Source organism: Misgurnus anguillicaudatus, chromosome 23 (assembly GCF_027580225.2).
Source record: "Misgurnus anguillicaudatus chromosome 23, ASM2758022v2, whole genome shotgun sequence".
NCBI classification, from domain to species: Eukaryota; Metazoa; Chordata; class Actinopteri; order Cypriniformes; family Cobitidae; genus Misgurnus; species Misgurnus anguillicaudatus.
In genome coordinates this window covers 4198523-4270611 of record NC_073359.2, presented here as the reverse complement: position 1 = coordinate 4270611, position 72089 = coordinate 4198523, and the positions used below count along the sequence as shown (strand labels likewise).

At 38.1% G+C, this 72089-nt stretch overlaps 1 protein-coding gene, 2 long non-coding RNA genes and 1 pseudogene across 3 annotated transcripts; 3 read left to right on the top strand and 1 right to left on the bottom strand.

Moving 5' to 3' along the window:
- Nucleotides 1–11093: 11093 nt before the first annotated feature.
- LOC141359310 (uncharacterized) lies at nt 11094–15928 on the top strand. The gene is made up of 3 exons (XR_012365724.1): nt 11094–11441; nt 11625–11834; nt 14841–15928. It is a non-coding gene; the product is annotated as an uncharacterized lncRNA (long non-coding RNA).
- Nucleotides 15929–17512: 1584 nt separating this feature from the next.
- On the top strand, nt 17513–71814 carry LOC141359293 (uncharacterized). Its single transcript, XM_073861512.1, has 6 exons — nt 17513–17661; nt 19105–19452; nt 19526–19735; nt 49464–49787; nt 49973–50182; nt 71127–71814. The coding sequence occupies exons 1-6, from the start codon at nt 17544–17546 to the stop codon at nt 71150–71152; spliced, it is 1236 nt and encodes a 411-aa protein (XP_073717613.1). The 5' UTR covers nt 17513–17543; the 3' UTR covers nt 71153–71814.
- Nucleotides 23130–28098, bottom strand: LOC129453062 (solute carrier family 2, facilitated glucose transporter member 9-like; annotated as a pseudogene).
- On the top strand, nt 67048–68710 carry LOC129453639 (uncharacterized). The gene is made up of 3 exons (XR_012365722.1): nt 67048–67400; nt 67694–67771; nt 68361–68710. It is a non-coding gene; the product is annotated as an uncharacterized lncRNA (long non-coding RNA).
- Nucleotides 71815–72089: the final 275 nt, after the last annotated feature.

The window sequence follows — 72089 nt, the reverse complement described above, 5'->3', positions numbered from 1 at the left end:
AATACTCAACATCATAATTATCAAAATATATACATTTGGGATTTTTAAAATGAGTAGAAAATGCGTTCAATGTAATTTCATTCAAGTGAAATTAGCAAACCAGTTAAATGGAATTTGGTTTGTTTTAAATAACGAGACAGGCTTGTAAGCCGTGTTGGGCTGCGCGTGTGCGTCAAGTTTTAACCATAAACCGCATCGTCCATTTTGGGAGATGAGGGCATGAAGGCTTTGCGATGCGGAGAGACAGGCGCGAGTATTTGATAAGCATTGAGAGACACAAGCTGCACACGTGGGTCAAGTTTAAACACCTTGTCGAGACTGTTGTGAGAGACGCGCGCGCGCGAAGTCTTGAAATGCGGAACCAGGCGTGAGTTAAACAAGCAGAGACACAGACTGCGCGCGTGCTTTAAATTGAAACCCCTCGTCACTTTAAAGCAACACTATGTAGTTTTTAGCTTTAAATAATGTCTCTAAAATTATTTCAGTGATAGAACAACTTTTAACTGGACAAATTGTACTGCTGCTGCAACCTGAGCAGCCTCCTAGCTGCTACAAGCACACTCTGAAAGTGGCGGTGGAGGGTAGGAAACACAGCCCCTCCCCCTGCCTGCAGAAGAGTGTCTGATACCAGGCAATGTTGCGCTTTTCAACCACATGGGGGAGCTGTAAGTCATTTTTACATGGAAACTACATAGTGTTGCTTTAAAGAAGCGCCGTTTTGGTTGTTGTGTCTTTTACGGAGACAACACGGCCATACTTGCGCTAACTCTATTGGTTAGACAACTGTCACAAAGCCTTTCTGTATATTTCTCACCTACACTTGTGTTGGGTGACTGCGAGTATTTTCAGAAATCCTCCTCGTCACGTGGTGGTGGACAGCCAATCGCCGGGGCTTTAGGTCCTTACACGCAAGTACAGGCTCACACAGACACAGCCGCTTGGCTTTTGGAATCTAAATTTGGCACCGAAAGATATATCATTTTCAATACTCAAAGTATCAGAGTTTTTCGTTCAATACCATAAAAGTATCGACGTTCGGTACCAAGCCTAGTCTCACTGTGTAGCACTCGTAGCTGATCATTAATATTGTAGTAGTTAAAGTTTATATGACATACACTTCAGTATATCTCATAATGAAAGAAACATTTGTGTCATTATTATTTTCATGTTAAAGTAACCGATTTATTAAAATATTTCACTCATTTTTCTCTGTGTTAGTTTGTAAGTCACGGGTTAAAGGTCATTGCTCTTCAGGTGTGATGATATTCATAATGTAGCACAGCCTCTCATACCTGAATTCAGGTGATCTATCTGATAGATTTACTGTATTGATTTTAACATAATGAGTCTTTTGTTATTTAAGATAAAGAGTAAAGTTATTTTCTATTTCAGAAACAACTGACCGTTCAGTGTTTGTCTCTCTGTTGGTGTTTCTGCCTCAGTTTCTCATTATAGGAGCTGTATGGATCTGGTAAGTAAAAATATCAAGTAAAACTCAAAACTGCATAACATACAGTGAATATTCTGATATGAATTCAGATTGTAAGAGTGTGAATTTTGACCCTACAGGTTTTTCATCAGCATGAATAAATTGAACTCATCTAAAAACAAAACTGATGACAAACAAATAGAGGTGAGAAAATCTGTATATCTGTATGTTAAATAAACTAATGGTCAGATTTTATAACATTATCTCTTTCTGTGTGTTTGTCATTGTTAGATGTTGCAGGTCTGTGAGTAGATCAGCTGTCTGTCCATCAGAACTACTGGAGTGATGTCACAACTCTCTTTATGACATCATCACCTAGCAACAGTCTCTCAGCAGTGACATCAGTGATGCAGTGATGTCATATACAGTGATATATTAATGACAGCTCAGTGTAAATAATCTAATGTTCAAATAGATGAATTATTCATTGAAGTATTGAGTTTATCATTCAACAGTCTTGTGTCAGTGTCAGATCAACTGTAACATCACAAATGCATAAATCCTGTAAAAAGTTTGCTATAGTGCATCTTTATGTAGATGATACTGTGATCTACTTTCATCTTCACTATAAGTCAGGCTGTTATTCAACTCAATGCTGTTTTTAGTTAGGTTAGGATTTTATTACAGGGCTGTGCTTTAATCTTGCAGTAAGGAAATCATTTGTTCAGTTTATTTTAAAATGTTTCGGACTATGAGGACATTATTTACATGCATGTTGCTTTCACTGCATTTTACAATTAAGACGCTGACTGTGTATCATAGCTCTTTATGTTTTATAATTCATTGTCATTGTTGTATATTTTATAATACTTAGGTTTCATTCAGGACTCTTTTGCGTATTCTGCACTCTGGTCATGAATTAACTTTCAGAATATAACAACAGCTTGATCATTTTATTATCATGAAAGTTTAAAGCGCTTATGATTTATGCTTATAAAGAAGTTTATCTGTTTTATTGCTATTCTTAGGCTGGATTTGTATACATTCCATATTATACGTTCCATTACAGTTCAGTATTTACAAATAATAGTAAAAGTCTTTTATATTAGTGAACTTTAGTTTTGTCTGAATTGCTTTTTTGTCTTTATGTAATAATGTGTCTTCTCATCCAAGTCTCCGTCAAAAAGAGGTGAGGACTTCTTAGTTAAATAAAGATTCATTAAAATAAAAATACATAAAAGTTGGTTCTGATGTGTCAGTTACTGTTTTAAAGGGACAGTTCACCCAAAAAATTTAAATTCTGTAATTATCTCCTCATCCTCATGTTGTTTTATATCTGCATGAGTTTCTTTATTTTGTTAAACACAAAAGAAGATGTTTTGATAAATGATGCAAGCACACAGTCAATGACTTATTTGTTTTTTCTACTATGGAAAATATCTTCATTTGTGTTCAACAAAATAAATAAAGGAAATTCATGTAAGTAGTTATGACATACAATTAAAACGTCTTCTGAGATCATGAAAGAAATGTAGGACGAGACTGATTTCATTTATTGGAAACTGATTGGATTGTCAATTATTCTGCTTATATATCACAGCTACCACAAAAATTGCTCTGGTGGTTATTTTAAGACATTTGACAGGTTAGGTGTGAGTTTATCAAAAAATAATGCATACCTGTGGAACATTTTTCATCAATCAGAATAAAGCACTCAACAGGCCCGAGGTGTAAATTGTTTATAATGTTTAACCTAAAATTCTCCTTGACCAACAGGGGGCGTAACACGTGTCAACGTGTATGTGTTGATTTTTATACACGCTAAAGAGACTTTACAGGCTGGTTGCAGGTTGTTGTGTGCAGTACAGGAGTGTGTGTGTGAAATAAAAAAGAAAAAAAAGAAAAAAAACATTACTTCGATGAATTCACAGAGTTTGAAAATTGGTATTAAAGCTACAACCTGCATCTCTGATGTGCTTAAAGGTGCCATGGCACAAGACTTTTTTAAGATGTTAAATAAATCTTTGGTGTCCCCAGAGCACATATGTGAAGTTTTAGCTCAAAATAGCAGATAAATAATTTATTATAGCATGTTAAAATTGCCACTTTGTAGGTGTGTGCAAAAATTTGCCGTTTTGGGTGTGTCCTTTAAAATGCAAATGAGCTGATGAAATTCAAAGACTGATCACAAGGATGGTGGTTTGTTGCAATTAAGACTCAATTGTGCTTTTCTCTGCACTAAATGGCAGTGCTGTGATTGTATAGTGCAGATTAAGGGGCGGTTTTATTATAATAAGATCTCTTTTGACATCAGCCAAATTTCAACGACCCATTTTTTCATTTGCTTGCAGAGAATGGTTTACCAAAACCAAGTTACTGGGTTGATCTTTTTCACATTTTCTAGGTTGATAGAAGCACTGGGTACCCAATCATAGCACTTAAACATGAAAAAAGTCAGATTTTCATGCCATGGCCCCTTTAAGATGTGAGGAGGTGAAATTATTGTTAAATAGCCGGCATGTCTGCTTTGTTCAAAAACAGAGGCAATGAAAAGAGCAATACAAATAAAAAGTCATCTGAAACATAACCATAACATCTAGGTGTGGTTTCCAGGACAGGGATTAGCATAAAGCAACACTAAAGAGTTTTTGCTCTTTGCTCCCCCATTTTTTTATATATATTTTTTATTATTTAGAATATTATTTTTCTTGCATTCCAATTTCAGTGTCTTAACATAAAAAATAAATGAAAGTTGTGTTCTTAGGAAGGATGAACTTGAATTATTATGCTATTTCATTCTCATTATATAATCAGTAACATAAAATGGTTTTAAAAAGGCGATAATATCACAGAGAGTTTGTGCAGGAGCTGAAGAACTTCACTGACCTCCCATCAAAATCTGTGACTCTGCCTGAGCTGCTGACTTTCATCCATTAGAAAGAGCTCACAGAAATCTACCCCAATCTGTGGACTGCACCCAGAATTGGTTTGACCTTCCAGTGACAGAAGCTGAAGCAGAGAGGAAGCTTATTAAAACGTACTTGAGGTCCTCTATGTCACAGGAGCATCTCTCTGGACTTCCCATCATCAGCATCAATTATACAGTTACACAACAGGTTTCGTATGATGATGTAATTGATGATTTTGCATCAAAGAAGGCTGGAAAAGTCAATTTTAGTTTGTCTATAGTAGTTAAAGACGCTGCAGCCAATACGGTAGCTCATTTAAATATCTCATCTAAACCTGTGTTTAAAATGCTAGTATTCTTCAGCCCATCTAAAGGTAATGAAGCTGTTAGGAGACATCAATCGTTTCACAAGAAAGAAAAGAAACACTATTACCTACCCGGTCATGATGTACTGGGCAACACACAAGAGATTTTACCCAAAGATATTTGTGTTGTCAAGTTCATCTGTCCATGTAAGCTGGTACATTCATTTACTCATTTTAGTTCATAAAATGAATACGTGAATTCAAACTTAGAGGCCGAAGCGCTGCAGACACCATCTTGTGATCAAACACCATCTAAAATTTTGTTAAGGTTGCAAAAGTTGTTATGGTAAAATGAAAACAGCTTTTATAATGTTGCTAAAGTCAGCAATTATGATTTCCTGAAGGTTTAGCTCACTGACATTTACTGCTAAAGAACTAGATATAGAGACACTATTCTGGGGAGGGTGCTAGAAAGTGCTAGACGTTTTTCTTCACACCGACTTCACTTAGAAAAAATGAAGTAACTGAGATTATCAGATCATCTACTAAAACTGACAGCTACAAACCACTGACAGAGAACTGCACTATAATTTGTAATGTATGCATGTTTAATTATTTTATTTAATGTAACTTTAGAATAAAATACTTACATTTTAATTATTGTTAGTTAAGTACGGTTTTGTGTTACTGATTTTATTATAAAAAGAAAGATCTGAAATGTAATAAGAGATGAATGAATTTAGTGTCACAGTCAAACTAACATTGTGTTTTTATCAGCAATAAGAAAAGTTCTTGTTTAATGTTTTGTAGCTGGTATATGTGAGTTTCTACAAAGAGAAATCATGAACTTCAGACTCTCATCACTGATCCTGCTGTTACACATTCAAGGTATGAAACACAGTTTTGTTGTTGAACTGAAACTATTTTTTCCTTCAATTATTCATAAGAAACTGAATTATGTCTGATAGTGACTGTGCATCGTGTTGAAAAGATTGTTCAAGTTGATCCTCTATAGGTTGTGTTTCAGTGAAGCTTATAATTGTCAAAGATACATGAATTCAGATGCAACACAAATTATTATTATTCATGCAATCACGTGATCCCTATTTTATATTATTAATTTATGTTTTTAATATGTAATTCATCATTTTTTTAAAAAAATATGTCAAATTTTGTAAAAAAAAATACAGTTTAGTTTAGTCTAATTTAAAGAATTTCACTTACTCCAAAGGCCACTAAAATACTTAAAGTGAGTTTGTTACGGTGGCCGAGAAGTGCAAACCTAAACAACAAATCTAAAATCAAAACAACAAATTAAAACCACAAATGCAAATTTAAAAACAAAATTGCAAGTCAAAAAACACAACGACAAATCCAGTGACAAAATAACAATTTAGAAAACAAAATAACAAATGAGAAAACCAAAAAACAAATGAAAAACAAAACGACAAGTCAGAAAACAAATTAAAAAGTCAGAAAACACAACGACAAATCTACAAACCGGAAAGGGTAGGTATTGCGCGAATGTATTGGTTACTGCTGATTGGATGACACCCCTGTCAATCAAGACAACTACGTCACTCAACTTCCGGTTTTCAACCATTACACTGGACTTGTCATTGACGTGGGAATGCTTAAAAAAAACTAGAAATATTGATTATAAAGTTACGTTTATTAATGTCCACGTATTGAATATCGTGTTATTGTGGTAACATTATAGGTCATTTTTTAAGTAAGCATTACGTATCTGCATTAAACAGTTTTAAAAAGCAGGTAGGTGACGTTAGCGATAACTTTAGCAACAAGGCATTGTGAAGTTACTGTAAAACATTACCTAACTCTTTGCATTTTATATTTAAATGTGATTGCTTTCCGGTCAAAATAATGTTGTTTGTATTAGCTTGTGCTAATTAAGTGCTAAAACAATTCTATAAGCTAATGCTATTCATTGCCCTTACCTTTCTGTGTCCATCTCTAAACAGGACACACGCGTGTCCCAGTCATCAAGATGCTGTCGAAGTGTTCCTTGTTATGTTCATTATGAAAAATTATGTTTTATATTAAAATTTGTTTTTCTTTAAATGTTAAATTTTTCATGACGGCAAAGTAGTTACATTTTATGCTATTAATGTTATTTAACATTTTACCCAGCAGGCACGTGCACACATAGACATCAAAGGGGGCTTGAGCACCTGCCCTTTTTATTCCTGGAGAGAAAGTGCCCTTTTTTTCTGGGGTGCTTTTAAAAAAATAATAATAATATGATCTTTATTCATATAACAACTGATGTCTGTCTGTTTCTTGTGTTTTTTTACTTGTTGCTTATTTAATTTAACATGAATTTATTCAGGAATCATTTAAATGAGATTTAAACTCTTATATAAAGAAAAATAGCGCTATTTGTGGCACACAAACGGTTAACAGATGAGTCCCGCCTCCAAAATTCACATCGCTAATATGATTGGCTTTACCTTTCCTTAGTCCCGCCTCTCTAACTTACTTATAGTTATGATTGGCTTGTCTACGCTCGTGCTGCATCATTCGCATTTCGCGCTTCAAGCGCCAAAGCTCAGCCAGAACGAGACGCGATCATGTGCATGATTATGCAGGCAGCTACCGGTAAGTGTGTGAGGAAGAAAGCATTCTTATATTAACAGTTTTATACCAAAATATGGGACACGTTGTTACACATAACGATTCAGGGACATTGTTTTCCATGGCAATCCCATATTAACCTGAAGAGTTGCAAACTTGTAACAGTGTGTAGTTTAAACAGACTGCTCATAAAATAGTAAAGCACAAACAATAAAATAATTGCTAACTGCAGTAGTAAGCTTTTTGTTTGCGTTTTTTGTAATGTCTGTTAAATAAGTAGGCTATAATGTGTTATACTGGAGTGCTGGAGTAGATTGGGAAGACATCTGATGGTTCAGTATTTTACTTGCCCAGTCTGAATTTTCACTGACATCACAAAAAAGTAAAATATAAAATACTAATAAAATAGGCCTAATCTATATTTGTTGTTTCTGACATGTGTAACCCTAATAAATATGAAACCTAAGATTAAAGCTGCCATAGGATGTGTTGTCATAATATGTTAAATTGTTCTTTGACAATTACATAGAAGGTATGTTGCTTTATTAAGTGCAAAAATTATCCAGAAACGTTTTTACATGTCTATTTACAACCCTAGAATTTGTCATTTTAATTAAATGGTCTATTTTTGCCCTATTTGAAAGGGTCATGAATAATAATGTTGAGCTCTGCTCTGATTGCTCTGCTCTGAGGCTCATGCCAGAAGCTCACATTAGTAAACAGACCTTATATTTTGAGCCCTTATCAGACGAAAATGCCTTTTGAGTAACAACTAACAACTAATCAGCTAAACATTAGCATTTATTGGCATGTAGCGCTAACTCAGTCGTCAAAACTTTGTTTTTAGAATTTTAACAAATTTATAATTAATGTGTAATTTAATGTTTTCAAAACATGCACATTGTGTAATGGTTTCCTTTGCTGCTCTATTAACCTAGTCTGTGTGAACTGATTATTTTGTAGACATCTTTTGAAAATTAAACAATTGCGTGAGTTTGAGGAAGATAAAATTAATTAACTTTTTTAATAATTTTTTAAAAAAGGAAGTCAGAATTGTGTTAATATATATATATATATATATATATATATATATATATATATATATATATATATATATATATATATATATATATATATATATATATATATATATATATACTTTTTGTTTAAAAAAAAGAAAAAAATATACATAATTATGAAAGGTGCCCTTTATTTCACTTGAGCCCCTGCCCCTCAAAATGTCTGTGCACGTCCCTGTTACCCAGGACAAAGTATGTACACCTTTTCCATTACAAGAACAAGAACATTTATAAAACTTGTAGCTGTTATTTACATATTTGGTAATACAATGAATAATAATACTAATAAAAGCTTCCATGATATAACAAACAAGGTTGGAATCAGTTGTTTGCAAACCAACATTTAATATTTAACATGGAGCATGACAGACAAAATAACTATACTTACACCTGAATCTTATAACAGTGTACAATTACTAATGTTTCACTGTAAGTAAAGAATACATTTACAATGCATTTTGTCAAATGTTGACCTTCCACATGTGCAAAAAACTATTTACACATTATAAAATTCTGGCTCAAGGTATGTTATGTAAATGTTATGATAGAAATTATGCACTTCATAACAGTTATTTATTTCTCACTTTATTTGTATTTTCTCAACTATAGATTGACTGACATTTCAGGATCCAGATTTACATTTTAATGTAAATAACAGTGTGTAGGAAACCGTTCTGACACCACTCCTGACTCCTTGCCACTTGTTTACACACTGCCATGTCATGTAGCTTCAAGTGCAATGTCCTGTAATAATGAATAAACAATTAGTTAAGAAACATAATTATTAACTGTTTACCAACATTATCAAGTCTAACAAATTACCTATGTCCTAAGATGCATATCAGAGCCAATGCCGTTATATTAAAGCCCATGGTTATATAGTAAACTGTCTGAAACAGCTTTGCCAATATTTAATTATATAATACTTTACAAGCAAAGCAGACACATGACAAGCCTCTGTTACCTCTGCACAACATTAATTAAACTCTAATCATGTTACAGAAACCTGAAGATGATGAGCTTCATCATGGATCTGTCACTGTTACCTCGTCAATAACAACTGCATTAAAACTAAGGAATACGTTGGTTTACTTTCATCTTACAAATCTGTTGCTAACAGTAATATAGAAACGTGGTTGCAACAAGAGTTTGTGCTCATCATATGGCCTTTTAAAACAAAAAACTAACAGGTGATAACAGCTGCGCCCGAAAGCTAAAAAATGCTGCCTTCTGAGGCGGCATTCCAAGGCAAGAAGGCATCAAGGCTTGTCCGAATCCATGGCTGTCCGAATGTATTTCTCTGAGCTGCCTTCATGCCTCCGAAGTCATTGCCTCATGAGGCAGCGAGCCAACAAGTCAGCTGCTTTCGGACGCAGCCATTAGCTATGACTAGCAACCTTGCTAACGGAAGAATGACCAAAACACTTACCTTTATTATTAGACAGATCCTGCTCAATGACGACTTTTTGTCTTTAAAATGTCAAGTTTCGATCGCCTCGTAAGCGAAAACACGGTGTACATCATCTAGCTGTTTTGTGACAGTGTGTAGAAGACAACATTACAAGCATGCTCTGACACTAGGGTTCGACTGCTGGTGGCGATGTAGCGTCTTGTTTGACAGAGGTGTCGTCCAATCAGCCGTAACCATTCCAGTCGTGCAATGTACCTACCTTTTCCGGTTTGAAAGATTTGTTTTTGTGTTTTGTGAATTGCCGTTGTGCTTTCTGAGTTGCCGTTGTGTTTTCTGAATTGTTAATTTGTCACTGGACTTGTTATTGTGTTTTTTTGACATACATTTTGTTTTTAATTTGTCGTTTTGTTTTGCATTTCTCGGCCACGGTAGTTTGTATATTTGACACTAAACTAATTGAAAGGTTTGTGTTTCAGAACAAAATTGATGAATCAGGGTTTATATCCTTATAGGACTGTCTGAATCTCTCATCATATGGAAATTTTAATGTAAAAACAGCTAGAAATATTAATAATGTTACCGTTTCTTCTTCAGGGTCCCTAACATTGGATAATTTTAATGTAACCTGTGATGAACTGAATATTTGTGATGTGAGGGGGGCATGGGTGGGTGTGAGGTGTGATTACTCAAACATCAACATCACAACTGGGTTCTGGTTCAGTCAGAAACAGAGAACAAACTGGAGAAACAAAGATGAACCTGAAGATTTGACTTTAGATTCAGATTACTCACGACGAGTGGGTCAGTGGATCGCTAACAACCAATCAGAGCTCACAATACATACTCTGATAGAGAGCGACAGTGGAGAATATCAGCTCATGTTCATTATGAAGGATGGAGTTAAACATCTCAGCTCAGTCACAGTCAATCTAACAGTTTCAGGTACATTTACATTCTCATCAGTCCAGTTAAACTCTTTTCATTTCTCATCTAATGTAAGGTTTTGATTATTTAGTTGTACAGGTAAAGATGACTCCTGAATCTACAGGACAGCGAGTAAAACTGAGCTGTGATTCCTCCTGTCCTTTAACATCTGAATATAAATACTACTGGTACAAGAATGGACAATATTTAACATATACCCAAGCATATTTGTGTCATCCAATGGAAACAATTACAGTTATTACTGCTCTGAGTCTGGTTCAGAGCCCTCTTCATCTGTGTGTGAGTCTGACATTTATAAAATATTTAAATTAAAATGGAAGAACAAACTTTGCAGTTTTCTTGTTGATTCATATACAGTATGAGTGTGTTTGTACTTGATTGTGAATGTTACAGCAGTATTTGGTGACTCTTTCAGGTCTTTCTAACAGTAGCTGTTGGGGTGTGACTTACACCTCTAGAAGAGTTTGTGCTTTAGTGGGATCAACAGTAGATATTAACTCTTCATACTCACATCCCACTGGATATACAGTAGAGAAAACATACTGGTATTACCGTTATGCTTGGGGATATATTGATTGGGTGTTTCATAGTAAGGAATTCAGTGATCTGCGTGAGGATCATCAGTTTTCTGGTCGTGTGGAGTTTGTGGGAAACACACTGAGAGTCAAAGACGTCAGCACAAATGACACTGGAATATATCGATTCAGCATCATCACTAACACATCAGATGAAGTTTTTGGTTCACATGGAGTCTATCTTACTGTTACAGGTAACTGCTCATAATAAACTCTCTGTAGTTCAGCACTCATTATACTGAAGCATTATAGCTCGAGTAGGAGTCTGATAGCAACACGACTGTGATTAGAGGTTTAGGTCATGCTTTATCAATTGAGCTAAATCAAAAATATGAGGCCCAACTTTGAAAAGTAGTTGATGTTTTATGAAATTTCAGATACACGAGTGATAAGCAGCCCAAACCCTGTAATAGATGGAGAAAAAGTGATATTAAGCTGTTCAACTCAATGCACTCTGGATAACAAACATACTTACATCTGGTATAAGAATGGACAACAGGTAACAGATGGATTGACATTATTAAACAAGCTGTACCTGGACTCAATCAACAGTGAGGAGCTACAAGAGTATTCCTGTACTGTAAGAGGTAACACAACATCTCATCATACATCTGACTTTGATGTTACACTGTAAAAAATAAACAGTTGGATCAACTTAAAGCTCCAGTGTGTACTTTTTTTAGTTAATTCTAAGCAAAAACCCATGTTTTCTTCCAAAAGTATGTGCTCATTCATGTGTAATTCCTTCCACCCCACTAATCAAAGTATTCTCGTAAGTGTAGAATCTGCTATTTAAAATACATACGATCGAGTCGCTCTCTGGCTGAATCCATGTTGTGCCTCCATCTTTGAAATACATTCGCCCGCGAGGGACATTCCTGAAATTCAAGCTCCACCTTTCGCGCTTTCAGAGTACACTCAAGCTGGCCGCGAGCTGAAGCCTACGGAGGTTGCATGTGTAGGCGGTATACGTCATCAAGACAGTCTTATTTCAGAATATTAACAATTATAAAGCTGACATTTATTCTTAGTTAATTGTAACTTGATGTAATATGCTTATGACTTGCGAATGTAATGCTCAGTTAATTTAAATAAACCAGGCTTGATGACGTATGCAGCCCGGATATGCGACCTGCGTTAGACTGAATCCTTCGGCTGCACGTGATAAACCTGCGATCTAATGCTTTGATTTGAAAGCCTGTTGAAGAACTATTCTCGAGGACATTAAAACAAGTCGCCAAGGAAGCGAAACAGGGATTTTAAACGACAACGCGACAGGACAAACATCAAGACCAAAGTCACTATTGGAGTTAGTTTTTCAAGATGGGGCTCATTGGACAATGAAGTTGCTAGGTTACTTCACCACAGGTAATTCAGCATATTCGTTTACATCTATACAGTTTATGTTGTAAACTTGAAGTTTTATAGTTCCTTGGCTAACTATAGCATGGGTATGCATAACACTTGTTAGTGTAAACATGCATGTGGTTTAATGTCTTGGAACAGCCACACGCCGTCTCTCCGCATATTTATGTAATCTGAGGTACTGAGATAAATGTTTTTCATCTTTTCTGACCTCTAACACAAACACACGGTGTACAGCGCTATTTTTAGCCTTTCATTGATAAAAGCGTCTGATCTGCGCGTCTTTCGTTTCATTTTACAAGCGTGTGAAAGTTGAGCGATCTTATTTCACCAATATCAGAGAAAGCTCTTACATATACACAGACATGTAATGTTTACTTAAACATAAGCATTGGACTCTGACATATTAGTTCGTGTCCATTTAAACCTGTCATTACTCCAGCTCATGAGTAAATGACAGGAGAGGGACTCGTCCACAAACCATCTCCTCAGTAATCTGAAGAGAAGCTGTCGAAAATGGACAAAAAGAGACGTATTTAAACACCAAGTGTAAACGTAATGTGTCTCTCTCGTCCACTTGTGATCTGATCAATGAAAACACATCTTAATACCAAGTTTAACAGCCCGTGTGATATTTTCCTTGCGTCGATGAAAAAAGAAGTGTCTAAGCTACGTTTATGGTTGCTTTTTGTATGTGATTTTAATCGGACATATCATGACAATCAGACTTTTTCCATGTTAAACATAAATCTGTGTGCTTTGATGGATCACACGCAAATGACAATGCAAATTGTTCATTTTTTTTTCATTGCATTTGCTTTGTAACTACTGGAAGCCATGTTAACCTTGGCATGACACGGCCGGGCCACCGTACGAGTTAAAACGCGTTCCGAATGGGGGGGGCTAGAAAGTAAAATTCAGTTGGTTGTCATATAGACTTTCACCGCTTGATGGGAGTAGATCCTACACAGTGGAGCTTTAAAAAAAGAACTTTTAATAAACTTGTTTTAGTTACCAACTGAAGTAACTATTTAAAGCTACAGTCGGCAACTCTGGAGGATTGAGATGATTTCGAATGTTTTCAATTTTTATGCCCCTCCCACACTACCACCGAGCAACCTCATATCGAGCTCGTCCTCAGCAGTGTGTGTTTAAGCATACTTAGATTACTTAGATAACACTCAGAAATACAATAAATGGTTGATAAAGCACAATTACCTGTCAAGAAGAAATATGGTAAGCTCTGCATCCAGCTAAAACCCTTTAAAAGCTCATAGATCCCTCCACCTTTCAAATGCTGGTCCGATATTGATCCTAGTTTTATTAAAGGCACGATCGCTTTCTTTCTTCGTTTCCTTCGTTTCCTTGGTTGTTTTCTTTTCATTGGTTGTTCTTCTAGCTCTGGTTGTTAGCCAAGGAATCAAAAGTTTGTTAGTGAATGTTCTCTCCGCCATCACGCTGCGTTCAATATAAGGTGGATGCATGTGATATAAGGCTTGTTTGACTTCAAGCAGCACCACAAGAAACAATCTTGCCGACTGCAACTTTAAGTAAATCCAACTTTTCACTTGTTACAGTGTAAATGATAAAATAGATAGTTTCAGTCCTTGATGCTGATTGGTTTATTGTCAGCTATGACGTCATCGCTGAGCTACTTTCAGTCTCACTTTGCAGCACTCATAGCTGATCATTAATATTAAGTGAGATGCTACAAAATTACAGCTTCTGCAGGTTTCAAAGTCAGGTGTCGGTGTGCAGTGTTGTTTTGTGTATCATCATTACTGGGGAAACCCCTAAAAAAGAAGATGAGGAAACACAATCAAGGTGGATTTATTATTTTCTAACGCAAGCTGTACTTTAAATGTACTAACACAACCAAAAGTGAAAGTGTTTTAGCGCTGCCAGTGGCACTGAACGTCATAGCGCATCACTCAGAAGTTTTGTGTTATTTTGAAAATATGCACACAGCTGTCATGATGGTTATTTGTTGAGTAGCACTGTGATAACGGCTGCAGTGAGACTGAAATCTGAGAATCACAGAAAAGTCAAATTCTGAATGTTCTGCCTTTTCTGAATATAACTGAGTCTGTGTCTTTTTTTCAGATATGATGGACAAAACAAATGCTTAAATACATAAAACTGTATGATACTGATTAAAACAAGGCTTGGCTTTCTGAAGGTTTGCTACTATAATGTTTTAATAAAGCTTTTTTGTACCTGCCTTTCAGAGATATGACACACCCTGAACTTGTGGACTTCCTCAGAGTCGACACGTTGATGACATCATGTAGTGCAGACTTTAGGGACCCTTGCACACAAGGGCACACCAGAGCCGTATTTTGGAACAGAATCGAGCGTCATGCCGAAAATAAGAAGAGAAGTTGCCCATCAGTGTGTCTGATGTAAATGAGCTTTTTTATTAAACTGTCACAGTCCCAGATTGTCTGCCAGCCTTTAAGCTCATTTACACGCTGCTTATTTTTAGACCCACATGAGTTGCATTGGAAAGTCTGAAAGGAAGTTTTGCATCATCTAAATTTAACACTTTTTACAGGTTTTAAATTAATTACATTAATTTCTTAACAGTTTCCCTAAAGTTCAATGTAGAAAATATAAAACATATGCAGATTATTTCTGTCTCAGTTTATTAGTAATGAAAGGAACAGGTTTATAAAAATATAAAACATAATCTGTCCTGTGAATCGAGTTGAGACTGTTTCTCAAGAATAAGAGCACTAGCAGTAAAAAGATGAAGATTAATGATTAGATTTTTTTCTGCTGAAAACATAAAAGATGAAGTAAAGATAAGAGACATCTTTTACAGGACTCAGCAATAATTAACAGCTATAAATTAACTTTTAATATAATGTAATAGTTGTCAAAATATGTAAAGTTCAAGCATGTTATGAAATGCTTTCCTTCTTCTTATGCTATAAAAGTGTCAAAAAGAGTTTCTTTAACATCCGCTTGAGTACGAGAAAATGAGATAAAATCATTAAATGATCTACTACAACTTCAACTGCTCATAATAATGCTGTATTTACACATTTATAAGGACTAAAGTGATGCTATTGATCATAAGAGCTTTTACCATTTGTGTTTTATTTATCTTTTGTTAAACAATAATTAAATAACATTTTAAAAACTGAAAAAGGAAATTAAAAAGCCGTGTCATGAAGTGATGTTTATGTTGTGAATTTTACACTTGTTTTTGAGGTTGTCTCTGATATGATGTGTTTTGCTTACAAGTCTAATCTAGTATTAAACTGAAGCTGGTATAAACTGTTTTTCTGGGCAGAGATGTCTATCACACAGTCTCATCCTGTTTAAGTGGGTGGTTTGTGGCAAAGCCGATCAAGTTTTTATGCTGATTCAAGAACACAACACTCAATTTTAATCTGTCTTTAGAATAAAAAAAAAAATATTTGAGTTATCTATTCGTCGTCTGATTGGTCTGACTGCTCTTTCGCAAGGACTTCTGGGTTGGTAAAGTGCGCAAAGCCTGCTGCAGACAGCATTAAGGTGGAAAAGGGGGCGCTGATGAGCACACTTCGAAGTGTAAAAATGACAGACGTGACACCCTACGAACTCGTAGACTGAGCGCACACAATTTTCTAAATATGTTACTATCAGCTCCATTTAACATTTTTGTTAACAAGTTTTACAATTTCAGAGAAACAATTACATTCAGTTTTCCCACAAGTTCAATCTAAATATAAAAATGTGCAGATTATTTCTGTCTCAGTTTATTAATAATGAAAGGAACAGGTTTATAAAAATATAAAGCATAATCTGTCCTGTGAATCGAGTTGAGACTGTTGCTCAAGAATAAGAGCACTAGCAGTAAAAAGATGAAGATTAATGATTAGATTATTTTCTGCTGGAGACATAAAAGATGAAGTAAAGATAAGAGACATCTTTTACAGGCAGTGGCGTCTATATGCTTGTTGTATCTCACAGTAAGTTTGTTTCTGCAATATGAAAATGAGAGTTATGTGATTCTCGTTATAAATCCAGACAATAACCAACTTACAACGTCTATTGCTGGTGTTTGTTAGTTCAGTTTGTTAGATCAGTCTGAATCGTAATCTAATGCTTCACCTTTTTTTCTTATTTAGTTTCTTTAGTAAGATCACAGACTGAAGTTGCAGTAGTGTATAAATTACATCGTTTTAAATACATCCTATAAGGAATTTGCAAGCAAAGGATAGATCTGAGAGGGGCTTGAAAATATTTTTCTGTACAAAAGGAGGCCGGTGGAAAAAGTTTGGGAACTACTAGCTTAAGGTTAAACCAAGACCTTTATTTTTTTTTAAAGAGAATAATTCTGTATCATTTTGAAAAGGACAATGGGCACTATTTCTATTATTAAACCAAGATTTTTAGTCTTTTACCATGTTATGTTACGCAGTTCAAAATAAAATAAATCTGTTTTTATACATCCAACTTAATTCTATATTCTCAATATTACTGTCGTGCAATTCAAATGAAAAGTATTCAGGCAATGTAGGGGCATGGGGGGCACCAGTTTCTTGGACTTTCTTTAGGGCCCCCAAAATGGTAAACACGTCACTGTTTACAGGACTCTCTAACAAATAACAGCTACACGTAAAGATAAGAATAGTTGTCAGATTATGTAAAATTCAAGCATGTTCTGAAATACTTTCTTTCTTCTTATGCTATGAAAAGTCTCAAAAAGTGAAGGAGAGTCTTTCTTTAACATCCGCTTGAGTACGATAATCAGATCATTAAATGATCTACCACAACTTCAGATATTGACACAACTTTACAAACTGATTAAAGTCAGAGATCTCCACGAGCACGTATGTATACACATGTATATGTATTGAATCTTTGAAATGTTAAAAAAACAATCATGTTAGTTGTGTTTTATTTTACTGTAATAACTGTCTGATGATTTGAGCGTCACAATGATGTTTTATTTTCTCTCAGGAATAAGAAAAGAGTTTTGGGTCTTATGTGACTTTCTACAAAACTACATCATGAACTTCAGACTCTCATCATTGATCCTGCTGTTACACATTCAAGGTATGAACACTTTTGAGTAGATGACAGTTTTGTGGTTGTTGGACATTTGGGAAAAGCATCAGTGTTGTTTACTGCATTAAGACAGTGATATAAGACAAGAGTCAGTACAAACTTTAATTATTCAAACAAGAAAATGTACAGCTGTCACCGGGGCATGTGCCCTTTCAAAAGTAAACCTTATTTTTACCTAAACAGTGCATATAAGTATCTCAAAGGTACATATTAATACATCTGAGGCATGTAAATACTTATTAGGACATAATATTTCTGACAGTGTTAGTAAAGACAAGCTGGAGATAACAACACTGAAATAAAACTTGAATTGGTTAAACTATAAATGCATGAAATGGTAAATAATACAATTAACTGTTTCAAACGTGTATGAGATATTATCTGATAGTATAGAGAACAGAGAAAGAAAGAGAGACACCACTAGATACGTCCGTTTGTAATCGTATTGAAAAGCCTTCATGTAGTCGGAGCTGATGGTGTAGTGGGCAGCGCTCCAACATGTGGTGCTTTTGAACTTTTGGTGACCCGAGTTTGATTCTTAGCTCGTGGTCATTTGCTGATCTCATACCCTTCTCTCCTCCCTGTACTTTCCTGTCCTCCCCTAACCTCACTATTGAATAAAGACAAAAACTGGCCAAAAAATATAACAAAAAAGCCTTCATGTAAACACCTAAATCAATACGATTGAGGTTGATCGGATGCAAATTTGTATCGTATTGAAGGGGTTGGTGTTCTTACACGTGTACTCTGCTAGTCTAGTAAGTTATCGTCAAGTTTACTGTTAAGCATTCAAGTAGTTCCTGTCATAGTTTTGTGTCTTATTCTGTTTATCATCTGTCTTTGTTGGTGCCTTTAGGTGTTTTAGGCACCAATTGGGTTTTCTTTTGTACCCAATAAACCTTGTACTGTATCTGTACATATACATGCAAAGCCTGCATCTGGGTCTCTCTCTCTCTCTCTCTCTCTCTCAGAGTAATACATTCCTATATTTTCTCTTCTATCAGGGATTCCTGGTTGTGATTTATATCAGCAACTCATTTGGAGAGTAATGACTTAGGTAACGCTGTTGGGTCAGTTTCCCAGACAGGGTTTAGATTAATCCAGGACTAGGCTTTAGTTATATTAAGACATTTAAGTATCTTTTACAAACATACCTTACACACAAAAATACTGGTGTACATCTTGAGATAAAACATTGGCACCTATGAGTTTAGATAGTTGGTAACATTTTACAATAAAGTTGAATTTGTTAATATTATTAATACATCAGCTAACTTGAGATCAAGTAGGTCAGATTAAAAAGAAAAACTCATAAATAAACTCAGATTTATTCAAATTAATTTACATAATTGTTCTCTAGTGCAGGATTTTACATTAAATTTACATTATACTGTGTTACGAATGTCAATAATATTTTATATTTATTTTCAGGGTTCCTAACATTGAATAACTTTAATGTAACCTGTGATGAACTGAATATTTGTGGTGTGAGGGGAACATGGATGACAGTGAGGTGCTCTTACACAAACATCAACATCACAACTGTGTTCTGGTTCAGTCAGAAACAGAGAACAAACTGGAGAAACAAAGATGAACCTGAAGATTTGACTTTAGATTCAGATTACTCAGGACGAGTGAAACAAGAGATCACTGAAGATTACTCAGGGTTCATGATAGTAGATCTGAGAGAGAGAGACAGTGGAGAATATCAGCTCATGATCATTATGAAGGATGGAGTTAAACATCTCAGCTCAGTCACAGTCAATCTAACAGTTTCAGGTACATTTACATTCTCATCAGTCCAGTTAAACTCTTTTCATTTCTCATCTAATGTAAGGTTTTGATTATTTAGTTTTACAGGTGAAGATGAATCCTGGACCTAGAGGACAGCGAGTAAAACTGAGCTGTGATTCCTCCTGCCCAAAAACATCTGAAAATGATTACTACTGGTACAAGAATGGACAACATTTAACATATAACCAAAACATATTTGTGTCATCCAGTGAAAACACTGACAGTTATTCCTGCTCTGTGTCTTTTTCATCACCCTCTTCATCTGTGTGTGAGTCTGACATTTATAAAACATTTAGATTAAAATGGAAGAACAAACTTTGCAGTTTTCTTGTTGATTCATATACAGTATGAGTGTGTTTGTAATTGATTGTGAATGTTACAGCAGTATTTTGTGACTCTTTCAGGTCTTTCTAACAGTAGCTGTTGGGGTGTGACTTACACCTCTAGAAGAGTTTGTGCTTTAGTGGGATCAACAGTAGATATTCACTCTTCATACTCACATCCCACTGGATATACAGTAGACAAAACATACTGGGATAAACGTCGTTATGGGGAATTCAGAGATCTGCGTGAGGATCGTCAGTTTTCTGGTCGTGTGGAGTTTGTGGGAAACACAATGAGAATCAAAGATGTCAACATGAATGACACTGGATATTATAAGTTCTTCATCATCACTAACACATCAGATGTAGTTTCTGGTTCTTTTGGAGTGCATCTTATTGTAACAGGTAACTGCTCATAATAAACTCTCTGTAAAGCTGCTTTCACTGATCAGATTTGTGAATATATTTATGCTAGAGATTTATGGTCCTTACAATTTTTTTAATGTTTTGTTAAACAATGAGTAGATTACATTTTAAATATTAAAATATCAATGCTATCAATCATTTGAGTTATTCATCTAAAATTTCATCTCGTCTGAACGCTGTATGATGTTTATGTTGTGAATGTTACACTTGTTTTTGAGGTTGTCCATGTTGAAAATAATATAATGTGTTTTGTACTGCATATATGATGCTGCTGTATCTGAATGGCTTCATTAGTTGGACTATCCAGTTTACCAGCTTGCAAGCATGGTTGATTGAATGCTGGTAAATAGTGTAAATATGTTGCTCAAGCAGCCAGACCAGCAGCAAACCAGCACTTACCAGTCTAATCCAGTATTAAAACTGAAGCTGGTATAAACTGGTTTCATGCGTTGTTACACGTTCTCTCTAAGTGTGCGATTTGTGACAAACTTGCAAAGTTGATCAAGACTTTATGTTGATATTGAGGACACTCATCACAGAAGTCTTCAGATTTAAAACAAATACACTAATCAACATTTGACGTTGATCAAAAAAGTTAATAAAAGATGCTCTTAGATAAAAATGTTTTTAATCACTTCTAAAGTTGACTGTATATTTATGTTGCACTCGTGTGTTTGACAGATGATTTTATTCAAAGCATTTTGAACTGCATTCACATTATATATTTTATCTGTATGTGTGTGTTTGACTGCATTATCTTGCCATTATTCACATCATACTGATTTGAGTGGAATCAAACATTTCAGGCCTAACTTTAAAAAGTAGTTTATGTGAACTCTGTCATATGAAATCTCAGGTACACGAGTGAGAAGCAGTCCAGACCCTGTGATAGATGGAGAAAAAGTGATATTAAGCTGTTCAACCGGATGCACTCTGGATAACAAACATACTTACATCTGGTATAAGAATGGACAACAGGTAACAGATGGATTGAGATTATTAAACAAGCTGTACCTGGACTCAATCAACAGTGAGGAGCTACAAGAGTATTCCTGTACTGTAAGAGGTAACACAACATCTCATCATACATCTGATGAAATTATATAAGAGAGAGTTTCAGTCCTTGATGCTGATTGGTTTATTCTCAGCTATGACATCATCACTGAGCTACTTTCACTGTGCAGCACTTATAGATGATCATTAATATTGTAGCAGTTATAGTTTATATGTCAAACACTTCAGTATATCTCACAATGAAAGAAACATTTGTGTCATTATTATTTTCAATTTTTTTTTAAATTTGTTTTATTAAAAGATTTTATTCATTTGTCTCTGTGACAGTCTGTAAGTCACGGGTTAAAGGTCATTGCTCTCTTCAGTTGTGATGATATTTATAATGTAGTACAGCCTCTCATACCTGCATTGAGGTGATCTATCTGATAGATTTACTGTATTGATTTTAACATCATGAGTCTTTGTAATGAAGATGAAGAGTAAAGATATGTTCTGAAGTTTCTGAGGTTTGTCTTTCTTCAGATTCAATGGACAGAAACAATGAAACAACTGTCAGAAACAATGAAGAAATGGACAAAGCCACTGAAGCAGTAGTGTACAGTTCAGTGTTTGTCTCTCTGTTGGTGTTTCTGCCTCAGTTTCTCATTATAGGAGCTGTATGGATCTGGTAAGTAAAAATATCAAGTAAAACTCAAAACTGCATAACATACAGTGAATATTCTGATATGAATTCAGATTGTAAGAGTGTGAATTTTGACCCTACAGGTTTTTCATCAGCATGAATAAATTGAACTCATCTAAAAACAAAACTGATGACAAAGAAATAGAGGTGAGAAAATCTGTATATCTGTATATTAAATAAACTCAGATTTTATAACATGATCTCTTTCTGTGTGTTTGTCATTGTTAGATGTTGCAGGTCTGTGAGTAGATCAGCTGTCTGTCCATCAGAACTACTGGAGTGATGTCACAACTCTCTTTATGACATCATCAACTAGCAACAGTCAAAACTTCACATATGTACTCTGGTGACACCAAAGATTTATTTGACATCTTGACAAAGTGTTGTGAAACGTCCCTTTTAATGACAAGCTCAGTGTAAATAATATTATGCTCAAATACATGATTTTTTTGTTATGTTAGGATTTTTTACAGGGCTGTACCTTAAACTTGCAGTTATGAAAGCATTTGTTCAGTTTACATTTTACATTTGATAATTTTATTATCATGGGAGAATTAAAGGCACTTATTAAAATTTTTAAGCTTATAAAGATGTTTATCTCTGTGTGTGTTATTGCTATTTTCAGGCTGTGTTTTGTATAAATAATTTACATGACATTTCGGTATTTAGTGAACCTCAATTTTGTTCTGAATAGTTTTTTTTTGTCTGTGTAATGGTGTGTATTTTTCATCCAAGTCTCCCTCAAAAGGAAATGGGGAGTTCTTGGTTAAATAAAGATTTATTAAAATAAAAATACACATAAAAGTTGATTGTAATTGGTCAGTAACTGTTTTAAAGGGACAGTTCACCCAACTCTGTCATCATTTCCTCAGTTGACACTGACAGTATTCAATGACTTCCATATTTGTTGTTTCTACTATGTGAAATATCTTCATTTTGTGTTTAACAGAATAAATGCAGGAAATTCATGTAAGTAGTCTAGTGATTGTCTTAATTTCCCTTTCATAACATATACAAGTAAAACATAGTAAAAAAGATGGACATCCGTGACGTCACCCATAAGAGCATTTTTAAAGCCGTCGCCATCTTGACAGCGCGTCACCGCACATCACTTGCAGCCAAAATGGGTAAAGAGGCAGGACATGGGTGAAGCTGAGCTGGCTGGTTGCTGAAACCACACCCGCCTCGACTCTAGTGACAGCAGTGGCTGTTCAACTGTCACTCAAGTGGCCACGCCCTTAATTATGCAGAACTTTAAGGTTTAATATCATTTAAACAGATGAGTCACAAAAAACTCACCCCCTCACAGTTGTCATGAAATTAAATACATACCAAAAACAATTTTTGTATCAGGCTGTAAACATTTTTTTTATGTAAATTAAGTTAAAAACTATTTTAAACAATTAAGTAATATATTTGAAAGCATAACAAAAATAATCTCAGATTTTGATGGCACTGTGAGCAGCAGTATTTAGCAGCATCAGATCACAGCACACACAACATCAAGACGATTTCTCCAGATCTGCAGACACAACAATTCCATATCCATTCATCTTTTTAAGACTGAGTTGGTCAGCGATAGCCAGGGGCTCTTTTTCAATTTCACGTCTATTTTTTAAGGCAAACATCTGACTGATCTCCACAAAAGTTTTGTTCTTTGTCTCAGGGACAACAAAGTAGACATAGAGCGCCACACCAACACAAACACCACAAAACACCAGATAACAGAAAGCACCAGCAGACATCTGGAAAAACATTGAACAATATATCAGAAAAATATGAAAAAAATTAAATAATCTCATTTGTATCTCATATACGTAAATATATCATATATGTTCATGTTCCCTGAGGAAGTCTTACCTGTAGGAATGGAAATACAAAGCCCACAGTGAAGTTTGATATCCAGTTAAGAAATCCTCCTACAATGTAGGCAGCAGGTCGATGAGACTGTTTAAAGAGCTCTCCTGTCAACAGGAACGGGACACCGGCTGCACACAAGATGCATTTGGTTATTAATTGTATTGAAAAGTGAGTTATAAAAGACTTTATTATTATGTGTTGCACCTCATATTCATTTTAAAGCAGGACATTCATCTTTAAATAGCAGAGACCTGTGATACTAATCTGCCTCTAGGTGGCACTAGTTGCTCAATTTAATAAATTAGACTTTTAATTAGCGATCTTTTGGGGTTTGACAAAGTAATAAACACCCAAACTTTGCAATTATTTCTTGTTTGTCTTTTCTTATTGTCTTTTCTGAGCTCATAAATCAGTAAAATGTGTCGTGAAATTCTGTGAGCCCATTTAGTGCAATATCTGTAAACATAACAGCTTCATTAAGACAGCTCAAACTTGATCTTTTAGATATTTTACGACTACTCTTCAGAGATAAATCTAGTAAATGAGCAGGCAAACAATGTGTAATGATGAGACCCAATGTGACGTCCTCACCAGGCCCTATACAGAATCCAGCAATAATCCCAACCACACAGATCACACTGATATAATGCATGAAGGACACATGAGTCTGACAACAGAAAAACACAAACACAAGTTACTATAAATCTGAAATTATAATAATGATTACAATTAAAGTAAAGACAACTTAAAAGTAAAAGTAAATAGTGTATAACCAACAAAGAGTTCAGAAATCATCAGAATTACCTGTAACTGAAGTGAAAAAGTAATTCCAGCACAACAAATGCACATAAAGCTAAAACCAGCAATCATCAGCGGCCTCCTGCCAACACGCTCAATAATGAAGCACTGAAGATTCAGAAAAACACTGTTAGACGCTTTCAACTCAATGAGTTTATGTTCATACAATGAAGAAAACAACAAACAAACAAAAATATAAAAAAACAGTTTTAGACATTTCTGTGGAGTTATGTGAAAGCAGTTGGGCACAAAATGCTTATAAAGCAAAATCTGTTGTATTAAAGGGTTAATTAAATATCTGTTATAAAGTTATACATTTTTATGATTTGTCATGCAATTATTTGTATTTATTTATGAACTTTGGTATTACTCGTCTATATATTATACCTGCATACAATATCAGATTTTACGGTAGAAACACAATCTGAAGAGTATAAATTGAGTTTCTGCATATATTGTCAGCCTATAGTTAGATCAATCATGCCCAAGAGCACCGCTTACTCGTGATTAAATCATGATAATGGATGAGATCTTAAACTGTTTTAACATTCAATGTAATCTTACACCTATGAGTCCAGCGATGACTTCTATGGCTCCTGTGCCTACTGTTGTATACTGGATCTGATGAGCAGGAATGCCGGCATTCTCAAAGATTGAATTGGTGTAGAACCAGATCTAAAACTACAGAAGTCAAATCAGTCCTGTTTTTATCTACGACAACATTATTGTCTTTTTCACACAACATTCACACCGCATCGATTCACACAATGATGGTGATAAGTTGCCAGCGCACGGACGAATCCTTGAAGAGCTGTAATACTGAGACCGTCTTCACTGAGGTCAAAGTTCGCTGCTCTTCCTGCATCTCCTCCACCTCAGCCTGGATGTTACACTTAACACGATACCACTTCAACGCTACATCAAGCAGGACAGAAAAGCATCATAACACAAAAGAATCAGACGACAAGATCACGTGATATCATATAATGACAGAGAATCAAAACACAGATTATGATAATTATTGATCTGCTCATTCACCAGGAACAATGAGCATATTTTAACAAAAACAAACACAGGGATGGTACAAAAAAACATGATGCATGTGCACAGACAAAGCTTACACGTATTTATACGAGACAAGAACCGATGAATTAAATACCAACAAACAAAGAGACGAAGCAACACAAGAACAAGACAAAACAAGGCACTAACACCACAGAAGACACAGACCAGGATGTCACAATCTTTAAATATGAAAGTCTTCACCTGTGATTGTGGCATGAATGTTCTGCTTTTCTATCAAAAGATATCTTGGACTGGGAACCATGACAAGAAGACGAGCTGTATGAATGTGTGCAATATGACAAGAGAGAGTAACAGAGGCCAGAACTCTTCCTGTGTGAAGACATCAGATCAAAAATACAACAACACTTTACAATAAAGTTCATATTAGTAAATACATTAACTAAAAATGAAAAAAGCAGTTGTTAACACAAAAATAGTTTTAAATGATTTCAGTAAAGGATTGAGGATTTTCAATCAAGACTCACCTTGCCTAAGATCTCATGAAGCCCCAGAACCTGAGCAATAAATACACCCAAACAGATGAAAATGCTGGGCATGAGTCCCAGGAATCCACGGAGATTCTTTGGAGCAATTTCTCCAAGAAACATGGGCACCACGCTGAGAGATATCCCTACAACAGCACGACAGACAGAAGACACATCAGTAAAGCAGATAAATGCATGATGAGACATCACAACTGTAAGATTACTAATAGCACAAGAAATGCGAGGCAAAAGATTGTTTTTTAGCAAAAGATTGTACATTTTTAGGACATTGCTTTACCTGAATGTATTCCTGTAATGAAGCGACCGATAATAATCATTTCTGGTGAGCCACATAACCGACTGAAGCCCATCAACCCTCCACCTACAAACACCAGAACTGTGCTGCGTATCAGCGTCCCTTTCCTACAAATTAGACAAACAAACAAAATTGCTTTGGATTAAAGTGTCTTATTACATGCATGTAAATATATTTTGTACACGTTTGAAATGTTTATTAGAAGAAATTAGTTTTTAATAACTGTGATGAAGAGCATATTTTTAAGATTACACTATTAGATTTTTTATCTTCCATTACAAAAAAAGTATAAAAAATTAATTAATTCTGGGATCTGAAGCTTCATTTTCTACCTTCCAAATGTGGTAACCAGTATTCATACTGTGAGAGAGCCCAGCAAGCCTCCAATGGCAAATATAGACACAGTGATTGAATAGAAAAGTGTAAGATGCTCTTCATCCACTCCTGACCCATAACGTCTCACAATGGTTTGGTTATAAAAGTCCTTAATGTACTAATAAAGAACAAGAACAATGAAAAACATCATCATTTATACTGAAGAGTTTTTCCTCTGTGAGCAAACAAACACAAAATGTCTTGGCATTGCCAATAATGCTTGAACATCTCTTTTATTTCTTTCTATGTAGTCTAACATCATAATATTCAAATATTAAATTAATAATATAAAAGTTAATTTAAATGATGAGATCAGTATTTTAGGTGGTTCCAGAGTCCAAACAGCAAGTCCCGTTATAAAAAAAAAATATTAGTTTCACACATATTATTCATATTTAGGTCACTTACTAGCGCAGGAGAATTAACCACAGCCAGATTATAACCATAAAGCAGAGAGCTTCCCAATGACGAGAGCAACGCTACTGCCAACAGGGACAAGGTAAGATGCTGTTAAAAAAGTGACAAATAATCATTCAAACACTTAAAATAACATTCATTAAAGAGATTGTTTATCTAAAAATTAATATATATTTTATTATCACCACACTAATCACTCCTATAGGGCTTTCTTTCTTGTACTAAACCAAATCTTTTTTTGGTGAACAGTGCCTTTATCTTCTTAAACTTTGAGAGGACATAAAGACTTCTGAATGCAAACAAATAGGTTTGATGAAAAACATGACATATTCCTTTATATTTCTTATATTTAATATAACATAAAACAGTCTATTGCTGTTTAAAAGTCAAACCTCTGAAGAAAAAAGTATACATTAAACCTAAATTAAAGCTACATACCCTTGTACATGTCCTGTTAGGATCTTTCAAAACCTCCTCTGCCATTTGTAGGACTGAATGTACAAATAAAACTAAAACAGCAAGCGGGTGTTGTGTATCCCATTAAACTTTTAGCTAGAAAAATCCCATTCCTGATTATTTGGGGAAGAAGGTTCGCTGTTTATGGTGGAGCTTTGCCCATTTAACACTGATGAGAGAGAGATCCTGACTTATGAAGAGTTCAAAATGTTAAACGCACTGTCACATGCTAACACTCGCATGATTTAACACTTTATTCACATTATATCCACTTGAACGAATGCTTGAGTAACCATTCAAGATATGAGTGTTCGTTTGACGTTTAATTGATATAACATTTGGACAAGAATAAAGTAATATAATAAAATAATAAAGATTAAACAAGGAAAAGTGAGTATCATTTATGAAACGAGAAAAAAATATTTTAATAGTTTATTTTTTAAGAGCTGCAAGTACCAGATGACTTTAATGTCCTGATATATAAAACTATGATGTACTTTCTGTTTCACATGACTGTAAGTCACATTCTGTATGTTAACCATAATGAAAAAATGATCAATGCTGTATATACTGTATAGAGATGATAGAAATAAAGAACAAATGACTGATTTATATCATTGATTTAAACTCATGTGGGAGAAGATAAATAAACACTAATGTTTCTGATTTCACATTTATTGTTTTATGACTGTAAACTCTTTTAAATCACTAAACCATTAGTTATGTGTATAACAGAACAATAAGTGCTCTTTATTCTGTCATCTTTGCATCATGATCAGGGAGATACTTTTAAATCATGTTATGAGTATCAAATAAGGGCAATAAATAGTCATATTCATTTTCACTATGGAAATGATTTAAAACAGTCCAGTTGCTCTGTGACCTTTGACTTTATTAAAATAAAAGTTTTGTGTTCTGTTTGTGGCATCATTGTATTAAACTGTCTCTGGTATCCTTTACTGGTCCTCACATGACGCTGTGCTGATGCTTCACTGTACAAACATCAGGATTTAGAAAAACTGTCTTGAATATCACAGATGCATGTTTATACATTAATTATAATCTGCATCAAGTACACTAAATAAACTGTTAGCATGTCATGTATGATTTGTTTTGTTTTTATATTTGAAGAAAGTGATTTTGAAACAGTGAATGACTGGTAGTCTAGTAGCCAACTAGGTGAACCCGGAAATGTTGAGTACACCAAAGTTTTATTGCAGAAATGTGAAGTATGGGTCCCCAGCATACAGAAACTACAGGATGCTAATTTGCATATGTTGAGCAATTTGCATAATTTGCATAATTAGCAATATTAGCTTAATCGTCCATTTTGACCACATATTTTGCACTAAATGGCCAATTTCTACAATATGTGAGTGGTTTTAGAGGTTTTAGATGATGCTGATTTCATTTCTGACATTTTCATATTTTAAGGAGCTAATTTTATTACAAATTTATAATTAATTATTAAAATTTGTATTACTTTCAGTAATAATTTTAGGTTATTTTATGGTAAATAAAATAATCTAACATTTCAGAATCATGAGTGCACTTATAAATGTTGATTCATTGTTTACAGGGTATAGTGAGGCTGAATCCCCTCCTGACACTTTTGAATATTCAAAATAGCTTTTTGGATAAACAATGAATCTTTGTTAGGCTGAATGTTATGCATTTCTGGATGAAAAAGCAATGCGGGTATTTGACATACAGGTAACTTGGATCCTGGAACTGTATGATACATAGTAATCGGATAAACTAAAACTTCGACAGACGCAAGAGTTAAAACTGAGTCTGGGCAACCCGGGTCAGCTCGCCAAACGCAAGGCTAACCAAGAGGGCTTTACCTCTGCACCAAGGCAAACATGTAAATATACAACATATACATGCCATACAAGACAGGCCCCGCAAGTCACTAGGGCCATGCCAGAATGGCAGATGTGCTTTCCAGGTTGGTCCGCAAGTCGCAAAATCAAACGAGGACCCAGTTAAACCTCCGCCAAACGGAAGAGTTAAAACTGAGTCTGGGCAACCCGGGTCAGCCCGCCAGACGGAAGGCTAACCAAGAGGGCCTTACCTCCGCACCACACAAAGCACACACTGGCTACCACCTTCAGGCGAACTGCTATGCCTCACAATTAATAATAAGGCAGCCTCATCATCTTCACTATTCTCTTCTGTTCTGTCATCATTTTCTCCAGACCCTTCATCTCTTTCTTTGTGTTCTTGGTGTTGTGTAAGTATGTTGCAGTATATACCATCATTGCCTTTGCAGGAACAATAACTGGTACAGCCCAGACCTGCAGCTACACAGCTGCACTTTGCTGATGTACAAGGTTTCAACAAAGCTTTGAAACCACAGCTGACAACATCTAACAAAGCAGGAGGAACAACTGGACTTGAATCCTGTGTGGGCATAAGCAGTTCCTCTCCTTCCTTTAGACCCATCTTCTTGTCCCATCCAAACAAGGTGATATCCACAACCGGTGGATCAGGCTGGTCAGCTGATTTTCATAGTAGCACCTGTAGGTGGGCACGTCTTCCATGAAGACGCATATTACGTTCTGAAGGAGGTAGTGCTTTCACTGCTGGGGGCCTTTTGCGCTTTCGGTAAATTTCATACGGGCTCCATCCAAGGTTACAGAGTTCCTCTGATTGTAAAGATATTTTAAAGTCGCTATTTTTGCCACTGCATGGTGCAAACAGACACTTCTTTCCTGACATTTCGACTTGATCAAAACGTTTCTCTTTGTTTTGAAAGTACTTAAAGGACAAGTTTTACACTTAAAGCCCTGTTTTCAGATTGTTTATGATGAAATAGTGAAATAGCATCTTTTGCAGCGATTTTTGTGTGAGCATATCAGTGAACACCCCTGACCACTCGCTGAGTTTCACGTCTTTGTAAACGAAAGTTTAATGCATTTTAGAAAGGATTGTTCCAGTCCACCATTAAACCCATTGTAGAGATGTGAGGTGAAACACAAACACCCAAAAATTCTCAGGGCAGCCGCATATGTCGAAATTTCAGCCAAAACCGTTCTATTTCATCAGGAACAATCTGAAAGCAGGGCTTTGGGTGTAAAATACCGAACTTGTCCTTTAAACCTAGATCCGAATGGTTAAATTAATACTACACGACAACTTGAGAGCGGCAGCAAAAACACTGAATATCAAATGTTTTTAATCCATTCCTGATCAAATCACAAGAAGTCTGAATTTAAAAAAAGAAGAATACAATTTTTTTTAATAATGGTAACTAATTTTTGAACACCAGATTCACTCACAAAATGGATCTGAATAGAAATTCACAATGTACTGAACAAAACTGTCATTATAACTCATTATAACCTTTTATCTTAATGTGAAAACATAAATATGATATAAGAATATAAAAATATCGGCAAGGATAATTTCGACTTTAAAAATAGACTATGCTCCTTTGCTTCACAACATACTTATTGTATATACAACAGCTCACTGCAACAGCTTATTTGCATAAAAACATGACCAGACCTCAAGAAATGTAAACATATTGAGGTTATCAACATTCACATCAAAGAGCATGAGTTCTTGTGATTCTGAAATGTGAGAATATAGTGTTTACCATAAAAATAACCTAAAATTTTGTTCGGAATTAATAAAAAAGTGTCTAACGTTAAATTAATCCAAATCTGTTATAGAATTACCATTTTGAAGTCTGGGGGTGGCAGAAATGAAATCAGAATCCTCTAAAACCAATTACATATTGTAGAAATTGGCCATACAGTGCAAAATATGTGACCAAAATGGACAATTAAGCTAATATTGCTAATTATGCTAATTATGCAAATTGCTCAACATATGCAAATTAGCATCCGGCAGTTTCTGTATGTTGGGGACCTATACTTCCCATTCATGCAATAAAACTTTGGTGTACTCAACATTTCCGGGTTCACAATGGGGCTCTATGGGCTGGCTACTAGACTATGGAGTTGAGTTTTTCGGTCAAATAGTTAAGTTCATATGACTCTCAGTGTTGAGTAATGTCTGTAAAATCAGGCAGCTTCTGTAAAGAATCAATTGCTGTCTCACATGGTGGATTATTCATGCTAACAGAGTTCTTCCTTTAATCTACTTGCTTCACAATAAAGATGCTATTGGAAAATGCTATAAATGCCTAAATTAGGTGAGATTTGTTTGCCCCAAGCCTTTTTTTTTCAGCCCAACAGATAATAACAGAGTGATATAACACAAGTCAAAACGAAACAGAAATACATATGCAGTGATCAGTATATTAAATCATTCATTTATTATATCTCTTGAGGTAAAATTAAAGAGCCACACAGATCCAAAATCGAAACTAACCTTTATTGCAGTGTGTCGTGTAGCTATCCATCAATGTAAACAACGTGTAAAGTAGTTGAACCAAAAAGTGCACGATTAATAAAGTTATTGGCTTCTAAAGCAGGGAGTCGACTCTGAATCGCTGAAACGAGTCGTTATAGGGAGTGAGTCTTCTTCCTGATATTATCCACGTCACACAAACTTATCCACGTCACATGAGATACTAATCTCCGCCTACAGCCTTGCCTGCGGGACAAACGAAAACTATGACCCGCCCACAGCTAGCTAGTGTGTGTAAACATCAGCTCACGCTGTGTTTTCAGCTTTTGTTGTTTTCACTACCAAAGGAGACTTTTTCAAGGAGGGATATTCTAAACGTGTCTGGCTGTGAAGAATCAGTGGTTAAAATACATTTTTAACGGAGGGATTTAGACGTTTGGCAATGAAAGATGGTTCAGTACCCACTTTATTTGGAACAACATGCATCTCCTAACCACAACCTGTAAGTATGATTATAGATACTTGCTTAAATGAGTGTAAAATGTCTATAGTTGTTTTATTGCTTGGATTAATGATATCGTTGTTTAAACTCTAACTTATATATTGTCAGAGTCACGATAGCAAGCAGTTCTGCTATGACCCGGTTAGTTTAGATAAATGCTTAAATGAGTGTAAAATTGTTAGTTTCAATCGTCGTTTGTATTGTTTGGATTAATGATGAATGATGTTGTGTGTTTAAACTGTTAATTTACTGTCAGAGAGTCACGTTAGCAAACGGCTAACGCATGCTTATTTACGGTTTTGCTATGACCCGGTTAGTTTAGATAAATGCTTAAATGAGTGTAAAATTGTTAGTTTCAATCGTCGTTTGTATTGTTTGGATTAATGATGAATGATGTGTATTGATGTTGACAATGTCTTCTCAGTAAATCATGTTAGCACGACGTCAATACATGTTGCACTGTTGTTGGTCTGTGCCACCGATCTGTGGTCTGTGAGACTGATCTGTGATCTGTGCATTGTGTGCAAAGACACTCTGTCAGTTGACCAATCAGAGCAGAGTAGGCTACTGAAAGGTGGGGTTTAGGCAGGCTGAGTCGTTGAATGGCTTCACACGAATCGTTTGGGGATCTCTGAGAAATGGGGTAATTTTACATTTATATTTTGAGAAAATTACAGTGTTTTTTGACCTTGCATGCATTTAAACCTGTTGTCCGGGACTTATAAATAGTGATAGGATGCTTAAAATTGTCATGTTACTGGCACTTTAACTCCACCGAATGCTAGTTATTCCTTATTAAACAAAGAATGAAGAGTCTTTGAACTTCAGTCAATTCGTTTTTTCGTTTATAAACCAAAAACGGAAGTCACGTGGTCTATTCCTATAAAGCGAAAATAAAATCGGTAACACTTTCAAAATAAAAGTCACTATAGTTAGGTGATTGTAGACTAAAACTGAACTATATATAATGTATTTAGTACAACTAAAGTAGCACTGGGTGTGAAAAAACACTTTAGTTAACTGAAATAAAAATTAAACATTTGTAAGAGAATTGGTGACTTCAGATTAAGTGCACTCATTTTATATGTAGTTTAGGATAGCAGGTAGCCTATTTATTTATAAGTTTCTATTATTTAATTCACATTTTAGTTTTGTAACATTAGGCCTTCTTGCTTTGTGGAAGCTCAACCAGCAGAGGTCACTCTATCCCCTTCTGTTTGAAGGGTGTGCAGAACTTTACCTGCCTTCCAGCTCCAGCACTATAGCTGCTAAAAACTCTCAGTTTTTTTATTCTATTACATTGACTACGCCAAAAGATAAGATATTAGATACACAAATTACTAGATTCACTGTTTAGAGTTACGTGAAGTGCAGCATTGAGGACATCTGCTGTTACCCGCTGTGTAAATACATCAAGAACAGCATATTTACACATTCAATGACATTTAAACAAAAGTTTTTATTACAGGAAATATGTAATATGACATTGAAGTAAATGATTGCGTGAGTACCGCACGCGTGAGATAATTAGCATAAAGTTATAGTAAATGTAGCCTCAGTGGCGGTTCTAGAAAATTTTTACTAGGGGGGCCAAGTAGGGGCCAGTGTTTTACCAGAGGGGCACATAAAAAAACGGCAAGAAATTATATTTAAAGATTATAGGGGCGGTTACAGGAATTATTTTAAGACAGGACTAGGCCTTAGTTTAATTAGGAAATATAACTAGTTTTAACAAACATGCCTTACTAAATACATTACTTGTGTGCATTTTGAAGCAAAACAAAGGGCACTGGTGTATTTTAAAATATGGCATTGCAAGTTGTTTTCAGTTTGGACAGCTCTTACTGTACATTTATTTTAGTCTAGGACTACTCTAATCCCTTTCCGGGAAACTGCCCCATAAACTTTATCTTACTTTACAATCATAAATCTTTATTTAATACAAGAGTGAGTGCAGGTGCAAAAGGGGAGCTGGGCTCTTTTCTAAAGCCCCCCAACCGAAAATCATGCGAGCCTACTCAATAAACTTTATGAAATGCAAACTTTTATAAAGACAAACGTTTGTTTTAGTTTACATATAATCACACATTGCTAGACAGTTAGGGACCACAATCTAATCAGTATTTAAAATAATATTTATTTTAAATTGTAAACATTTTTACATGACACATTTAATTATATTCCTCCAATTTTATGCACGTATATGTAAGAGCATAATTACAGCGCTTTTACAATGTGTAAACTTTAAAAAGTTAGCGAGATGTTGGTTTTGCCGGTTGTTGATGAGTAACAGCTGTGAATGATCACCGCGCTTAAGCAGCCACGTCACAGGAGAACAAGTGAACAGCGTCCCAATGTCAAGTGAGCTAGAGTCCTTACCAGTGCCCAAACCTGGATACACATTCTCAACATCGGGAAATTGGGAACAAATTGAGACACTCGCTGAGCAGCACCCAGCACCCGCAGCCAGCTACAGTGGTTGGGTGCGCCGCTCTAATTTGCCCGTTTAGAACGTTATGCGTCGGATTAGTTCCGCTTTTGGCGCTCGCGTGTAAAATCAAAATAAATGTATACTTTTTTATTTGGTCAGCACGGGGTGGCCACAGGGGTGGCCAGGGACTTGTCTACAGAGGCACGGGCCACCCTTGGCCTCCGTGTAGAACCGCCACTGTGTAGCCTATATAGTTATAATGTGTGAACGTGCCTAAGACTTTTCTCAGTAAGAACTGAGAAACAAAATAGAAAAATATAGCCAATTCCTAGTTTTCTTTTTTCATTTTATAAATGGAAATGATAAATGAAAATACAACTGGTTGATCGTTTTCCGTTTTTTCATTTTAAAACGGTTATGGAATGGATGGGAGATACCCAGGGGCACGTTCAAGCTCACACCGGTGCGCAACGTTTTGCTGCGTTTTCCGGGTTGAACAACATGTCTCCTAGAAACGGTGTGCAACGGCGTGCAACAGGTTTTAGAAGCGTTTTCTCTTGTTTGGTGGGTGTGTCAGTGTTGAGATCTATAAATTGTATGCTCTCATTTGTATTTGTATATGTATTTGTATTTTTGTTTATTTTCTCTGTTTGGGACAGGCAACCCAGTCACACTGCGAGATGTCATGTGACCTAATTAATGACTGAGTGAAATCAGGTGTTTCTTTTGTTTTAATAAAAATGCGGCAGTCAGAACGACTGCGTGGCTGATAGTGAAACGTATCTTCTTGTCTTATTTGAACGTATCTGTTAACAGGTTATGGGCCCAGAGCGGAGTTAAAGTAGAAACGTTTGAGTGTTAAGATGCCGGGTAAAAGTCGCGACGGATAGCGTGTACCTGATTCTTTTAACATGAAAAGAAGAGAAAAAGAAACCACGACGAGCCGCTGGTCCCAATGATGAGAAAAACTACGAGCTATGGGAGACAAAGTTTTTGGGTCATCTTTATTTACAAGGACTGAAAGAGACTATTTTAAGCGAGTCTTTTGAGGAAGACGAGGAAGATACGGCGAAAAACGCCGAAGCCTATGCAGAGCTAATACAGTTCCTGGATGACAAAAGTTTGTCGCTGGTTATGAGGGAAGCAGCAGACGATGGAAGAGCAGCATTGAAGATTCTTCGGGAATATTATGCTGGCAAAGGAAAGCCCAGAGTGATTAGCTTATACACAGAGCTAACGTCATTGCAAAAGTCGCCCAGTGAGTGTGTTACTGATTATGTCATCAGGGCTGAGACCGCAATCACCGCTTTGAGGAACGCAGGTGAGAATCTGAGTGATGGACTTTTAATAGCAATGGTTCTGAAAGGACTTCCAGAGACATTTAAGCCATTTGCCATTCATGTTACCCAGAGAGATGATAAATTGAGTTTTGCAGAATTTAAGACGAGGCTTCGAAGTTATGAAGACATGGAAAATATGCGGACAACCGTATCCGAGGACAATGTTATGTAAGCTGGTGCGCAGCCTGGAAGAAAAACCGCTTTTGTGGGTACAGCTGTTTGTGGTGCTGGTACAAACATTGTTTGTTACAAGTGTGGTACAAGAGGCCACAAAGCAAGAACATGTCAGCTTAAACAGTGGTGCAGTCAGTGTAAAAGTAACAGTCACCGCGACGCAACGTGCAGATGGGGAAGGCAGCGGGACAATGCACAAAAAGTTTCCGCAGAGCCAAGTGACAAGGAGTATGCCTTTCGGGCAAGCGACGCTGAGATGCGGGTACAAACTACCAAGAGGAAAGGCCTAATGGTGGATGCAGGTGCAACTTCCCACATCATCACGGACATCGAGAAGTTTCAGAGGTTTGACAGAGGAGCGGTTTTCAGGCCAACACACATTGCTTGGAATTGGCTGACGGCACTCGGTGTAACGGGGTCGCAAAGCAAAGAGGAGACGCGGAGGTATATTTGATTGACTACACGGGACGACGCGTCAAAGCGATGCTGAGAAACGCGCTGTACATCCCAGCATATCCACAGGACATTTTCTCTGTTTGGGACAGGCAACCCAGTCACACTGCGAGATGTCATGTGACTTAATTAATGACTGAGTGAAATCATTACTAATGTCGGCCCAATCAGTGGCAAGATGTATAAAACCACGCCGTAGTAAAGAGACAGATCGCTCAATGGGTTCAAGTTGGAATGTTGTCTTTCATTCTGGACGGTAAGGTCAGTGACTGTAACATTGAGGGTATTTTACAGTATTAAACACACATTTAATGATTTCATCAGGCTTCAGATTTTAAAAAGAACACAAAGAATGGCCTCTCAGCTACCGTAGTTGCAACTCTTGCGTCATCACAACAGGGTGTTCACAGTTCAACACATCATCTGTTTCTGTTTAATAAACGTTGTGCAACGGGGATGAACCCAGCTCAGATTTTCCCCTGACCCTGCAGGCACCATCTCGTGATCATCCACCATCTAGACTTTTGTTAAAAGTTACTAAGGTAAAATTAAAACAGCTTTTATAATGTTTAGTTTGACAATTAAGCTGAAGTTGACAATTAAAATTTTCCTAAAGGTTTAGCTCACTGACCATTTACTGATAACTAGATATATTTGGGGAGGTTGCTAGTGCTAGATATTTTTTTTTCACAATGGCTATGTTAACATGCACAAAAATTTGTAAATCTGACTAAATCTGTCGCATCGCTCAGCATTTGCATAAAATAGCCTGCTTGTCTATTTTGGCCCCGCCTTGCTCGCTCAGCGGCGAGCTCGTCGCTTGTCGCTGGCAAACGGCCACTTCCATTGAAAATGAATGGTAGCCTGTCGCTCTGTCTCTGTCGCTTGTAACTAATGTGACTGGGGGGTGACTCTGTATAAAAGTCAAAACTGAGTTGGAGTTGTTTTTAAGAAGTTTTCCGATATAGGTGATAAAAACACACTTTTCAAAAGTCACAACGCTATTTTATTGCTTTAAGTAGCCTAATGTTTTAAAAGTATAAACAAACGCTGCAGAATTTAGTACAGCGCGTGACCCCATTAATGCTGTTGTTGTTGCGTGTTTCTGTGACGAGATTCATAAATATAATACATCAACTTGGAGCGCAAATGTTCTGCGCATGTGCACAACGTATTTTTGCATCCGATTGAGAAAGTCACAGTCAAACTAACATTGTGTTTTTTATCAATAAGAAAAGTTCTTGTTTAACGTTTTGTAGCTGGTATATGTGAGTTTCTACAAAGAGAAATCATGAACTTCAGACTCTCATCACTGATCCTGCTGTTACACATTCAAGGTATGAAACACAGTTTTGTGTTATACTGAAATACTTCAATTTATTATATTTGTTAAAAGTATGTCAGATTTTAAACTAGTTCCCAGGGGCGGAGCGGGGGGGGTGGCTTATGGGGCTCAAGCCCCGAATGTTTTGTCAAAAGCCCCGAATCTTTTCAGATCTGTAAAATGAAGTCATCCAGGACGCTAGGTGGCGGCACTCAGCTTTAATTCTCCGGTCCCCCACTCAACTGAAAATGAATAAAAGATGCGTGTTGAAGGCAAAATAATATGCTGAATCTCCCCACAGTTAACGCATTTTCAAAGTGTCTTTATTATTACAGTGTAATATTCTTTATTACTGTAAGTGTATATTTATAGTTATGTGATGTTAATACTGTTAAATAGCGTCAACTGATATATTATCTACATGGCTAACGTCTAACTTACTGTCGTGCTCTGGTCTAGTCTGCCTCATTGGTCATTTGTAAGGTTGTATTTAAAGTACATTTAATAACTTTAAAACATATACATTGTCGCATATATACTTTTTTATAGATGGATATACGATTTATATTTTTAAAGACGTCAGAAAAGAAGGTGAGAAAGTATATAGTTAGGTAGCTTATGTTTTGTCCATATGCATTTGAAATTCGCAATGATTTTACCTCAGAAATACATTGATAGACCGTTATAAAATGTGAATCCCCAATCTCTTAAATTAAAATATCCTTATGTGTGATAATGTCACAAGCCAAGGGCGGGCCGCTAATGTTTAAGCCACGCCCCTTCTAAACTTCCACCTCGAGGAGGTCCCCAAAACCAACCCAATGACCAGACAACAACGAGGAACAGGTAAGTATAAAAATATTCTTTATTTATTTAAATATTTAAAAAGTACTGGGGATTGGGAAAAAGGGAAATTAAAACTAAAGTCCGGCTCTGCCTTCCAGGGGGGCCACGAGCAAGTGAGTGACAGGGGGGTGGGGGTTGCGTCGGGGAACGGGCTCCCGCCTCTGGTTCCCTCTGCCCGTGGCGCGCTCCTCTTCCTTCCTGGAGGCAGAATAAATCAAAGTCAGTGTTTGTATGAGCTTGTTCCTATTCCGTGTACCTGTGGCTCGCTCGAGGCGGTTCACCGCCTATCTCGCACAGCTCCTCGCTGATCGACTCACTCTCCTTCCCTGCTCTCTCCTTCTCCACAGATGATTGCTGGGACACCAGGACACAGTGACTCGGCTTCCAATGGTTTCTCTCACCTCGTCGCTGACTACAGCTTTGGGTAGGTATGGCTCTCTCCACAGTTCGTTATCTCGACATTCACGCTGTCTCTCTCTCTCTCCACAGATGACTGCTGGGACACAAGGGCACAGTGAATCGGTTTCCAATGGTTTCTCTCACCTCGTCGCTGACTACAGCTTTGGGTAGGTATGGTTCTCTCCACAGTTCGTTATCTCGACATTCACACTGTCTCTCTCTTTCCACAGATGACTGCTGGGACACAAGGGCACAGTGAATCGATTTCCAATGGTTTCTCTCACCTCGTCGCTGACTACAGCTTTGGATAGGTATGGCTCTCTTCACAGTTCGTTATCTCGACATTCACGCTGTCTCTCTCTCTCCACAGATGACTGCTGGGACACAAGGGCACAGTGAATCGGTTTCCAATGGTTTCTCTCACCTCGTCGCTGACTACAGCTTTGGGTAGGTATGGCTCTCTTCACAGTTCGTTATCTCGACATTCACGCTGTCTCTCTCTCTCCACAGATCTTCACGACACACTCCTCTTTCCTGTCGATTAGGCAGTTTTAACAGGTTATATTTCACTTAACAGGGGGGCGGACTTACGGTGGCTGGCTACGCGATGCGTCAACTGGACGGTGGTTTCCTAGGTGGCGCCGGGGGCCAAAACCCTCTCGGCGAGCTCGTTGGTCTATAGAGGGGCGAGAACCGTCACGCCGGCTCACCGGGTCGAGCGCTGCCCTTTCCTCGAGACCCGTTGGTCGATCGAAAACTGGACCGGGGCGCCCTTTCGTCGAGACCTCGGGCCGGCGGATCTCCTTCGCCTCAGGCTCTATGTTGATCAAAAAGACACAGGTAAGGGAACAATATCATGGATAATACTCACGCACCGTCAGTAGCACAGTTCTTCACCGCCACTCCTAAGCTCAAGTCCGCCGAGCGTTTGGCTGGGAAAATACTTCGAGATACCACTCCGTGATTTGAAAACTGAAACACACTCACAGCATAATCATGTACAGGTCTTACTCTAGGACCGTTCTTTCCTCTTCGTCGTCTCAAGAGCGAGTGACTGGAGGCGGGGGTACGTCAGACAAGACAACAGCAATCCCACTGCAATACACAGCATTACACGGCACCACTTCAAGTGAAAATTTCCACATCCAAAACTCACCCACCACTCAGTGCACACATTAGACGCCCGTCTTCCTGTACTTTGCTCTGGACGAGAAGGTAGCAATGGTGACACGGCCTAGTGTTGGTTTTCGTCGCTGGAGTTGGTTTCTTCACACAGACCCTTCGGCTCACCCACCACACTAGCTCAGGGGTAGGGCCTTCCACTCTCTTTCAGAAACACTCAGAGAAACATACAGGTCAAACATATACACAGCACTCCCATAAGAGGGTTTCCATTACTCACAACTGCTGTAATTTCTCAGTTTTAGATTGCCTTCACGCTGCAATAATTCCAGATGCACAGATAGGGCGTTTTCCAGCCACCATCAACACTTTTCCACAGACGTATACTCACAACGGTGCGTCTTGCCTTCGTTTCTTTCATCCAAGATCAGCATTCGTTTAATCCTTCCACCTATAAGGTCTTCGGTATCTTCCTCGATGTAAGTCTAGAATCCAGACGAGAGAGAGAGAGCAATACAACAATCCAGCACAGCGTACCCGGTGAGCCTAACTCAGCGCTCCATACACACCAACAACAGGGATACTAAGCACACAAACTGTGGTTCAAACTGCTCTAAAATACTCTCCTGAATGTCGTCCTCATCCAATCACCCGGCGCTCCTCTCAATAACTCTCAGCTGTATGTAATTCAGCTGATTACAGCGTTCGCGGCGCTACCGGATGTCCGGTGTCTTCTCTTACCGGCCCGGGCGGAAACATCCGGGCGGAACCAAACTTGCCCAATTTTTGGTTCCGCCTAAAAGATCGTCACTCCTGTGACATCAACTGTCAGTGCAAATAGGAAGAGAGGAGGATGGAGAGAGATCACAGACAGACAGATAGACAGAAAGAGAGAGAAACGCTTCCATAAGCTGGTGAGAAATTGTTCTGTCAATGAAGTCAAAAATTGTTATTCTTATGTAGCTTTATAGTTACTGGATTAGCCTTCAGCAAACATGTTTGCCTATTTTTGGATAAGAGAAGTTAAAGTATCATTGTCAAAATTTGTTATGTTGCAGTTTCAAAATGACAATACCAGTGTTGGGTAAGTTACTCAAAAAAGTAATTAATTACTAGTTACTAATTACATCTTCAATCATGTAATTAAATTACTTTACAAATTACTCTCTCCAAAAAGTATTTAATTATTACGAATTACTTTCTAAATCCTATTTAGTACATGATACAAGGAGAGGCTTGAAATGGCTTGAAGAAACAATATATAAAAGTACATCAATTATTCTGGTCCCACTTTAGGATTCATTTCTCTCTATTAATTAACTATTAACTATTTTTGTCTCAATATACTCCAACTACTGCTTATTAATACTAAAGTAGTTGTTTATTTTAAGTATTTGTATAAATGGGGAGGGTTAAGGATGTAGAATAAGGTTTTGCAGAATCAGGCATTAATATGTGTTATTTAAGTAGGCCTACTAAAAAACAGTCAGCATCTCAGTAATATTAATGCTAATAATCAACCAGTTAATAGTGAGAATTGTAAACTAAAACCATGTTTAATCCACTATTTATTATAGGATACATAATTGTTCTACAGTCCATAGACAGTATTTAGTTACATCAGTAACTGTAATTCGATTACAAGAAAAATAAGAGTAATCCCTTACATTACTTTTTCAAGTAATTAAATTACAGTAACAAATTACTTAGTAACTAGTTACACCCAACACTGGACAATACAGAGAACACTTAGATTAAAAAATAGTTTATAAAGCTGCCGTAAATGGAGAAAAAATTTCAACAGGGGACCAAGCTTTGAAACCCCTAGATTTGGGCTAAGCCCCCAATGTCTACAATGTCTGGCTCTGCCCCTGCTTTAGTCTAATTTAATTTACATAGCTGTGCTCCAAAGGCTGGATTCTCCATTTGGATCAGTCTCTAAAATGTTTAAAGTGAGTTTGTATATTTAAAACTGAACTTAGAGATTTGTGTTTGAGAACAAAACTGATGAATCAGGGTTCATATCCTTACAGGACTGTCTGAATCTCTCATCTCGCTCTGTAATTTTAATGAAGTTACATACAGTAAACTACATATTAATGTTACCGTTTCTTCTTCAGGGTTCCTAACATTGGATAATTTTAATGTAACCTGTGATGAACTGAATATTTGTGCTGTTAGGGGGACACTAATGAGTGTGAACTGCGATCACTCAAACATCAACATCAAAACTGTGTTCTGGTTCAGTCAGAAACAGAGAACAAACTGGAGAAACAAAGATGAACCTGAAGATTTGACTTTAGATTCAGATTACTCAGGACGAATTGGTCAGTGGATAACTGAAGATTACTTAGGACTCTCAATACATGATCTGAGAGAGAGAGACAGTGGAGAATATCAGCTCATGATCATTATGAAGGATGGAGTTAAACATCTCAGCTCAGTCACAGTCAATCTAACAGTCACAGGTACATTTACATTCTCATCAGTCCAGTTAAACTCTTTTTCATTTCTCATCTAATGTAAGATTTTGATTATTTAGTTTTACAGGTGAAGATGAATCCTGAATCTACAGGACAGCGAGTAAAACTGAGCTGTGATTCCTCCTGCCCAAAAACATCTGAATATGGTTACTTCTGGTACAAGAATGGACAACGTTTAACATTTGACCAAAACATATTTGTGTCATCCAGTGAAAACACTGACAGTTATTCCTGCCTTAAGATTGATTCAGAGTCCTCTTCATCTGTGTGTGAGTTTGACATTTATAAAATATTTAAATTAAAATGGAAGAACAAATTTAGCAGTTCCCTTTCAGTCGGTCACTACGACGTCACGTCGTGACCGACGAATTGGGAACCGCTTCGCGGGTGACCTATCTGCTTCGAGAAACCTTTAAAACGCCAATGAACTTGGAATGCAGATAATTGCATCTGCCGGCGCCGCCCCGCCGCGCAGGTATTTAATAAGCGGCAGGTGCAGTTATCAAATCAGCTTTTTAGCTTCGAAAGCTGGCAGACTGACTGCTCACGAGAAGCTACTCTCTGCTCTTTGGAGAACTCTGCGTGTTCGATTTGGTTGGGCAAAGGCATTTCAGCGGAGGCTCGCGGGTGTTCCACCTCTCTTTTTAATTTTTTGACTTTTTTTTCATTCTTAGTTGAGTGTGTGCGTAGCCGTTCCCCTGTGTGCTTCATCAACATCAGCACATTAAAAGAGTATTTCCTCTCACAGAGTATTGCGGTGTTCTGCGTCTTTTTAAAGACAGCATTTCACTTGCACTGAGACGGGAGCGTCTTTTTAAAGATGTCTTTCCGTCCGTGTTTTTGGATGCGGCAAATGTATGGGTCCCCGGGTGGCCACGATCGTTTTCTCTCGTGCGCAAGAGTGCATGCTGAGGCTGCGATCGTGGAGGGTTCATACTCCTAAGAGAGCATGAACCTCTTGGATGTCGGAGACGGGTTTCGTACCTCCGGGAACGTTACCCCCGTTTTTCCGTTTCGGAGCCCCGTTAAAGGTGCGGTGGCAAAACTCCGGAAATCTTATATCCGTATAAACGGTGCTGAATCGGTTAGCTGGTTCGTCCAGTGACTCTCAGCACCCCCATCCACAGCCAGAGGTGCCGTAAGAGACGGGTGGCGCGTGTTCTACGCACTCTCGTCCTCTTTCAGTCCTCACGAGGATTCTATGTCTGTCACAGCATCGGAGAGGGGGTCGTCTATTCGGTCGCCGACTCTGACCCACTCCCGCCTTCGGGTTGGGTAGGGGCTTCCGTGCTCGACCCCGAGTGGCGGCCATGTACGCTCGGGAGCGCGGAGACGGTATGCGTGGAGCGGAGAGCTCCTCCCCCACCGCACCGTCCCGCCTAGATGATTGGCACTTCAGGACTGCAAGAACAGCCCCGACCTTCTGTGCCTTTCTTCCCGGGGTGCATGTTGGTTGACACGGTCGTGGAAAACTCGTTTTCCTCCCGGAACCGATCGTTCAGCCATCACCTCTCACCTCTCCTGACGGCGGGGCCGCTAAGGTTGCTGCTCCAAGAGACCAGCCTCCCTCCCCTCACAGACCCACGGGCTTGTGAGAGGCGGCCTCTGCTGTGCGCGCTATGGCGTGATGCAGGTCCGCCAGGCTAAGGCACTGAAGGATCTGCACAGGTGAGGTCACGGTCCGGCAACTAAAGAATCCTGTGTGGCTCTGACCTGGCGCTACGTGCGACTGGGTTCACCCCACAGGCCGCCGGACGTGCTATGCCCACCCCCCCTGGTCCAGGAACGCCATCTCTGGTTGCGTCTTGCGGGCATTAAGTAGGTCGTTAATAATCGTCCTAAATGTTCCATTTTAGACCAGCCATTTCGGCGACGTGGCTGAGAGTGTCCAACAATGATCGGCCGCTTTAGAGCAGACTGAGGCATCATGCCACGTCGGAGCCTAGCTGCCCCCTCCGTTACGTCAGTATATTGGTCTGCTTTTCGCCGAGGGCGTCCTGCTACGGCTTTTTTGTTCCTTCATCCCGGCAGCTCTGAGGAACCTGTCGTAAGCAGTACACCCGCCCACTCAGCCCGCTACAGAGGTGGAAAATGAAACTTAGCGGCTCTGAGTCGGGCGATCTGAAGATTGAAAGGATCGCTCTTCAGGAGATGGTGAAAGCATCATTCTCCCCCCCCACCCCGGAGGAGGGCCGGGTGGGGAATCCTTGGTTTCGTTTTGTGTTCCGCCAACTTCAATCGGCACCCACTAACCTCAAAGAGCGAATTCCTCTTCTTTCTCCAGATCACCGGAGGCATATAGGAGTTTCGGACGGACTCAAAACCCTAAGTTCTCCTCTTCCTCTTTCGCCAGCGGATGTATCGAGCGGGACATCTACAAAGGAGCCTTTGCTCAGCATCCATCAGCGGTTTTGGGTGAGTGTTTCATTACACACAACATCTCACAATGCGGCCAAAGAGCACGCGTCGTTGAGTTCCCCGTCTCCGCTCGCCACGGGTACACACATCGTGCCGTTAATTTCCTCTCGCTCGGTATCTGGGGGCCTGGGAAGAGCTTCCCAGCCCGTCGCGTTGGCTTTTACGCACGATCCGTCTCGGTTACGCATTCAATTTGCCCGGCTACCTTACAAATATTCATGCATTCGCTTCACCACGGTGAAGGCTGTCGATGCGCACGTACTGCGTGCGGAGATTGCTGTCCTATTGGCGAAAGGACGCGATCCAGCCGGCCCTCCAGCCGAGTTAAATTCGGGGCTTTACAGCCCTTCATTGTACCCAAGAAGAGTGGCGGGCTGCGTCCGATCCTAGATCTGCGCGTACTGAATCGAGAATTCACAGAATTCACATTCACAGAATACTGTTCAAAATGTTACGCAGAGGAGCATATTTTAATGCATCCGCCCATAGGATTGGTTCGCAGCCTTCAACCTGAAGGACGCGTACTTTCATGTCTCCATACTCCCACAACACAGGCCGTTTCTCCGCTTTGTGTTCGAGGGGAGGGCATATCAGTACAAAGTCTCACCGTTCGGGCTTTCTCTCTCTCTCTCCCTGTGTCTTCATGAAAGTTGCGGGTGGCGCACTGCAGCCCCTGAGAGAGAGAGAGTGGTGTTTGCGTTTTGGCGTATTGGCTCATAATAGCTCAGTTTCGTCAGATGCTGTGCACACACATAGATCGTGTACTTAAACACCTCGCTCGTCTCGGTCTTCAGGCCAACTGGGGAAAGAGTAAACTTTGCCCTGTGCAGAGAATCTCTTTTCTCGGAAAGTAACGGGATTTGGTCGATTTAACAACACGTCTCATAGAAGCGCGTGTTCAGTCAATTCTGGCTTGCCTCAACATTTAAAGGCAGGGTTGCGGTTCCACTGAAATAATTTTAGAAACTTCTGGGGCATATGACAGCAGCCGCGGCCGTGACACCGCTCGGGCTGCTCCATATGAGACCGCTTCAGTGTTGGCTTTATGACCGAGTCCCGAGGAGAGCGTGGCTCACCGGCTTTCACAGTATTATAATTACATCGAGATGCCGTCACACTTTCACCCCGTGGTCAGACCCAGCGTTTCTCAGGGTGCGGGTGCCACTGAGAGGTCTCCAGGCATGCTATTGTTGGCAAAGGTGCCTCTACCACGTACGGCGGGCTCGTCGCTTCGGGGGTCTGTTCGACATTCCAGCGACATTAGCATAAATTGCCTCGAGCTGTGCACTGTATATCTTGCGCTCGTCCGTTTCGTCAACGTGATTTGATGCTTAAGATGTAGTGCGCACCGACAACACTGCGGCTGTACGTATATCTATCGCCAAGGCGGTCTGCGCTCTCGTCACCTGTCACATCTCGCCCGTCATCTCCTCCTCTGGAGTCAGAAGTATCTGAGGTCTCTTCGTGCCATTCACATGTCGGGGTCGCTGAACACAGTGGCAGTCGCAATTTCACAAGCAGCGCGCTCCGGCGAGTGGCGACTCCACCCCCGGTCGGTTCAGCTGATTTGGAAATGTTTCGGCAGAGCGCAGTTAGATCTGTTTGCTTCTTCAGAGACAACCCATTGTCGCCTGTTTTATTCATTATCCGAAGGAACACTCGGCGTGGATGCACTGGCACACAGCTGGCCGCGGGGTTTTCCCCAGTAAGCTTTATTGCGCAGACACTGTGCAAAGTCAGGGAGGACGAGGAGCGCATTCTATTAGTTGCGCCGTACCGGACAACTAGGAATTGGTTTTACAGAGTTCACTCTCCTCGCGACAGTCCCTCCCTGGCTGACTCTTTGGCACATTATGGCACCCTCGCCCCGATCCGTGGAACCCCCATGTGTGGTCTTTGGACGGGGCGCGGAGGTTTTAGGTGGTTTACCCCAGGCGGTATCTAACACCATCGCTGCAGCGCGAGCACCGTCTATGAGACAGGCGTATACGCTGAAATGGAACCTGTTTGTTGTTTGGTGTACCTCTCAGCGAGAGGACCCCCGAGAATGCTCGATCAGTATTGTGCTTTCATATCTCCAGCACCGCTTGGAGAAGAGGCTGTTACCATCTACTATTAAAGTAGATATCGAGGCAATATCCGCGCATCACGCACCTATAGACGGTAGATCTGTGGGTCAGCACGATCTGGTCATTAGGGTTTTTAACAGGGGCACGGAGGCTGAATCCTTCGCGCCTCCCTCTATTCCTCCTTGGGACTTGTCCATGGTGCTGAAAGTTCAGCACTGCCCTTTCGAGCCTCTGCTGACGGTGAGCGTCAAGTTTCTCACTATGAAAACTTTGACGCTCCTCGCATTGGCTTCTATTAAAAGGATAGGGGATTTTCATGCATTTTCGGTCAACGATTCGTGCCTTCAGTTCGGGCCGGCTGAATCCAGCGTTAAACTGAGACCCCGGCCGGGCTACGTGCCTAAAGTTCCCACCACCCCCTTTAGAGATCGGGTGGGGGACTTTTTCAAGTGCTGCCTTCGGAGGCAGACCCAGCTATGGCTTTGTTATTTCCTGTACGTGCACTACGTGTGTATGTGAATTGCACTCAAAGCTTTCGGACCTCAGAGCAGCTCTTTGTCTGTTACGGTGGTCAGCAGAAAGGGAAAGCTGTCACTAAACAGAGGATGTCTCATTGGATTGTAGACACAATCGCCCTGAAATATGAGAAACAGGGCATTCCTTGCCCTTTTGGTTTGAGAGCCCATTCAACCAGAAGCGTGGCTTCATCTTGGGCTTTGGCTCGTGGTTCCTCGCTTCAGATATTTGTAGAGCTTCTGGCTGGGTGACACCTAATACGTTCACTAGATTTTACAGTGTTCGTGTTGAGCCGGTATCCTCTCGAGTTCTCTCGTCAGATCAGTGAGAACATCGAGGAACGGCTCCTGTGTCGGCTTGGAGCCTTTCTTTTTGGCTGCGCAGAAACCGCACCATTATGGAAGGCCATTAAGACAAAAACGTTACAAAAAATGTTTTTTGTCTTTTCCACCGCTTGGTGACCGATGTTGCGGAGCATCGGCTGCCAGCCTCTCACTAGATGTATTCTTGACTATCTGGGTGAGGCTAGCGCCCACATTGCGCCCCCTAGAGTTTCTTTGTGAGTATTTCCGTGGAAAGTTTATGATTTACCACGTTTCCCTTAGCGGAGTTCGTTCCGCGCCTCTCTAGTTTTGCTAAGAGAGTGTATTTTTATAGACCTCGTGTCTTTTTATCCATCACCTTAGTGGTAGACCCCTAGAGGGTTTTTCTTCCGCAGCGATCTTAGTCCCGCCTGACGAGTTCGCTTCCCAGTTCGCCTAGTCACTATCGTGGGTTAAGGAACAAGTAGTGACCGGCCTCTGCTTCAACCCCATTTCCATTCCCTTAAAGAGGAGAGTCGGAGGGTTTATGCAGGCACTGGAAGGGTCAGCTTCAGTGGCGCTTTGGTAGGGATTCCCAATTCGTCGGTCACGACGCGACGTCGTAGTGACCGACTGAAAGGGAACGTCTCGGTTACATATGTAACCCTCGTTCCCTGAAGGAAGGGAACGGAGACGTCACGTCCCGTCGCCACAATTTGCTGTTCCACTGCTGATATCGGCCGGATATTTTTCTTTCTGTCCAGCTTTCTCAGCAAAAAATAGCTGATTTGATAACTGCACCTGCCGCTTATTAAATACCTGCGCGGCGGGGCGGCGCCGGCAGATGCAATTATCTGCATGCCAAGTTCATTGGCGTTTTAAAGGTTTCTCGAAGCAGATAGGTCACCCGCGAAGCGGTTCCCAATTCGTCGGTCACGACGTGACGTCTCCGTTCCCTTCCTTCAGGGAACGAGGGTTACATATGTAACCGAGACGTTTTCTTGTTGATTCATATACAGTATGAGTGTGTTTGTAATTGATTGTGAATGTTACAGCAGTATTTTGTGACTCTTTCAGGTCTTTCTAACAGTAGCTGTTGGGGTGTGACTTACACCTCTACAGAAGTTTGTGCTTTAGTGGGATCAACAGTAGATATTCACTCTTCATACTCACATCCCACTGGAGATACAGTAAATAAAACATACTGGGATTACAGTCGTTATGAGGAATACAGAGATCTGCGTGAGGTTCATCAGTTTGCTGGTCATGTGGAGTTTGTGGGAAACACACTGAAAATCAAAGACGTCAACACGAGTGACACTGGATATTATAAGTTCAGGATCATCACTAACACATCAGATAAAGTTTCTGGTTATCCTGGAGTCTATCTTACTGTTACAGGTAACTGCTCATAATAAACTCTCTCACTCATTATACTGAAGCATTATAGCTGATATCGCTGGAGTCTGATATCAGCACGACTGTGATTAGAGGTTTAGGTAATGCTTTACCAAATGAGCTGAATCAAAAATATGAGGCCCAACTTTGAAAGTAATTGACGTGAACTCTGTTTTATGAAATCTCAGGTACACGAGTGAAAAGCAGCCCAGACCCTGTGATAGATGGAGAAAAAGTGATACTAAGCTGTTCAACTAAATGCACTCTGGATAGCAAACATACTTACATCTGGTATAAGAATGGACAACAGGTAACAGATGGATTGACATTATTAAACAAGCTGTACCTGGACTCAATCAACAGTGAGGAGCTACAAGAGTATTCCTGTACTGTAAGAGGTAACACAACATCTCATCATACATCTGATGAAATTATATAAGATATAGTTTCAGTCCTTGATGCTGATTAGTTTATTTTCAGCTATTACATCATCACTGACAGGCCCGGTACTAGGCTTGCTGGACTGGGGGGGCAGTCAGGATTTTTGGGTGGGCAGCCATTTCTCGACTAAAATGATTCATACGCTAAAATTATGGATGTTTCAATCCAATATTACTTTGCATGTCTTATAATAAAAGGCCATTTATATGTCATTTTGCACGTTCAAAATTTAAAAGTAGATGCAATTAGATTAATGATTTATAATGTTATAATGATTACACTAGTTTGACACATTTAGTCACAGTTAATGAAATCAGATAAGCAGGTGATATAAATATAAAGCTGTACATATAGCTATATTTTATTAATGTTTATACTGCATTTAATCTATTATTTCACTTATAGATAAATTAAAGCCATTCTTATACCTGTGGTGTGATCAAGAATAATGTTGTATGCCTGTACACTAGGGGGAGTAGAGGAGCTTCCCAGGACTTTGGGGCAGGGCAATAAAAAGTGTGTATGCTATGTCGTTGTGCGCTGCTGCTTCTTTATAAGATATACAAAGAACCTAAACACGACAATACCTACCCTACCCAACATATACCTTTATTCTAAATAAACACTTGTTAGGAACTTTATTTCCACTTCTCGAACATGTTCTTCATTTGGAGTAATGTATTTTCAATGTGATATGTGTGATAAGCTGTATTGTCATTAATTCCTGACCCTATCATACATGCTTCTGCAGCAACCTCAAATATCACAACAAAGCACAATGCTTAAAATAATATATTGTTGCATCATGTAAGCAATTTGAAATGCATGAAGGTTATCCTGTTTGCCTATAACAGCACCAGACAAAAGCACAAGGCCTAAAATACTGTAAGTGTGATTTGCGACGAGACCAAAGATAAATCACACTGCTTTGTTCATAACACAGCAAATTAGATATTATAATACAATGCAACATTATAAAATACAACGTTTTACCTTACGATGACCTTGCGGAGTGAAAGCTCCTCCTGAACATAAATGTCTGTATATTAAAAAAAAAGTCTGTAGATTTTTGCGTGTGAATTTTTTCTCAAACGCGAGCTGAATGAGCTGATGAATGACGATGACAAAACCGCTAAAATTTGATTTTAAAACTGCCCGCGATGCATGGCAGGGGCGTCCTCTTTTCTGAGGCAGGCCTAAACCTGGCCGCATACCACATGGCTTTGCTGCAGGGTCTTCAGCTGGGGACCACCACTCATTAACGTTTCACCCCTTGACCCAGTACGTCTCCTGGTGGCGGGGCGGTGACCAGGGACGTCTCCCTGACACCCCCTGCAGCAAAGCCTAATTGACTCCCCAAGCCTTGTCTCGTCGTCTCAGCCAGAGCCAGTGGCTTGCTTTCTCTGCTTCCTCAGAGAGCTCCTTAGTGGATCTACTCAGTATGGTTCCTCGTTGTCCCAGGTCCCTGAGCAGGCATGATGTTGATCTGCCCACAAAGCCTCTGACTCCCACTTCCACCGGGTACAACCTCACACTCCATCCGCTTTCTCTACACTCCGCGACCAAGTCTGTGTACTTTGCCTTCTTTCTCTCATATGCAGCTTCCAGTCCCTCCTCCCATGGCACTGTCAGCTCGATCAGTATCACTGACTTTACAGCTACAGACCACAGCACCACATCTGGTCTTAATTTGGTGCTGCATATCTCCTGTGGGAAATGGAGATGTCTTCCCAGATCTACTTCCATCTTCCACTCCGCTGGTATGCCTTGCGGATTCACCCTGCCTGAGGAAGTGGATCCTGGATCGGCTCTGTGTTGGACTTTGCTGGTTTGCCTCCTGCCAACATTTCTCCAGCACCTCTGCCAACTTCCTGAGCACTTGGTTGTGCCGCCATCTAAGCCGACCTTGTATCAGCGCTGTTTTACAGCCTGATAGAACATGCTGGAGTGAGGCGTTGATAGTCCCACAGAGATCGCAGGATTGTTCTGTTCCAAGCCATTGATGGAGGTTTTTTGGGCACGGGAGGGTGTCGTATGTTGCCCTGATGAGGAAACCCTCCCACGTTGTCCATCGCCCCTGCTGCCCCTGTGTCACAGACCTTACTCTGAGCTCCTCCTGCTCAATCCTGGTGACCTCTACTACCACTAGGTCCTTCCTCTCCTTCCTACTTGCCTTGGACCATAGAATTGGTGGCTCGCTCCATCCAAGGCCTGCCTGCCCTGTCTGGACCATGCCCACAATTTGCTGATGTTGTAATCTTCCAATCACCTTCTGCACCTCCTCCTTCGCCCTCCATTTCCTTCCAGTCTCAACTCTGGCATTTGCATCAGCCACTGTCCTGTCGGTGGAGTCCCTTAATTCCATCACCAGCCTTGCCTTCTCCTGCCTATAGCCCAAGGTAATGGATTTTAAGGGTAACTGAAGTGCATTACATCCAAAAGTCCGCTCCCCTTCTCCCTCTCATAATGGGAGAGGTAGGGTGTTACTGCGCCGAGTCGAAATACTCCCAAAAGTGCTATTACGCCATAAAATGTAGCTCCTCTTTTAAATCTGCTTAGAAAAGCGCTACGTTTTTTTTTACCACCAAACTTGCTCGTATAACTACCCGTCTTAAATAGGAAAAACGTTGATGTGTTTGGTCACTTCTAACTTTATCTCTAAATGGTACCATTGAATGAATGGGGCTATCGAAGCGTCGCAGCGCGCTCCAGCGCTTACATGCACGCACACAGATGATAGAGGGATGTATCAACAATTCTTAGTTAAGGTAATAATATATTTTAATATTGAAAATGAGTAGACTATTCCTTTAATATTGCAATAGTCATAATGAATATCCAGGGCTCTATTTTAATGATCTAAAAATATTTTAATGATCTAATTCATAGATATGTAAAAACGCTTTATTGTCTCGCCCACGCTGCTGGTCAATTGAGTGGAACGTCCGCATTTGGCGGCCATCTTACTACAGGAAGCTCGCTCACTCGTAGCATTGAGTTTTAATGGTGCAGGTACTTTTAAAAGACCATAACTTGCTCAATCTTCTACCGATTTTCAAATGGTTTGGTTTGTTTTAAACGTCAAAGGTGTACCTCTGCATACTTATAAAAAAAAAAAAACATGAAACATGTTAAAGCATCCAGAATTATAGCCATGTTAATAACGTTTGAAAGAAACCAAACCGTTTGAAAATTGGCAGAGAATTGAGCAAGTTATGGTCTTTTAAAAGTACCTGCACCATTAAAACAAATGCTACAAGCGAGCTCCCCGTGGTAAGATGATGACATTAGAGACTCCGCCGTAACACATCTAGCCTTTATACATACTGTATAGGCTAGATGTGTTACGGAAAGTAGGGACACAAGTCGGATCTGGGCCATTTTGAGGTATTCTTAAGTTATTCTTCTGAAAGTGCAGTTTCTAAGCTTTCCAACGATGTGTAACACATGGAAATCTGATACGATTTGGAGAAGTTGTGGCCATTTGAACATAGGAACTCAAAAACACTCAAACCGAGAAAATCGAGACGAAAGGGACTCTACTTTCCAGCTGGGGGAGAAAATAGGGCTCATTTACATCTCATGTAAATGAGCCCTTTTCAGGGGTTATTAGCTAAGCCATGCCCCCTATAAAGCCGTTTTGAGATACAGATTTTCTAGCATCATATGTAGTATTTTGTGACAGAAGTCTGGATGACAACATCCAAAAATAAGCAGGACTTTTTACCTTTGTGTAGATCACAAGTGGAATCCAATCGGTCCTGATATAAACGCGAGTAAACTTAAACTTTATAACAACTAACAGCATTATTTGCGGGAACTCCTTTCTTAATTTAGCGGCACAGTTTCTTGTGCACGGTGGGAGAGACTTCTGCATGCCAGAGACTCAGCTGAACGAGCACAGAGAGCGAACGAGCAAGCGCGCGCACGAAAGAGAGAGAGACCTGCATCACTAGTATTATGAAATTTCAGAAATTACTCTTTCATTTGTTGGTGGATTATGTCCCGTTTCTCTGTCACACTCAGTCTAACGTGCAGGAATGTCAAGTTGACAACGCGCACTTAATTACATTACGCGGAATAAAAAATGTTACGTCTGACATTTTATTTCACGTTAAGTTACAACGGACCAATCAGCAGCCATGTAACGTGCAATTAGAGTGATTGACAGAAAACCCGACAAGTTACTAAACAAAATGACATTTTCAGCTCATCATGAACGCAAACTTGGGAGGCCCTTGAACTTGGGAGGCCCCTGGGCTTCAGCCCAGGTAAGCCCGTGCATTAAGGCGGCCTTGTTAACAGATCTCAACTAACAGATTCTGCAATAAAATGAAAATCACAAATTTTGAAAAAAACACGTTTCTCATTTTCTCGGAATTTGTGCTGCCGACTTGTGTTGGTTTCTGTGACGGGTCACATATTTAATGAACTTATTATTGATTAATGATCTTGCCTAAAGCGCACTGTCTAAAAGGCGTCTCCAAATCCAATTTTGCTAATTTCACGACTGGAAAAATGGTTTATGCACCAAGCGCACAGTAAAAAAGGGTTGTTCCTATTCCGGTAATGAGTAATGGGTGTGTTTTAGGCGTAGCAATAAACCTGTGAGAGTCTCAGCTCTCATCCCCTTTAAAAGACAGTTGCGCTGGCGCCATGCCGATTTCCTATTTTGATGACGGAATTATAAACTGAAAAACTAAAAGGCAGAAGAAGACCACCAGTTTAACATTTATGTAAAAAATTGTGTTGTTTTTATTTGTATTGAATTTATATTTTTTGTATTAAAACCTTTAAAAGACATTTACTTTCATGTGTTTAACGTGTCGTGTATAAATGCGATCCATTCATTCATCAATAAACAGCTTTCCCATCATTGTTGCTGTTAAATAAATGTTATAATAAAGATACGGTGCGCATGTGTTATGATTATTTAACATGTTCTTATGCATTGCGACCCGTGTAGGACAACTCGCAGGTATCACACACCAGATGTGCACGTTAAATAGCGCAAGCTTAGTCAGACAGAGTCTACTTAAAAATGCTATATTTCCAAACGACAGCCACGCACTGCCTCTTTGGCTATATCTAACAATTTTGCAATTAAAACGCAGCAGAGATGAGAAGAGAATGGATAAAATAGCCCTGGCCACAAATGCAGCAAGATGCTACAAAATTACAGAAATTTTCAAGCAAGCAGGTCTGTCAAAATTACAAGTACAAGAACACATCTTGGTTAGTTATTGCCTAATACGTCCAATAAGTCACTGGCGCAGCTTCTGCAGGTTTCATAGTCAGGTGCCGGTGTGCCGTGTTGTTTTGTGTACCATCATTACTGGGGAAGATAAGGAAACACAATCAAGGTGGAATTATTATTTTTGAACGCAAGCTGTACTTTATGTGGCGGTTTCCCAGACCAGAATTAGCTTAATCCAGGACTAGGCCTTAGTTTAATTAGGAAATATAACTAGTTTTAACAAACATGCCTTACTAAAAACATTACCTGTGTGCATTTTGAGGTAAAATAAAGGGCACTGATGTATTTTAAGATATGTAAGTGATGAAAGTTGTTTTCAATTTGGAGAGCTCTTAAAAGTGTTTAAGTCTAGGACTAGTCTAATCCCTGTCCGGGAAACTGCCCCTAAATGTACTAACAAAATCAAAAGTGAAAGTGTTTTAGCGCTGCCAGTGGCACTGAACAGCATAGCGCATTACTCAGAACTTTTGTGTTATTTTGAAAATATGCACACAGCTGTCATGATGGTTATTTGCTGAGTAGCGCTGTGATAACGGCTGCAGTGAGACTGAAATCTGAGAATCACAGAAAAGTCAAATTCTGAATATTCTGCCTTTTCTGAATATAACTGATTTTATGTCTTTTTTTAGATACGATAGACACAACAAATGAAGCAGTGGACAGCTCAGTGTTTCTCTCTCTGTTGGTGTTTCTGCCTCAGTTTCTCATCATTGAAGCTCTGTGGATGTGGTAAGAAAAATATCAAGTAAAACTCAAAACTGCATAACATACAGTGAATATTTTGATATGAATTAAGATTTCAAGTGTATGAATTTTGGTACCACAGCTTTTTCATCAGCATGAGTAAACTGAGTTCATCTAAAAACAAAACTGATGAAAAAAAAAAACAAAAAGAGATGAGAAATACTTTATAATTTTCTGTAATACAATAAACTAATGGTCAGATTTTATAACATGATCTCTTTCTGTGTGTTTGTCATTGTTAGATGTTGCAGGTCTGTGAGTAGATCAGCTGTCTGTCCATCAGAACTACTGGAGTGATGTCACAACTCTCTTTATGACATCATCACCTAGCAACAGTCTCTCAGCAGTGACATCAGTGATGCAGTGATGTCATATACAGTGACATATTAATGATAGTTCAGTGTAAATAATCTAATGATGAAATACATGAATTATTCATTGAAGTATTGAGTTTATCATTCAACAGTCTTGTGTCAGTGTCAGATCAACTGTAACATCACAATGAATAAATCCTGTAAAAACTTTGCTATAGTGCATCTTTATGTAGATGATACTGTGATCTACTTTCATCTTCACTATAAGTCAGGCTGTTATTGAACTCAATGCTGTTTTAGTTAGGTTAGGATTTTATTACAGGGATATTACATAATGGGAAAGTTTAAAGCACTTATACTTAAAAAGAAGTTTATCTGTTTTTAGGGTGTTTTATTGCTATTCTCAAGCTGGATTTTGTATAAATACATTTACATAACATTTCAGTGTTTACAAATAGTTTTGAAAGTCGTTTATATTAGTGAACTTTGTTCTCTATTTTTATTGTTTTATGTAATTTCATCTTTGTGTAATAATGTGTCTTCTCTGCAAGGTCTCCCTCAAAAAGAGTTGAGACTTAGTTAAATAAAGATGAAATAAAAGTACATATAAAAAGTTGATTTTGATTGGTCATTTACTGTTTTAACAGGAGAGTTTATTTAATCATAAAAGTGCTGTCATCATTTCCTCACCCTCATGTTGATCTAAACCTTCTTTATTCTGTTGAACACATGAGGGTTTATAATGATTTAACCACACAGTTGACAGCAGAGGTGGACAATAACTTATTGGTGGACAGAAACAAATTTATTTGAGTCTGTACACAAGAGAAAAAAGTAATTGAGTAAAATGGTAGTAATGTGAGTAAGATATTTTTTTTATTTTCTGTATTGTGATTGTTTTTAGCAGGAGACAAACAGTCTATCAGTAATAATCTTGTAGGGTCATGTGTCATGAAGTTTTGATTTTTTTTAACCAACTGGCTTCATTCACAACAAAATGGATGAAGGTCGATCCTGAGTGCAGTGATCGCATCCATGGCCGTACTTAAAGAGTATGAAGTATGAATAATGGTCAAGTGAATGATTTTTGTATGTATTTGTTCACCTATTTCAGGCAAAATCAACATCAATAAGCAGAGGATTCACACATTACAAGAAAGAGAATCTTAAGATGCAGTAATTTTTTGAAACATCACAGTGACCGTGTGCAATGTGCATGTCTGTGTTTAGTTGACTTCTTCATTTAGGTTAGATGTAATCAGTTCACCCAATACAGCCGAGTCAACTGCCTCTAGTGGACAAAAACAACACTGCACCAAATATACAAGAGTCTCTCTGTGGTGTACTGATCAAAATGATTTCCAAAGTGAATTCACTAAATAACACAAAAGAAAGTCATGTTTAATTTAAAGGGGTCACATCAACTTGAAAATTCTGTCTACATTGTTGAACTTTCACAGTGTATTAAAATAATGTTTCCAAAACTCAAAAGTTTTTAAAGACCCCATTTAGGTACAGATATGTGGTGTCAGTATGAACCTCGAGGTATTAATATGAACTCTTTATGTGCACAGGTGTACTTTTTAAAAGAGTACCGCCCCAGTGACATCTAGAGATCATTTATGTAGCCGGGTTAAGAGTACCTTTGTTTAAAATAAAGGAAAACAAAACAGTGGCTTAACATTAAACTGGGGTCCTTTTATTCCTGACCACACTCAAAAGGAGTGCAGCATTAAAGGAATAGTTCACCCAAAATTGAAAATTCTGTCATCATTTACTCACCCTCATGTTGTTACAAACCTGTAAAATTTACTTTGTTCTGATGAGTACAAAGGAAGATACTTTGAGAAATGTTTTTAACCAAACATTTCATGGACCCCATTTACTTTCACTGTAGGAAAAATAATACTATGGAAGTAAATGGGGTCCACAAACGGTTTGGTTACAAACATTTCTCAAAATATCTTCCTTTGTTTATAAGAAAAATGAAATTGATACAGGTTTGTAACAACATGAGGGTGAGTAAATGATGACAGAATTTTCAATTTTGGGTGAACTATCCCTTTAAGTATTTTCTTGCTTTCTTTTAGTGTTGGTTTTGACAATTTTTAAAGTGGACAAAAAACATATAACACTGAAATAACACAGGTTACTTCAATTGGCATAACACAGAAATAAAAGAAAATAAAAAATTAAATTATTCTTTGGCTGTAATACTCCGTAATGCACACAAGCCCCTTAGTTACACAAGAAAACACTACTTTTCACTTAAGCAAACAACGGTAGTGGCCCAATTGTGCTCTGAAAGATAATACAAATACAAAAAGATACATATAGGGCCAATTAGAATTCACTTATCACTCACATTACATAATAACACAAGCAGCATTTAGTATTTTAACCCCAATCAAACAAAAGCACAATTATCACATGAATAGCAAGTATAAACACATTCAACACGCATCCATTACATTTTAAGAAATCAAAGACACATCAGCAAAGAAAATAATAAACAAAACTTACTTTGCAACAGTCTCCTTTAGCTCACGTGACATACAGGTTTGCGTTTGAACTCACATTTAACCTCTCCCCTCTAATACAACAAAGAGAGAGAGAGAGAGTTTCCAAACCCTTAGTACAACACTTTATTAAACATTAGCTGCATTACAAATTACAAATGTATCACTCAGTATCATAATACAGCACTTACGCTCAATATGAGAAATCTCCAACCAGCACAAACAACGTGACGAAAACCGCTCGCTCGAGGAGATCAAAACACAGCACAAACCAACAACACGAAGCCATCCACTGATCAATCTTTAAAAGATGCAATCATTACACACTCACAAGTTGATATTTTATGTTTTGTCCTCAGTTTATAAACTTTATCAACGCTTTCTCACCGCATGGAGCTTTGTTTACTTTCTAGTCTCTCGCGCTCTGCGCTCAAGCTCACGTGCTCCTCGTATACTCGTGCCACAACACTTTTTTTATTAAAACACATTACTGGTCATTATTTATTTACACAAGCAAGAACGCTGTTTTAAGTGCATTAAATTAATGGTTTATCACATGCTTTGTTTTATTTAAGTGCAATTAAATTATTTTACCCGGTTATACTTATAACATTTGTTTCTGACAGTGTATGGATTATATTATTACTGGGAAACATGAAGACATGATGCACTGCTGTAAATCTATCACATAAAGACTTCAAGTTTATTCCAGGAGAGGGCGACACACAACAGAGTCTAATGTACTACAACATACACAAACCAATGAGTCCTCAGAAACAGAGAGAGACTCTTAGAGTTTAGATTGACAGAAATTGTGAAAGAAGGAAACTAACTTCGAATTTTAATTGTAAATTATGTCAATATTAATTGACATTCCTGTACATTTTACACCTATTTACTGTATATCACTCAGTATAATACTGCAAAATATTTATAAAGTAAATAACTGTAATTCACATTGCATTATGGGAATTTTCTGTGACATCAAACATCATATACAGTAATTTAAATGACCAAGCCAGCTATAACAATCACATCATGATAGACCTGCAGGAGAATGACATTACATTTTTAGCCAAGTGCCGGAAGATAAACATCAATGTTTGGTTTGCAGGTTCATTTGGCTCTACACAGACCGCTTAGTGATGTCAAATTACAAAAGTGATTCAAAGGAAACTTCTCCGTGTGATTTCTTGAATCGCTTTACATCTAATGTCACAAAACGGTGTTACACATCCTCACTCTTTTTAAAGTGGGTATGTGTCTCCAGTGCGCTCCCTTGCATTCATTTCTAATGAGGAATAATCATAACTCCTCTAATTTTTACCGGATTTTTACACGGTTTGAGTTGTTATAAGCGGCAGAGATTTAGTTATGATACAGGACGCTGTCACACATACTTTGTATTATGCTCTTTAAGTATGGCATATTGACAGAGGCAGACACTACTTACTTTCTAGGTAAAAGTAAATTTTCAAGTATCTGTATTTTATCAGTGTTTTTCTTTGGAAAACTTATATTCCAAAGCATATTATCATAATTTTTACTACACTACATTTCATAATTTCAAGTTTTGGTTTATATTTAAGTACATTAAACATCTACTTTTTTACTTTTACTTAAAAAGTACTTTAGAACACAATTTTAATGTAATTTTTACGTAATTATGTATTTTATGTATTAGGTATTAAATTAATTTTAATATGAATGAATTGAGAATGAATTGGCTGTGAGAATTTTCAATCCAAATAGCGGCCGCGCTACTGAAGCGCCATCTAGTGGCTGTTGCTAAAAACGAATCAGAGTTTCCCCTCTTGTTCCTTCTATACTTTTTGCAGAGCTTTGACGACTCTGTCACAACAAAACCCTCCCGTTTTATAGCAACTTCCCATTACCTCCTCATGCCTGTATCACTGGGAAACCTTCAAATGTCAAGAAAAAACAGCGAGAGATGATGAGAGAGAGTACCAGTTCCTGCTGAACATTGACATAATATTATAAATAATAACGTAAAATAACCAAAAGGATTGTTCAATCTTACTTGTGAAATGTAATCCCATGTGATCTGGAATCAATATTGCGCCGGTTATTGCAACCGTAAACTACAAAAAATACGGCCATAGTGTGGCTTTCTTTCCGTTAACTCCCATTGACTCTGGTGCTAGCGTACAGTGAGGAGACCCATCCAATATGGCGCCGACGCTTGATGCGTTCCAGCACGTCTTCTTCTTCTTCTTCTTCTTTTGAATTTACGGCAGCATAGACGCATCCCCGGCGTATTACTGCCCTCCTCAGGTCATTAAGGGACTCGGTTAAGCCTTTAAATCCTTGCGTACAGTCCAGTCTTGCGCAGAAACTTTATAAAAATCTTTATGGACTCATAATCCTTTGGGTTAAGAATAGTCTGTACAAATATATTAGAGATTCCACACTCCAATAACTCTGAAATCATGTGACGTCGTGCTGTATAATGGATGGAACACTCCATTATTACATGATTTACAGTTTCTTCTTGTCCACATCTACATCTGCCATCTGGATGTTTCCCAACCCTTGCTAACCCAAAGTTTAATGTACAATGGCCCAACCTTAATCTAGTCTAAATGACACTATCTTTCCTTTCTAATGTTCTACTTACATTACATCCTACTATTGGCTGAACAGAATAATAATGTCTGCCTTTATATCCCTCATTCCATTCTTTTTGCCATAATTTTATTGTTCTTTCTTGGATAATACTTTTACATTCTACCCTACCGAACATAACATCCAACTCCACTTCACTTCTATTTACTGCACTTCTTGCCATTTCATCTGCCTCTTCATTTCCCTTAACCCCAATGTGAGCAGGTACCCAAATAAATCCCACTATACTCCCCATTTTATTAACTCTATTAAGTGTTACTAAGATTTCTACAACTAGATCTGCCCTGACTTCACTTTTTCTTCCCTTTAATGCCATTAAAGCAGCACTTGAGTCTGAACAAATTATTCTTTTCCCCGATCCATTTTCCTCCACCCACTCCAAGGCCAATAAAATAGCCACCAACTCTGCAGTAATGGCTGACATATTATCTGTTAGCCTCTTTCCATTCATTACTTTCAGCTGAGGGATACTTATTCCTATTGCTGTTCTCTTACTTCGTAAATTCATTGAACCATCCGTAAATATCTGCACATACTCGGGCCAGCTCTCCTTTAAATGCTTAAATCCACAGGGTTACCTTCATATTCCTTTATTTGCTCTAAAATACTTAGGTCCACTTTAGGAACTGGCAGTAACCATGGAGGTACTGGAGGCCAAATAATTACTGGTGCGATCATGATATCGTTCACTCCTGCATTCTGAGCTTCCTTACCTATTGACGTCTTCCTACTCTCTTTTTTATTTCCATCCCTTTCCTGAAGTTCCCAGTGCTCCTCTAATAAAATCCTAGCTGGGTTAACACAATTATAACTTCTTAACTTTGTCCAATAAAACAGGAATAATTTATTCCGTCGGAGCTCTAGTGTAGTCTCCCCCATTTCAATTAACAAAGCATTAAGAGGCGTAGATCTCATTGCTCCTCCACAAATTCTCAGTGCTTTTGCTTGTACTACATCCAATTTCTTTAAAACAGATTCTGATGCTGATCTATATACCATACACCCATAATCAATATTAGCTCTAATTATTCCCCTAAAAATCATCATTAAACACTCTCTACTTGCACCCCAGTCCATTCCCACTAAACATCTTAGGGTATTAATAACCCTCTCACACTTTTTCACTGTATTATTTATGTGCTCTTTCCAAGTCATTCTTTCCTCAAACCAAACACCTAAGAACTTAAATGATTTAACTTTTTCTATTGGATTATTATAAATACTTAAAGTCTTATCTAAAATTTTCCTCTTTAGACCAAACACAACATATTTTGATTTTGATACTGAAATTCTAAAACCCCATTCATCTGCCCATGCCTCTACTTTATTAATTGCTTGTTGCATTTGTTTATAAATATAATTCAAATTCCGCCCTCTTTTCCAAACAGCTGCATCGTCAGCAAATAATGCCATTCCAAAACCTCTATTTAACTTACTAAAAATATCGTTAATCATTACATTAAATAACACTGGGCTAATAACACTTCCCTGAGGGGTTCCATTTTCCACACTTTCCTTTCTGGACATAGACCCGTCTACTTTCACCTGAATGGTACGCTCCTTCAGAAAATCTTTAATCCAATTTAACATCCTACCTCTTACCCCAGCATCATATAACTTTATCATTAAGCCCTCTTTCCATACTGTATCATAGGCTTTTTCAATGTCTAAAAACACACTCATGACAACTTCCTTATTCGCCATAGCTCTTCTAATATCTAAGTCCAACGCTAATACAGAGTCCATAGTAGACCTTCCCGCTCTAAAACCACTTTGGTACGGAACAAAGAATTCCTGTTTCTCATACTAACCGATCTGTAACCATACGTTCCATAATCTTGCATAAAACAGCTGTAAGAGCAATTGGGCGATATGATTTAGGATCATCTGCCTTTTTCCCCGGTTTTAATATTGGAACAATCGTTGCATGTTTCCATTCCCTCGGCAAAATACTACATTCCCATACTACATTAACTAATTCCAACACTTCCTCTAACACGACATCATCCAAATGAAGAAATATTTGATATCCTATTCTATCTCTACCAGGCGTTGTATTTTTCCCCCTAGCGATTGCTTGTTTTAATTCTTCCAATGAAAAATATGTATTCACCACCCTCATGTTATCTTTATTATATTCAAGTTTATACTTCTCATTTTTTAATTTCTTGTCTCTTTCCTTTTTACTAATTGGGGTAATGCTTTCTGAACTATGCACCTCCTTAAAAGACTTAACTAACAGATCAGCTTTCTCCTTATTTTTAACTGCTTCCTGTCCCTCAAATTTTAACACCGGAATATTATTAGTCCGATACTCTCCTGTCATCCTATGCACCAGTGCCCATAACCTCCTACTATTTGTTTCAGGTCCTAAAGTACCAGAAAAACTTACGCCAGCTTTCCCTCTTTGCCTCTTTTATAACTCTTCTAGCCTTAGCCCTTAATCTCTTATAATCTATTGCGTATTCTTCCATTGGACACTTCCTTACCTTTCGATATGCCTTATTTCGAGCTAACACTGCTTGAGTACATTTCTCATTCCACCAAGGCACAATTTGCCGTTCTTTTGGACAATCATACTTTGGAATAAACTCTTCTGCTACCTGAATCAACATACAGCACAAAGAATCATTCCACTTGTCTATACCATCTTTAACCACATTATTAATCTCTTCCTGAGCTCTTATATTAAATTCTTCCCATCTAGCCTTAGAATAATTATATTTTTCTGACCTGTATTCCTGCTCTTTTACCAATTTCCTCCCAAATCTACTTAAAACTGGGACATGATCACTCCCAATCGTATATCGGTCCATTATATCCCACTCTGCTCTCATGGCTAACTCTGGAGAAGCAAACGTTAAATCTAAACAGGAACTACCCCCTTGATTAACCTGAAATCTAGTAGGTCTACCATCATTTAACACCACCAACCCATGTTTATCCAAAAATTCTTCTAAAATTACCCCATTTCTATCCCGAAATCTACTGCCCCATAAATCACTGTGCGTGTTAAAATCTCCCACCCATATTACTGGTAGCTTATCCATTATTCCTTCTAATTTTTCCTCCTCTAACATTAAGCCTGGATTGTAATAATTAATTACAGTGATTTTCCCCGATCTGACCAAATTACACCCACTACACATTCAAGTTCAGAATTTATCTCAATTCTTCTATGTTGTAAATCTAATTTTATAAAAGTAGCACACCCACCTCCTGCTCGATTACCTCTGTCAGCTCTTAAAATTTCATAACCTGGAATAACAAAATCCAGGTTTGGTCTAAGCCATGTCTCCTGTACACATATCACATCTGGTCGCTCTACAAAAGCATCAACAAATCTCTTAAATTCCTGCCCATTGGCTACTAAACTCCTAGCATTCCATTGCAATATATAAAACATATTTAATACTTAACCCATTTCGTCCTCTGATGACTCACGTCTTTCCCCAGATTTACCTTTCTCTCGAATGAAAGGAGCTTGCTGGCTTCCTGTTAATCCTCCATGCATATACTTATACAGCGTTTCTGGATGTATATCTTTGATCCCAAGAAATCTATCCGCCACCGCAACTACTTCCCTTGCAACATCTGATTTATTCTTAGCTCTCTCTATAATCCTCCACACAGCTTCTGAAAAAAAAGCTAAAAATTCTGTCTTTCCGATAACGATGTCATCATCGGGCGTTTTCTCCCACATCTGTTGTTGTTTTTCCGGGCCTACTTCATGACCAGCACTTGTTCTCTCAATTCTTTTTAACGCTTCTGCATATGACAACTTATTCTCGTCCCTCATCTTCTGTACTGCTTCAGCTTTTGCATGGACTGGGCATCCCCTAAATGCAGCTACATGACAACCCCCACAATTACAGCATTTGATCTGACTTTTACATTCTTTAAAATCATGATCTTCGCTACATTTCCCACACCTACGTTTACCCTTGCAAGCCACTGCTACGTGCCCGAATCTCTGGCAGTTAAAGCATCTTAATGGTGGTCTTTCATACTTCTTAACTCTAAAGCATAAGTAGCCTAACATAACTTTCTCTGGTAGTGTTTCTTCCATGAATGTCAACATTACTGCAGAGCTTTCCCGCCCATCATCTCTTTGTTTTTTCCCCAACCGTCTTGCTTTGATCACTTTCCCTCCTTTTAAGTTACTTTTTAGATCTTCCTCAGAAATTTCATATGAGACATTAAAAATAACTCCTATTGACTCATTATTTCCAGGAATAAATCCTTCTACACCCTTTCCATTTAGGTTCTTTACTTTACAGGCTTTCTTTTGCTGCTCAGAAGATTTACAAATGATCATTAACATTCCGTTTGCCATTGTCTTAGCATGTCTGATATCACCTATCTCTTGATTTATAGCGCTAGATAACTTCAAAGGGCTAATCGATCCAAAACTCCCTTTTCCATCTCTTACTTTAAAAATCACTTTAAATTCTTCATCTCCTTGAATGTTCTCCATCTTCCTACTCTTAACTTGTCTATCTATATCACTATCTGTAGAATTTCCGACTTCCTGAGGGATTTTACGATCTCTTTTCCCTTTTTTACCCTTCATTTTCATCCATTCCCCTCCAACTTTCTCAACCCCCCCCCCAGATCCATCCAACATAGGCTGAATGTCAGATTATTCACCCGAAAGTGAAATATAGTTCATTCAGTTTCAATCAAAAACCTGCTGTTCTGGCGGAAAACAAACTGCTTCTCAGATGCGAGAGTCACTTCCGCATTTACGTCTGTCGTCTTAGAACACGCCGTTCCAGCACGTCATGAGGTGTCTACGCATATAATGTCTATGGCTGCTACTACTACTGCAGCTTCACTACAGATACAGCTTTTCAAACTGTCTTTTTAAGCACATTGTGTATTTATTTATGTCAAACAATCTTGTAGGCACAACATTAACCACTAAAGGAAGATATTTGTGTTGTCAAGGTTCATCTGTCCATGCAAGTGGGTATTTTTTCCAAGGCTATTTGATTATAGAATGAAAATAATATTTTCTCTGTAATTTACAGAAAACATAAATTTAAAACTAACTTCATAAGCTGGCTATAACCTCTACTAAGGTAAACATGAAGGTAAATGTAGTCACAATCTGTTGTTGCATCTGCTATTCTAAAAAGTTTGATGTTTGTCTGTGTTTTAAACTGTATTAAGAAATGTCTAGGGCGGTGTATGAAATAACTCCCTATACAATTCATTCACTATTCCCTACATTAGTTTATAAAATGAGTGTTTACAAAATTTTGTCAATCCGACTAAAGGTTACGACGATACAGTGTACATGCACCCTAAACATTGCAATCTGATTTAAATGTTCGTTTACATTATTTAAAATCCGAACGGAAAGTCTGCGCAAGCGCACAGCCAGGGTTGCCAGACTCACGTTTCAAAACGATCCGACTGGACGTTCAAAACTAGCCCAAAAGCATCCCAATGACTATTCACAGCCCAAATACCAATAACTTATCAACGAAATCATTTAATCTTTAACCCGCAGAAAAACAACAACTGGTGGAAACAGTTTAAACAGTATCCCAAATCTAAACTCGAAAAAAGCAGAGGACTTGGCAACGCTACGCTCGCGACAGCATCTCTCGTTGGAGTTCACGCTTTTATACTCTGTATAAAAGTCAAAACTGAGTTGGAATTGTTCTTAAGAAGTTTTCCGATATAGGTAATGAAAACACACTTTTCAAAAGTTACAACGCTATTTTATTGCTTTAAGTAGCCTAATGTTTTAAAATTATAAACAAACGCTGCAGAATTTAGTACAGCGTGTGACTCCATTAATGCTGTTGTTGTTGCGTGTTTCTGTGACGAGATTCATAAATATAATACATGAACTTGGAGCGCAAATGTTTTGCGCATGTGCACGACGTATTTTTGCATCCGATTGAGAAAGTCACAGTCGAACTAACATTGTGTTTTTATCAGCAATAAGAAAAGTTCTTCTTTAATGTTTTGTAGCTGGTATATGTGAGTTTCTACAAAGAGAAATCATGAACTTCAGACTCTCATCACTGATCCTGCTGTTACACATTCAAGGTATGAAACACAGTTTTGTTATTATACTGAAATACTTCAATTCATTATATATTTGTTAAAAGTATGTCAGATTTTAAACTAGTTTAGTCTCATTTAATTTACATCGCTGTACTCCAAAGGCTGGATTCTCCATTTGGATCAGTCTCTAAAATGTTTAAAGTGAGTTTGTGTATTTAAAACTGAAGAGATTTGTGTTTGAGAACAAAATTGATGAATCTGAGTTAATGTCCTTACAGGACTGTCTGAATCTCTCATCTTGCTTTGTAATTTTAATGAAGTTAAATACAGATAATCTACAAATGAAGAGTTTCGTTGCAAAACGAGATACATCCATTTTTTTACATTTTTGTCAAAACATGTTTATTATTATGTTATCATGTTATTATTTTGTTTTATGGTGCTACTTAGCTGTATTTTTTAAGTTATGAAGGTTTAAATCCAAACAAACCAGCTGCAGTTGAATTGAAATTAATTGGAATGCACAACCAAAAAACGAGATTTCTGAACAATTAAAAAAACGGTGGTTATCTCATTTTGCAACGAAACTCTTCAAATATTATTAATGTTACGGTTATGGTTACTTCTTCAGGGTCCCTAACATTGGATAACTTTAATGTAACCTGTGATAAACTGAATATTTGTGGTGCGAGGGGAGAACTGGTGACAGTGAGGTGCGATTACTCAAACATCAACATCAAAACTGGGTTCTGGTTCAGTCAGAAACAGAGAACAAACTGGAGAAACAAAGATGAACCTGAAGATTTGACTTTAGATTCAGATTACTCAGGACGAGTGGATCAGTGGACCACTGAAAAGTACTCAGAGCTCAGAATATCACATCTGAGAGAGAGAGACAGTGGAGAATATCAGCTCATGTTCATTATGAAGGATGGAGTTAAACATCTCAGCTCAGTCACAGTCAATCTAACAGTTTCAGGTACATTTATATTCTCATCAGTCCAGTTAAACTCTTTTCATTTCTCATCTAATGTAAGGTTTTGATTATTTAGTTTTACAGGTGAAGATGAATCCTGAATCTACAGGACAGCGAGTAAAACTGAGAATGGAAAATATTTAACATATAACCAAACCATATTTGTGTCATCCAGTGAAAACACTGACAGTTATTCCTGCATTGAGTCTGTTTCAGTTCCCTCTTCATCTGTGTGTGAGTCTGACATTTACACAATATTTAAATTAATTATTTATTAAATTAGCAGTTTTCTTGTTGATTCATATACAGTATGAGTGTGTTTGTAATTGATTGTGAATGTTACAGCAGTATTTTGTGACTCTTTCAGGTCTTTCTAACAGTAGCTGTTGGGGTGTGACTTACACCTCTAGAAGAGTTTGTGCTTTAGTGGGATCAACAGTAAATATTCACTCTTCATACTCACATCCCACTGGATATACAGTAGAGAAAACATACTGGGATTACCGTCGTTTTGGGGCATTCAGAGATCTGCGTGAGGTTTCTCAGTTTTCTGGTCGTGTGGAGTTTGTGGGAAACACACTGAGAATCAAAGACGTCAACACGAGTGACACTGGAGATTATCAGTTCAGGTTCATCACTAACACATCAGATGTAGTTTCTGGTTCTCCTGGAGTCTATCTTACTGTTACAGGTAACTGCTCATAATAAACTCTCTGTAGTGCAGCACTCATTATACTGAAGCATTATAGCTCGAGTAAGAGTCTGATATCAACACGACTGTGATTAGAGGTTTAGGTAATGCTTTATCAATCGAGCTAAATCAAAAATATGAGGCCCAGCTTTGAAAATTAGTTTATGTGAACTCTGTTATATGAAATTTCAGATACACGTGTGAGAAGCAGCCCAGACCCTGTGATAGATGGAGAAAAAGTGATATTAAGCTGTTCAACTGAATGCACTCTGGATAACAAACATACTTACATCTGGTATAAGAATGGACAACAGGTAACAGATGGATTGAGATTATTAAACAAGCTGTACCTGGACTCAATCAACAGTGAGGAGCTACAAGAGTATTCCTGTACTGTAAGAGGTAACACAACATCTCATCATACATCTGACTTTACTCTTACACTGTAAAAAGTAAACCGCTGGATCAACTTAAAAAATAACTTATATTTATAAGTTGTTTCTTATTGTGAAATTCAAGTGAAATTTTAAGTTGAACAAAACTAGTTTTAGTTACCAACCGAAGTAACTGTTTAAAGCTACAGTCGGCAACTCTGGAGGATTGAGATGATTTTTAATGTTTTCAATTTTTATGCCCCTCCCACACTACCACCGAGCAACCTCATATCGAGCTCGTCCTCAGCAGTGCATTTTTAAGCAATGTGACAAGCTCTGCATCCAGCTAAAACCCTTTTAAAGCTCATAGATCCCTCCACCTTTCAAATGCTGGTCCGATATTGATCCTAGTTTCATTACAGGTCGCTTTCTATCTTCGTTTCCTTCTTTTCCTGGGTTGTTTTCTTTTCATTGGTTGTTCTCCTAGCTCTGGTTGTTAGCCAAGGAATTGAAAGTTTGTTAGTGAATGTTCTCTCCGCCATCAAGCTGCGTTCAATCCAACACACATGTGAACTTCAGGCAGATTCATGTGATATTAGGCTTGTTCGACTTCATGCAGCGCCACTAGAACCGACGGCCGGATGACGTCAAAGTACCACGAGAGCAAGACGAAATTAGACTTTGTATGATTTCTCTAATCATTTTCATTTTTTTCTTAAACTGTCTAATTTATGTTGTTCTATTGTAGCATTGTGTCGGTTTCAGTAAATATGATCAAAAAATCTTGCCGACTGCAGCTTTAAGTTGATCTAACGTTTCACTTGTTACAGTGTAAATGATAAAATAGATAGTTTCAGTCCTTGATGCTGATTGGTTTATTCTCAGCTATGACATCATCACTGAGCTACTTTCAGTGTCACTGTGCAGCACTCACAGCTGATCATTAATATTGAAGTGAGATGCTACAAAATTACAGCTTCTGCAGGTTTCAAAGTCAGGTGTCGGTGTGCCGCGTTGTTTTGTGAATCATCATTACTGGGGAAACCCCTAAAAAAGAAAATGAGGAAACGCAATCAAGGTGGATTTATTATTTTCTAATGCAAGTTGTACTTTAAATGTACTAACACAACCAAAAGTGAAAGTGTTTTAGCGCTGTCAGTGGCACTGAACGTCATAGCACATCACTCAGAACTTTTGTGTTATTTGAAAATATGCACACAGCTGTCATGATGGTTATTTGCTGAGTAGCGCTGTGATAACGGCTGCAGTGAGACTGAAATCTGAGAATCACAGAAAAGTCAAATTCTGAATGTTCTGCCTTTTCTGAATATAACTGAGTTTGTGTCTTTTTTTCAGATCCAATGGACAAAACAAATGCTTAAATACATAAAACTATAAGATACTGATTAAAACAAGGCTTGTCTTTCTGAAGGTTTGCTACTGTAAATGTTTTAATAAAGCTTTTTATATTTTTCCACATATTATATTTGTATTAAAACATTCATAATAGTCAGATAAATGTTATCTTTTGAATATATTTCTCTGTTTTCTGTTTTGACTGCAGTATGTGGTAACACTTTCTATGAAGTCTGTGTTTATAATGCATTATTGCAGGCATATTCCCTTATAATAAACATTATTATACTGTATGTTATAATGTCTAAATAATCATTATAACAGTTACAATACATTATTTGTGGTTGTACCATTTATGAGTATGATGATTTATGACACATGACGAACTCCACATTGTTATCTTGTATTATAAGTACACGATGTCATGTATTTTAAATTTTATATATTTGCATTGTATAATTGTCACTTGACCTAAAGCAGGAAATAAACCATAAGTCTTCTCATAAACATCCACAATGCTTTACATACAAATAACTGAAACAAACAGAAAGCTACAGATTGGGCTTTAATGTTCTTTAAAAGGAAAACCTCTCAGAAATGTCCAACATATGTTTGTTACCAGCCTTACTCCTCTATAGTGGGTCAATATTTATACCCAATCATCATAATACTGGCAAAGGCTTTAGTGGATCTTTTGTAGAGCATCGATGAGCAGTGTACTGGTAATGTCTTGTAATCTCAACTATATCTTGTAATGACTTGTAAGAGACGGAAGCAAACGCAGGTGAAAAATATAACAATGTTTATTAAATATAAACAAAGAGAGAGTATTCAGTGTCAATGCGGAAGTAATCCAGTCCGGTGTTGTTGATGGCAATGGTGACGATGACTACGGTGGAAGTTGGTGTTTTGAGTGCGACGTTGGTGGAGTGGTGAGCAGTGGTGAAATCCAGGCTGACACGG

Bases quoted from the DNA above. Each gene is read 5' to 3' on its own strand.
- LOC141359293 (XM_073861512.1), top strand. From the start codon at position 17,544: ATGATGTTTTATTTTCTCTCAGGAATAAGAAAAGAGTTTTGGGTCTTA. The intron at 19,453-19,525 runs GTACATTTACAT...TTGATTATTTAG, and splicing joins AGTCAATCTAACAGTTTCAG to TTTTACAGGTGAAGATGAAT. The intron at 50,183-71,126 runs GTAACACAACAT...TCTTTTTTTCAG, and splicing joins GTATTCCTGTACTGTAAGAG to ATCCAATGGACAAAACAAAT.